The following is a 72,089-nucleotide window of genomic DNA, read 5'->3' as shown; positions in this document are numbered from 1 at the left end:
GCCATTTCCTAATCACAATCAGAGCTCACCTTTTTTTTTGCTCTTCAATGTATTAATGCTCGCTCTCTGTAGACACCCATTGAGTTCACACACAGCGGGCAGAGAAAAGCTCCAAACATCTTCTCAACCTGGTGCTGGTGAAAGTTTCCGGATCTCGAGAGAGATGTGGGAATCCTTTGAGGAAATGAAGCAGATTTTGCCGAAAATGAACAAAATATTGACTGAAATACAGTAACAAGGCAGAGTACAATTTTACAGGGATTCCATTCACTCATCGACTACACATTTTAACTGAGACAACATGGAGACATCATTCACGGAAACTAATGGACATCACTCTCTACACACAGGTGCCAGTCCGATAAACCAGGTGATAATCGACCAACGTGTACCAGAGGTGCCCAGCAATCTTAAAGTTATGTGACCAGTTCACGGTGTAACCAATGAATTCATTTCTGAAATGCAGAGATTGAATCTTTACCACTTACACTAAGATTTCCAGAAACTACTTATGAGCTGGGAGTTGAATTGCGGGGACTTCAGTTTGATTATATTGTCCCCCAACTGGCCGCCCTCTCCAGCTTCACCATCCACTAGTTTCCAACTCATCCATAATTCAGCTGCTCTCAACCCTCAAGCTTCACATGTCCATTACATCCATCCACACCAGGTTTCACAGTCACCCTGGCTCCTGCAGATTGGCTTGAATATGCTCAGTCTCCCCTACAAAAGCTGACTCTCTTGCATCCATTCTTAGCTCCTTCTTTTTCCAGCCTTGTTCTGTTCATCTCCTCTGCTCCTTAGTCTGTATGTGTGTCTGTATTGAAAGTTTTTTTGAAGTCTACCTCTGTGACTGAGATTCCAGCAACTGTCGCCATCATCTCAACTGACAATCCAGGGTGTTGTGTCGCTGTCTTCAGGTTGGTGTTGGAGGTGTGTCTTAACCCCTGAGTCAATGCTCTCATTGAAGATGCTCAACGACGGCACAAGGAGACGCCACAGAAACAAAGTGAAAGGCTGGAAGTGAAGACCATCCTCATCAAAGAGCAGCTGAAGAAGTTTCAGCTGGTTGATGGCTACACGGAGGTAACCATCATTTCTGATCTCCGTCACCGGAAACTGGTAGAACATGAGCTGCTGTAGAGAGGCAGAGGCCATGATGAGTGGAGACTGAAGGAGCTCCGAGCAGAGCTGTAAAAAATCAGTTGCAATAAAAAACTGATAAACTGTTCCACAGCAGCTTCTCGAAAGGAAGTCATTTACCTTCCTCCAACGGAAGAGTTTCTGACTCTCCCACAGGGACTTCCGCAGTAGTATGTGGAGTCGCTGGGATTGGAAAAACAACCATGATTCCAAAAATTGTCCATGACTGCACCACAGGCAAAATCTACCCTCACTTTCGTTTTGTTTTTGTTTTTAATTTCCGAGACCTAAATACACATGACGTCAGAACAACCCTGAGCCATCTGACCGTGGAGTAGTATCCCTACCTCAGGGATGTTCTGGACGAGCTGTGGAAACACGCAGAGGCATTGCTCTTTATATTTGATGATTTGGATGAATTCAGGGCAAGGATTGATTTCGGTGACAATCGGAGAGACACAGAGCCTCAGCGCAGGTGCACAGACGCTGAATTCTGCTGTAAAATGTCTGACATTGTGTACAGTTTAATACAGCAAAAGCTGCTGCCAGGATCTCAGTGCTGGTGACCAGCTGCCCCACTGCACTACATTTATTGGCAAAGGCTCAGGTCAGTGTCTCGGCTGAAATCCTGGGGTTTGTGGGTGAAGAGAGAAAGGAATATTTGCACAGGTTCTTTGAAGATCAGGAGGTGGCGGCTGCTGTTTACAGTCACGTGGAGCAGAACGAGTTCCTGTTCATCATGTGCTACAACCCATCCTACTGCTGGATCCTCGCTCTGTTCTGGTTACCTTCTTTACAGGGAAACACAGCGACAGACAGCGAGTTCCCAAGACTATCACACAACTCTTCTGTTATATTTACCACATTCTAACGTATCACAGTGTCAAGATGGAAAGCCCCCGTGATGTGATGCTGAAGATTGGTGCCATGGCCTTCACTGGAGTCTCCCAGAGAAACATTGTCTTTAATGATGACGAACTGATCAAAGCTGACCTGCAACCTTACCAGTTCCTCTCTGGTTTTCTCATGGAACTTGTGGAGAGAGAGTGTTCAGAGCACAGCGTCGTCTGCACATTCCCGCACCTCACCATCCAGGAGTTTGTCGCCGCAATCGCTGGTTTCTACCTCAAAATCCATCTGCGGAGAACCCTGAGTGAAGGTCACAGGGTGGAGGATGGTCGGTTTGAGGTATTCCTGGGCTTTGTTGCGTGTCTCTCCTCCCCACGGGCAAATCAGCCACTGGAGGAGTTTCTGGGGCTATTTGTCCATCAGACAACCTGCGCGGTGATCGATTGGTTGAAGGAGAAGTTTAAAGGTCACATCAGAGACACAGACGTCACTGGGAAAAGGAATCTGCTGAACACACTCCACTACCTGTTTGAGTCTCAGAATCAAGCCCTGGCACTGCTCACACTGGGCTCTGTACAAACACTGGCATTGGGTGATGAGTCTGCAGAGAAAGCATTGAGGCTGACACCGATAAACTGTGTTGTGATGTCTCAGGCCATTGGACTGTGTGACACCAGAAATCTACTGGATCTGAGGAGCTGCTACATTCAGGAAGAGGATATCCAGCGTCGGGTTCCTGTTCTGCACCTGTGTCAGGAGATGCAATAAGTTTACTCTGTTTGTACCTATCACTGTGTCAGACACAGGCTGTGGGGAGATCCCAGGAAGCTCTGTCTGCTCTGGACGGCAACACAGGGAGGACCTCCTGCCCCGAGGACAGGTCAAAGGCAGCCTGTGTCCTCGTCACCTGGGCCGGAGGACACTTGGCTGTTGAGTGCGGGGAGTGAGTGCTGTGGTGCCCGATCTCGTGGACACAGAGAAGGAGAAATGCCTCGAGGGGTCAGGAGCTAACCCAGGGACTTGATACCCTGGGGTGAGTGAGAAGGAGGAAGTGGTGTATGCCAACGTTACCAGCCTGTCCGCTCCCTCTGCTCGGCGGACATTGACCTGATCCACGTCCCCCGCGCTGCCCACTCCACCATCGACAGTCAGACCCTCAGCCTCTCTGCCCCCAATCCCTACAACTCCATCCCAGAACCCTTTCCGCCTCGGCCCGGCCCTCACCTCCTTCACAGCCCATCCCAAACCCTTCCTCTTCGGTCATTCTTTCATCCAATTCCCTGCTTCCACCCTCCTGATCCCAACCCCAGCTCGGGTGCAAACCTCTCATTGCCCCAGTGCCTTGGGACGTCCTCCTGACGTGAAAGGTGCAGTGTAAATATAATGTGTTGCTGTTGTTGTCACAGAGACTGGTGGGCGCTCGAAGATTCTAACCTGATCCCTGTAAAGCTCTGAGACATTACCCCACGTGAATGTAATGTAAATGTCAGCCGTGTTATGGATCAACCACGACTTAGGAACAACGTGTGTGTTTGCACGTTCCGGTTTGTCTGATTCTGGTCCCAGCGCCACGGGACCTGCTCCCCACGGGAAAGGCTCCTGTATATAGATGGCAATGTCTATTGTCTTGTTACAGTATATTCACTGTGTTACTGTACCTCTTTCCAGGCTGGGGGGCAATTGTCTGAGAGATTCTGGAGTGAAGCGACTGTGTGAGGCTCTTAGGAACCCGGAGTTTAAAATACAGAGACTGGTGTAAGTAACAGACTGAGACACTATAATACCCCGAGGTTGAATTCCCCCCCATATCCGATTAGTCCACATGAGACAAGCGTAAAACAGTCACTTCACCCCCACCCCCGCGAGCCACAAGCTGCCGATGCCTGATGTAGAGGATGAGGGGCAGATGCTAACAGACAAGGCTTGGAGGTGGGTGGGGGCACAGTGTGTGTTGTGGTGACGGCTGGAGTTTAAACAGCGAAACCTTCAAAGTTTGTCATTGTGTACAATGATTGGCTTCTGTCTCCTTGTCCATCTGGACCTGCCCAGTGTGTGTGTCAGCTTCTGGCTTCCACTTAGGCCTGGAGTGTCTCACACTCACTTATATACACTGCCTTTACTCTGATGACTGACATTTCATAGATTCATAGGATTATACAGTAGAAAAGCAGGCCATTTGGCCCATCGTGTCAGTGCTGGCTGTTTCAAAAGAGCTCTACAATTCAATAACATTCACACGCGCTCTCCCCATAACACTGCAAACTAGTCCTCCACAAATAATTATTTGTGCCTGATCTCCAGGCTGTGGGGTAACAATCTGACAGCTGATTGTACGGAGGATCTCGTCTCCACTTTCATTAAAAAAACACCCACTTACAGAGCTGAGCTTCAGTGGTAATAAACTGGGAGACTCGGGGGTGAAGCCACTGTGTGAGGCTCTGAGGAACCGTGAGTGTAAACTAAAGAGACTGGGGTAAGTAAGAGACTGTGTGAGAATATAATATCCCGAGGCGGGTTTCCCCCGGTATCTCAGTATGTTATTGAAAGTGGCTGATCATTTGGTGCTGAATACTGTGTCAGGAATCGGTGTGACAGTGTGATCACCAATTAAACATGGATTAACAGGAAATCTGAACCATGTGGTGGGAACAGCAACCGTGGTGAAGTGTGGACAGGAGCAGCTCCCCCCCAGCTCACTCCAGCCAGGAAACACCCCCGTTTTATCCCGTCCCAAATCTCCTGTCCCAGACCTGTCAATCCCATCCCTCCATCCACACACTGTGGGGACAGGAATAGTACTAATGATAATCAGTCATAATATTGATTGCTTTTGATATAGCGACTAATCACATCATCCAGGAATCTGAGAGTTCTTCACAGGACACTCTGTGCGGCTTAGTGACTGTGTGTTTTGTGGCCAAACGGAGGATTATTATTGTAAAACATGGGAACCCATGACTGAGTTCAGTGGTTACCATATCACCTGCTGAGTGTTTGACACGTGTTTGTACAGAGTAGTAGCCTTTGCAACACTCCAATCTTCAAGCTCCAAACCGATACCCAAGGAGGACTGAAAGATTATGGCCAGAGCCTCTGCTATTTAGAAATTTACTGCCCTCAATGTCTTAAGATACATGCCGTTCGAACCGGGTGACTTATCTACCTTCAGCGTCGATATGATATAAGAATGGTGCTGATGAAGGTGTCTGTGTGTGTGTGCGTGTGTGTGTGTCAAAGCTTGTGATGTACCACCATTGCTCAGGGTGACGCTGTTTGTGCGTGTGTGTGATGGTGAATGTCGGAGCCTGTGAAGTCCATCCCTTCAGAGGCTGTAATCTGCCGCCAATGCTGACGGTGGCGTTCTTTGTGTCCATATGTGTGTGTGTGTGTCTGTGTTTCAGAGCATTTAATAATAATAATCCTCGCATTTGACATAGCGCTTTTTCCGTCGGGAGAGGACGTCCCAAAGCGCTTCACAGAACACACTGTAAAGTGAATTGACTGTATATTTGTGGGCGAACGCGGCAGCCAATTAATGTGCCCACAGTACTCAGTCTGGCGCTGTTTAAGTGTTCTTGTGTGTCACAGCGTACAGAGTAACCCCCCACCCTCGCGTGTCAAGGGTGGAACTCGTTTTCTGTGTGTTTTTGTGCGTGTATGTGTGTGCGCGCGTACATATGTGTCAGAGCCTGTCATGTGCCAGCAGTGCTAAAGTATGATTGTGTGTGTGTGTGTGTGTGTGTGTGTTGTGTGTGCGACAGAGGCTGTAATGTGCCCCAATTCTCAGGGCGGCGTTGTTTTCGTGTGTGTCTGTGTATGGCTGTGTTCGTCAGAGCCTGTAAGTTGCTCCCAGTGCTGAGCTTTCCTGTCTGTGTGTGTACTCGCTTCAGAGCCTATAATGTGCCCCAGGGCTGAGGGTGCCACCAGTTGTGTGTGTATGTGTGTGTGGGTGTGCGTGTGTGTGTGAAAGAGTCTGTGATGCCCTCAGTGTGGGGTCGGGGTGATTAGAGCCTGTAAGGTGCCCCATGTGCTCAGGGTGGCGCTGTTAGTGTGTGTGTGTGGATGTGTCTGTGTGTGTGTCAGAGGCTGCAATGTGCCCCCAGTGCTGAGGGTGGCGCTGTTTTGTTGTTTGGGTGGGTGTGTGTGTGTGTGTGTGTGTCAGAGGCTGCAATGTGCCCCCAGTGCTGAGGGTGGCGCTGTTTTGTTGTTTGGGTGTGTGTGTGTGTGTGTGTGTCAGAGGCTGCAATGTGCCCCCAGTGCTGAGGGTGGCGCTGTTTTGTTGTTTCGGTGTGTGTGTGTGTGTGTGTGTGTGTTAGAGGCTGCAATGTGCCCCCAGTGCTGAGGGTGGCGCTGTTTTGTTGTTTCGGTGTGTGTGTGTGTGTGTGTGTGTGTGTGTCAGAGGCTGCAATGTGCCCCCAGTGCTGAGGGTGGCGCTGTTTTGTTGTTCGGGTGCGCGTGTCCACGTGTACGTATGGGTGTTTGTGTGTTTCTATGTGTGTGTGTTTGTGTATGTTTGTGTGTGTGTGTGTGTGTGTTTCTTTGTGTCTTTGTGTGTTTGTTTTTTGTGTGTGTGTGTTTCTTTGTTTTGTGTGTTTGTTTATTTGAATGTGTGTGTGTTTGTATGTGTGTGTGTGTTTGTTTGTGTGTTTGTTTTTTGAATGTGTGTGTGTTTGTGTGTGTTTGTGTGTTGTGATTGTGTGTGTTTTGTGTGTGTGTTTTTGTGTGTGTGTTTCTTTGTGTCTTTGTGTGTTTGTTTATTGTGTGTGTGTGTTTGTATGTGTGCGTGTGTGTGTGTGTTTGTTTGTGTGTTTGTTTATTTGTGTGTGTGTGTGTTTGTGTGTGTTTGTGTGTATGTGTGTGTGTGTTTGTGTGTGTGTGTTTGTGTGTGTGTGTTTCTTTGTGTCTTTGTGTGTTTGTTTATTTGAATGTGTGTGTGTTTTGTGTGTGTGTGTGTGTTTGTGTGTGTGTGTGTGTTTGTTTATTTGTATGTGTGTGTGTTTGTATGTGTGTGTGTGTGTGTGTTTGTGTGTTTGTTTATTTGAATGTGTGTGTGTTTGTGTGTGTGTGTGTGTGTGTTTTTTGTGTTTTGTGTGTTTGTTTTTTTGAATGTGTGTGTGTTTGTGTGTGTGTTTGTTTGTGTGTTTGTTTATTTGAATGTGTGTGTGTTTGTGTGTGTGTTGTGTGTTGTGTTTTGTGTGTGTGTGTGTGTTTTGTGTTTGTGTATTTGTATTTTGAATGTGTGTGTGTTTGTTGTGTGTGTGTGTATTTGTTGTGTGTGTGTGTGTGTGTTTGTGTGTTTGTTTGTGTGTGTTGTGTGTGTGTGTGTTTGTGTGTGTGTTGTGTGTGTTTTTGTGTGTGTGTGTGTGTGTTTGTGTGTTTGTTTATTTGAATGTGTGTGTGTTTGTGTGTGTGTGTTTGTGTGTGTTTGTTTATTTGAATGTATGTGTGTGTGTGTATGTGTGTGTGTGTGTCAGAGCCTGCATTGTACCCCTTGGCGATATGTTATCTACGTAATGTGTTACTTCAGTCGGTGATCCCTGAAACAGATGGTTACACACACAACCACACACACACACAGACAACAACAACAACTTCCACTTCTAGTGTCCTCCGTGCAGAATAACCTCAGAAAATCTGGGAGGTGGATAGTCTGATCTGATCAATCAGAGCAGATCAGTCAAGACACAGGGATGACCAGATAGAAGGACCTCAATTGATCGCGGATTTTGATACAGCTCATATAGAGACATGAGTCCTCCTGTAAATTAGTGACTAACTGATTGGAGCGCTCTGAGACGCTACCCCGTGTGCAGAGCGCCATATAAGTGCCAGTTGTTGTTGCTGTGACTGTGCTAATTTAGATTGCTAACAAAAATGAGCAAATGTCCATGTCAGCAGATTATTTTCTGGTTACAGTGTCGTTAGCATACGGAGTCCTGTAGCTCAGTGGTTAGAGCACTTGCTTTGCAAGCGAGAGACCTGAGTTCAATTCCAGGCAGAGGGCGAAACCTTGTGCAAGTTTCCTTACTCCACACAGAGCCTAATAATAATCCCTCCAAAACCAAAAACAATAATAAAATTGGTCATTTTCAATCTACGACTGTTTGTGGGACATTGCTGTGCGCAATTGGCTGCCGCGTTCGCCCACAAATATACAGTCAGTTCACTTTACAGTGTGTTCTGTGAAGCGCTTTGGGACGTCCTTCTGAGGTGAAAAGCGCTATATCAAATGCAAGGATTATTAATGGTCTGTCCGGAGCAGTGATTGCGCAATAATTCATTCTGGAAGTCAAAGCAGAGCCAGAGACACAGCAAAAAAAGGGAATTAAATGTAGCGCAACTAAATGCAATCAAGAGGATTCCTCTTAAGAGAGCCAACAGACATGCAGTGGAGCAATTTCCTTTTCTATGCTGTAAATATCTTTGGTTCCCTGATCAAAAGAACAGTAAACACTCCAAATGATCATGATACCAAATGTTGTTTCAATCAGTGTAGGTTGTTTTTTAATTTCTGTTTGCACACCTTTAATACACAACGTTCGCATGAAGAATATAATAATCATTGTATTTTATACAGCGCCTTTCAGGTACGGAGGATATTTTAGCCGCTTCACATGATTTACGGCAGAGTTTAGTGACTACCGTCCAGGCGAATGCCACACAGCTATGAAGTGCGTTTCACTTGGTTGCAGTTTCGCCTCTGGCACAGAGATTGTGGGTACACCTAACACATGCAAGGAATATTATTATTATTGTCATTATGATTTTGATCTCGTATCATCCCGGCTGATAATTTAACACAGTGCTCGGTTTCGACTGCGTTGTGAGGCTGCAATCATTCAGTTGGCCATGAAATCGAGGTTTGTCGGCCTGTTCAGGTGGAGGTCAAAAATCCCTGAGCATTCGAAACAAGAAGATAGATTTTTCCCGTTTTCTGGCCGTCGATCCTCATTTGAGAAGCCGCAACAAATTGATAAACTGGTGTCGGCAATGCAAACATTATTAACGTTCAAGATAAAATAATAATAATAATAAATTAGTCATTTCAATCCCCGACTGTTTGTGGGACACTGCTGTGCGCATTGGTCCTACCGCAATTTAAAACAAAGTGTTAAATCAATTCACTTTATAGGATATACTGTGAAGCGCGTTCAGACGTCTTTTTGACTTGATCAGGCGCCAAATGAATGCAAGCAATATTGTTAAGGTAACACACTATTGCTAATCGGGGATGATTGGCCTGAATATCCTGAAATATTCACTTTTGTACCAAAGAAGAGTTATGGGATGTTTGACATCCAGAGAAACGGACAGACCAAATCTCCTAAAATACAAGCGTGCAATGTATTGCAGTGTCGGCCTACTGTTGATCAGTTCCACATGCAAACATAGGGCTTGAACCCACGGCTTCCTGACTGAGAGGCGAGAGTGCTGGCACTGAGCCAGATTAATGCGTGCGTTTAGCAATATAATCTGAATTTGAAGTCTCAATATGGGGAATGAGCCAAACGAGTCATGTTGATGGACAACGTTAAGGGTAAACTCAGTTACCCTGAAAGTTATAATATTTCCTGAATCATTTGGCTTCATACTAATAATCTCTACAACATATTTTCAATGAGCGTTTAGAGACCATCAATTTTATTAAATGAAAAGATGCTGTTCTGCAGACACGCTTGATAATCATGTAGCTGCAAGTTTGTAATATAACTTCCATGATAAAAAATGGAGTTGTTATTCTCTCTGGTGCTAGTTCACCTGTAACGTGTTTCAAACATTGGTTTCTATTCTCAAATGTACAAATTATGTGGGAAGATTACACTGACAGAAACGTTAAATATTCTAGATATTTTAGTTAAATATTAACTTGTAGGAGATGTAACCTTTGTAGCACATATATTCTGGTGATTGCTGATGATCCGTTGTCAGCTAAAGTCGCTGCTGTAGTAGGAAATATTCACTCATAATTACAAACAGTTTTTATTTCCATTGGAGAATCATATCTGATCCTTTGACAATTATTTTATTTATATAGTCATAACGCATGGACGGAAAAAACTTTGTGTTGTTTGGTGTGATATTTTTAACCTGTTTCCATCAGAAGGTTTCGGGTTAGATTCATAATAAGAGCAAACCGGTTGAAATTAGACCCAGAAACTGCAGGTGCTTCCTGCACATCAGAAAATAACTTCATTTCAGATCATCACGTGGCGATTATCAATGATTTCTTGTAAATGTTGTTTGAACCGCAGTGACCTGGAGCAGAAGGATTCAGCCCAGTATTTGTTGAAGTTAATTTGCTCAACGTTGTCAATGGTATGTGCATTCGTTGTCTCATCATTTGGCTTTGGTTCTGGAGGCCAGGAGAGTTGTATAGGTGTCTCATTGGTCCTCAACTGACTCCAGTTTGGAACATTTGGCAACACAATATGGGAAGTGCGTGAAGACTTTGTGATGGGCTCGATCATTTCTGTTCCTGAGACAAGTCGGTCTTCATTACTCTAGTCCCTGCTGTTGACAAACCAGCCACATTGCCTGCCTCATGGTTAGGACGAGAGGGGCACTGGTCAAGGAAGTCATTTGAGATTCGTTCAGATTAGATCTTGTTAATCCTGCAGGGCAAATCAATAACGTATAGGATAATTCTAAACGGCCAAAAAGCAGGGATCTAGCCAAACAATGCAAAACTTGCTCGGCGCCAAATACTTAGACATACCCAGTACCCACAGCCCCAAACCCATGCCCACACCCAACCCACACATCTAGCCGGAATACACTGACTTATGTTGTAATTATTTGTCCGCTCAACAGAGTCCTGGTTCCTGCAAAAATGTTCCAGAACCAGCTTCCTTCCTACTCTCTCTCTCTCTCTCTCTCTCTCTCTCTCTCGCTCGCTCACTTTCTTTCTCTGTCTATCTCTCACACACACACTCACACGGAAAAAATATGTCATAATATGCAACAACTTCCTATACCAATATCCAATTTTATTAATTTTTCCTGAGAGAACATCACTCCCCTTGAGTGAATGACACTTGTCCATCTCTGTACTGTCTCTTGTCCAGCCCCTTTCCTTTGGAAACTCAATATTGAACAAGTGCAGCCTCAGCAACATATATGCATCTTCATTTTGCGTTCTGAGGATTTGGGCCTAATTTGATTCAGGATGTCGCCCAAAATCTTGTTCGCCTTCTAAGTGGCCATATCATGGTATGGTCTTTCCTGCTGTAGCATCATAGAGATGAATATCCTTCTCTTGCTGCAGAATTTCCTTTCTTCTGAGGTTTCCATGACAAGTCGCAAAGGTTGTTGGATTAATACGCAGTATTACAAAAGTTGGCAAGTGAAGGATTGTATCGGATACGGTGAATCACCTTGATATGAGATTAATCCATCCGCCAAATTCCACCGGGTCATGTCATTTCAGCGCCTTGGGACGTCCTCCTGACGTGAAAGGCGCTTTATAAGTGGAATCTTGTTGTTGTTGTTGTCATGGCAGTAGTAAATAATTGATATAATATAATAAGTTATATATAATATAATGTTCCTCAACCATTTTGCGTCGCTCTCTCTCCCCACCCCACTTCTCTTTCTCTCTCTCCCTCTCTCTCTCTCTCTCTCTCTCTCTCACTCTGTCTCTTTATCGCGTATACTCGCACGGGAAAACATAAGTCATAATATATAATAACTTCCTATGGCAGTATCCAATTTGATTAATAGTCTGTTATGGAACATCGCACCCATTGAGGGAATCAGTCTCGTCGATCCCTGTACTGTCTCTTATCCAGGCTTTTTACATTGGACACTCATTATTGAACAGGTGCAGCCCGAACAACATATTTGCCTCTTGTTGATGATTTCTGAGGATTTGTGCCTAAACTGGTTCAGAATCACTCCCAGCATCCTGTTTGTCATCTCAGTGGCCATATCATGGCCTGGTCTGTGCTCCTGTGGCATTATAGTGATGAACATCCTTCCCGTGTTGTAGAATTACTTTCTTCCGAGATTTCCATAACCTGTTGCAAATGTTCTTGCATTTATACACTGCAGGCCTGAACATAACAGTCGTGAATTAAAGGAACAATCATATTGGACAGGACGAATCTCCTTGATATGGAAAGGGTTCATGGGCCGAATTACAACATGGTCGATTATTTACTTTATTTATGTGACATATGGAAATGTGCAGATTTTGGCAAATCATTGATAACAGTAGAAATGCTGCCGCCAGTTAGCTGTACTTGATATAAGGAACTTATCCTCGGCTGACTTTAAAAAATATCGCAGTTTAACGGCTTACAATTTCTGGATTCGAAAAAATTCCAAGCATAGCTGTAAAGCATGAGCGGAATAAGATTCTTTCCCTGTAGGTCTCATTCTCAGGAATTGTCACGGTAGGAGACGTTTAGAGTGGTGTGAAAAACAGAGAACATTGCCTGCAAACGAAGTTCAAAACAAATATTTGGAAGCACTATTTGAGTGAGCGAGCAGAAATGCACAGACCAGGCTTCCTCGGGAGACGGCGAAAGCAGAAATTGTAGATTCTTTCCCAAGCAAATGGGATAGATTTATTTCAGGAAATAATATCTTGGGAGACAGTAAAGGTTTGGGGACATGACAGGTTAATGTAAATGTGAGGATGGAGGAAGGTGAACTGGATGGTCCCTGTTATTCTATTGTAAAGCAACTGCTATGTTCCAACTGAGCTGTTTCATAGGATCAGATCAGATATGAAGCGGATAATAACTGAGGACGTTAAAAATGCTGAATGCAGGATGCAGTAAATGCTCTGCTTTCATATAGCAATATAAGCTAAGACAATTTTGCACAACATTTCTGCACTAATGGTTCACTATTGATTAGTAGATTTGGCTGAAGAGGTTGGATAACTAGATAACAAAAAAAACTAGATAAAAAAAACAAAACCATACTCAGCAAAAATAAAAGAAAATTGCCGGAATAATGGAAGAGAGTTTGGAAATGTTTCAGATTGGAGACATGCAAATATTATTTTATAAAAAACCGGCAAAAGTGGCCACAGAAAGGTCAGACCAAATGTACTTCTATACAAGGTGTTTGTGTGTTAAAATGAAATGTCGACAATTTTAATTCTTGATTTGTTAATTTGCTTCAAAACGTTGAAATAGATAAAACGGCAAATCAACAATTATTCGTGTCCGTGTGGGAAATCAATCATTAACTTTAAGTATGAAAGATGTACACATGTCTTTCTATTTGTATAACATAGACAATTTCAGAAGCTGGGGAGACACTAATTGTGAATTCAGCCTGATGGAGGGATCTCCCTGTGAAAGGCAGTGGCCACTGCACAAATTTCAAAAGCTGAGACCAGAGACAATGACAAATTATGACAGTAATCATTAGAAGATGGTATTTCGTATATTTATTCACGATACAGAAGCTAAAAGGAGACGGATCGACGTTAGGCCCATTTGGCCCAAAATTCTATCGCATTCCAGACTGTGAGGTTCATGTTGTTATCAATAACAATGATAATAACCATTGTGTGTGTTTTTTTTTGTCCCTCTCAGGTCTGCAGGACCTTCGGAGCGGAGTCAAGGCCAACGACGCAGCTCACCTGCCCACGGCAGGAATTTGGGCTGTATGGTCTCCCATCAACGTGCTGCCCGGCTCAGGTTGTCCAGCTCAGCACAGGCAGGAGATAACGCTCACTGAATGTATAAAACAGATTGCGCTTTCAGATTGTGCTATAAATACTCTAACACACAGCTGCATGTTACTATATTAGAATAGTCATGTGTCTGACGCTACATCTGGGTGAGGGGCTGATCAATGTGGGAGGGAAAATGCTACTGGTCACTGGAGCGAAGAACTAACTCAAGCGGAAATATCATCGCCTTTAGTGTTCTCAGCAAAGCTGTAACTGAAGTTAGATATTTAATTTAACAGCTTTTGTTTAATGCTGAGTTACTGGGAACCTGAATAATTTGGAAAGCAGCGACAAGTCACAATTGAGACAAAGGGAACAGGAAAGAGAGGAATCAAACAGCTCAATGGTTTTTAACATTTTTATTCATGCTTCAGGCAAAAAATACATAAAATCTGAAGTATTATGAAACAGGAGCAGATACAAAAAATGAGTTTCAGATTAAAATCAAAGGACAGAGTACCACAGACGCTCTCTTTCTGTTTCATTATACCATACAAACGGTAATCAGCAAATAAAGGATATCAGAGAGGCGTGAAGGTAACATTATTATTTATTATTACCAAAAACACATTGTATCGCAATGTAACAAGAAGAAAGTCTTCTAAAGTTCATGTGTTTGCAATAAAAAAGTTTACTTTCAGCGGATATGTACAATGGTTGCAAATAGACATCACATCATCTGTCACGAGACATAGTTGTTAAACACAAACTGCCGCGACAAATCGGTGAAGCTGATCTTAAGAAAGTTATTTTATCTGGAAAATAAAAGATATAATGGGTAATGATATTTAAGCTTGTGTTTATTGTTTTCTCTGTGCATCCACACAGATATACACACAAACGTACCAACACACACACAAACATACAAACACACACACACAAACATACGCAAGGGTCCAACGGATTCAGTATGAATCTGCTATTGTCTGCTGGGGACTGACACTTTCATAAAACCTTCGCCATGTTTTATACTGTCCACAATACACTGAGAGATCCACTAAATCTTTAAATAACCATTGCCGTTGCCAGTGTCTATATCAGGTGAGCATATGCCAGTTGTGATACGGTGTCTCAGGGTGATAGGATACTTTGATCACCCTACACACAGCCGGGTCACAAGGATCTTGACTCGTAGGTACAGGTTGAGATTCCCAGGAGGGTGGTTGCAATGAGCATCATTATTAGGGTTCCCATGGACCAAATGTTCAACAGCAGCTGTTACACGACACCATGGCGTCAATGCATTGACTCTCCTTACCTGAAATAGCGTGACGCTGGGGCTGTAGAAAATATTCAGGAAGAAGAGGATGATGAAGTTGGAAGCAGTAGGCCACAGGTTCTCACATTGAACTGCTTGAAAACTTTCCAGAATTATCTCGATTGGAAAAGCTGTGAGGAAATATAAGGGGAAATATCTTCAGAGCGAATTGAACCATGAATCAATTCTTTTTTTTCCTGTTGGATTATTAATGTGTTTTCAGTTTACTAGTCAATCCATTTGTTAGGCTGCACAGGAACATATGCAGATACTTCCAAACTTTTCATATTAAGAGAAGTAATGAATACAATTGTTTTGTTGTTTGTTCCTCTCAATTATAGCATTCAGAGAAGAATTTGTGGAACACTTGTTAAAATTTGTGGAACTACACATGGAAGGAAATGCTCCCGTTGATACTCTGCTGGTATTAAAAGGACAGATCTACTCCAATCCTGCAATTCCTCCTTCCTGTCTGTTCTGTTGCAAGTTCGCATCGTCACTCATCAAAAACCATTTAGAATTCCTTAGCATTATGATATTGAAATGAAGAACCATGTATTCTAAAAAGTTCAAGGCTGAAACTGATAGATTTTTTAAATTGGAGGGATTAGGAACATGGGCATCGGGCGGGTAATCAGAGTTAGGTCAGACGATCAGCCATAATCTTATCGAATTGGGGGGGCAGGGCTCGAGGGGCCGAATGGCCTACTGCTGCTCCTAATTCTTATGTTCTTATGTTCTTATGTTCACAATATAAAATTCCACTGAGCCTTTATATTTTACAGCGATCATCCTGGATGTTTTACACTCATTTGTCGCCTTTCACTGCATGATTCTTTCAAAACTTTAATAAATTTGAAAGCTTGTATGTGCGTATCCTCCCTTTCTCTTTTAGCTTATCNTTTTTCCAGAGCAGCGACAATGTTTGAAGCTGATACTCATCACTGTAAAGTCAATCACGGGCGTCATCTTTATTGATTTTTGTCAATCTGCCTAAAATCCTCTCAGATGTTCTTGTATCCTTTGTTTAATAAAATGCCGACTACCGCACTCTTTACTCCAAACAGAATCCTGCTGACTTCATATGTAATTGACATTCATATTTCGTATTTAATTGACCTTTGGGTGAGTGGTCTATTGACCTATGCTTCAAATTTTCCACACTGCCCTTATAACAGAAGCTTTTCCTGCTGTTTCAATATAGAACTGCAGTTCCACTTTTCAGCCAACTCAGCTAAAGGGTCTGTCATTTTAAGAAATTGCCCATGTTGTTCATGACTGTGACCCACGCCCCTATTTATGCTCTCATCAATCATTTTATAAATAGCAATATTTCTCTTTCAAAATGGTTCATATTGCAGTAAAGCAGTGGATGATCCGGCAACAACTTCTGTGTAAATCAACTGAAGCAATTGAGGATCAAGTGTAACAGGGTTCATCCAGAGCGATATTATATGTGTGTAGGCCTGGGTGAGCGTGAGTGTGTGTGTGTGTGTGTGTGTGTCTCCCTGAGTGGAAGTGAGCGGTGTATGATTGTATGTGGGCATTGATGGAGGCGAGTGTGTTTGAGTGCGTCTGGGTTATTGTGGGTCTGTGCCAATGTGTGTGGTCCATGTTGAGCGTGAGTATACGTGAGTATGTGTGCGTGTTTGTGTCTGTGTGTGCCTGCTTGTATGTAGTTGTGTGTGGACCTGGGTGTACGTGAGTATGTATGAGTGCGTATGGGTTTGGGTGAGTGTGTGTGGACCTGCATAGAATGTCGTATGTGATCGTGTTTGTGAGCCTGAATACATGTCAGTATCTTTAATTGTGTGGGAGCCTTGGTGAATGTGATATGTGTATGTGTTTAAGCCTGGCTGTGTGACAGAAGTAAGTGTGAGTGTGCCTGGTTGCGTGTGAGTGTGTGCAGTTCTGGAGGGAAGCGTATTTGGTTGAGTGTCTCGGCCTTAATGGATGTGAGTGTGAGTAGTGTTGGCCATGGCAAGTGGTTGAGCCGGAGTGTGTGGGGACTTGTTTGTGTGCGAGTATGTGTTAGTTTATGTGATCCTGGGTGGGTGGGTGAGTGTTTGTGAGTCTGTGTGGGCCTGGGTGACTGTGAGCTTGTGTGTCTGTTTATGTGTGTTTGTAAACCTGGGTAGATATGTTAATGTGTGTGGACCTTGGTCAACATGATTGTGTGTGTGAGGCTGACTGTGGATGTGAGTGTGAGGAATGCATTTACGTACAGTGTAAAAGTATGGCTAAGCGTGTGTTTAAGTGAATATTCCTGTAACGTTTCTGTTCTGCGATTCGGCGGAAAAGACAGTTTCTTGCAAAGGAACATGTGCAGCTGTCCTGCGGAATTCTAAATTAAACTGCAAATAAAATCCAGTCTGAGATTGGACGGTGGCAAATAGTGTCGCATAATTTGGGACTATTAACTCTATTCTTGATCAAACGTATCTCTGACACATCCATCCAGGATCACACAACATGCTTAAGAGCTTACGCACCAACTTGAGTGATCTATTAAATTGATGGTCACATCGCCTCAAAGAAAGAATGTATCTCTCCTTATTATGGAAGTCGACTGTTTAATGAGTTGTAAATCATCCCCTCTGTAGCTGACTCATGAATGCAACTATAATCTTTATTTGAGTTACTTTTTTCTGAAACCAACCAGGCAATACAATGGCAGGGATATGGGTGCCTAGGGGAAATGAAAAACGGTGTTGAGAGACACTCATTGAAAGGCATTCACGGTGTCCACCAGGACAAGGGAAAAGTTTGCAAAACTCGGTTTACCGCTGGATTTATTAACCTTTCTGATCAGGGGCTTCAGTGGGAATCTTTAGGCCCATTGGGCCCGAAATACTGTAGCATTGCAGCGTGTGAGGTTTATGTTGTTACCAATAACAATGATAAGAATCGTTGTGTTTGGTTGAGTGTCTCTCACATCAGCAGAACGTCCACATGGTTTTCACAGTACGACCTGTGAAGAGGAGTCTGCGCCAACGTGGCAGCTCAATTGCCGCGAGCAGGCATTTGGGCTTTGTGATCTCCCATTGAGGTGCTGACCGGCTCAGATTGTCCAGATCAGCACAGGCAGGAGATACAGCTCCCCGAAAGTATAAAATAGATTGCGCTCTCAGATTGTGCTATAAGTACTCTGACACAGAGCTGCGTGTTACTACATTAGAATAGCCATGTGTCTGAAGCTACATCTGGGTGAGGGGCTGATCAGTGTCGGACGGAAAAAGTTGCTGATCACTGGAGCGAAAAAACATCTCCAGCGGAACTATTGTTGCCTTTGGTGTTCTCAGCAAAGCTGTAACTGAAGCTTGACATTTAACTTAACAGCTTTTGTTAAATGCTGAGTTACTGGGAATCTGAGTAATTTAGAAAGAAGTGGCAAGACACATCTGACACAGATGGAGAAGGAAAGAGGAATCAAACAGTTCATTGAATTTTAACGTTTTTATTGATGCTATTGGCAAACAAGATACAGATTCTGGAGATATATGAAACCGGAGCCGAATCAAAAATTAAGGCTCAGATTAAAATGAGAGGACAGAGTATATCAGCCACTGACTTTCGGTTTCATTACACCAAACAAAATGGGAAACAGGAAATGAAGGATATCAGAGAGGCGTGACAGTGACAACTTTAATTATTTTTACCAAAATGCACATTTTAAAATAAACTAGCAATGAGAAAAGCCACTAGAATTCAAGTAGTTGCAATATACAATGTTTATTTTAAGTGATTTGTACAATGAGTGAAAAAAGGCTGCACATAATCTTTCACAAGACGATGTTGTTAGACACAAACGGACGAGTCGCATCGTTGACGCAGATCTTAGTGAATTCATTTTATCTGAAAATTAAAAGTAAATATGTCATGGATAATGATATTTAAGCTTGTGTTTATTTGTGTATATCTATCCAAAAAGGTAAACACACACAAACATAGAAACATACACACAAACACAGATACACAAACGTCCAACTGATTCTGTGTGAATTTGTATTTGTCTGCAGAGGACTAACACAGACAGTAACACTTGCACCGTCCCAGGGACTGTATCATGTGCGCATATGTCAAGTTTAATAGGGTGTGTAAGAGGGATAGGATATTTTTATCACCCTATACACAGCCCAGTCACAAGGATCATGGCCTGCCGGTGCAGGCTGAGATTCCCAGCAGAGTGGTTGCAGCAAGCATGACTATTGGGGATCCCGTGGACCAAATATTTAACAGCAGCTGTTACACCATATTATGGCGTCAATGCATTTACTCTCCTCACCTTAACTAGAGTGACGGTGGCGCTGTAGAAAATATTGAGGAAGAAGAGAATGATGAATGTGGAAGCAGTAGGCCAGAGGTCGTCACATTGAATTTCTTGAAACCTTTCCAACATCATCTCGATTGGCAAATCTGTGAGGATATAAAAGGGGAAAGGACTCTAAAGCAGTTTGAAACCTGAGACATTTCATATTTTTTCCTGTTACATTTGTATTGTATGTTCAGATTCTGAGTTCATTACGGGCTCCCTCCCTCTGTTAAATTACACGGAACTTCATACCAATTCTTCCAGACTTTTATTTTAAAGAAAAATAAGGAAAGTATTGGTTTTATAGTATGTTCCTCTCCAAATAGTATCCAAAGAAAAATTTGCGGCACACTTTGGGAAAGCTCAATTTGTGGTGGAAATGCAGAGAGAGGGAAATGCTCCCATTGAGATTCTGCTGTTAGTTAAAGGACAGATCTACTCCTATCCTTCAATTCCACCTCCCTCTCTGTCCTTTTGCATGTTCAACTCCTCGCTGTTCAAATAACATTTGAAATTCCGTTATATTATGTTACTGAGGTGAAGATTACTCTATTCTAAAAAATTCTCGATATAAAAATCGACCCTGCCTTCATAATTTACAGTGATTTTCCTGGAAGTGTTATACACTTTTGTATGGATACAATCGCCTTTCATTGTACCAGTCTTTCAAAACTTTAATACATTCGAAAACTTATATTTGCGTATCTTCCCTTTCCGATTTACCTGCTCTTTCCTTTCGAGAGCAGCCACGCTATGTGAAGTTGTTCCTCAACACTGTAACGTCAGTCACAGGCATCATGTTTATTGACCTTTGTGAAATTTCCCAAAGCCCTCTCAGCTGCTCTTATATCCTTTTTTTAATTAAATGCCCAGAACCGCACACTGCACACCACCCATGATCCTGCTAAATTTATATTTAATTGACAGTCGATTGCCCCAGCAAAAAACACAGGGTCCACTTTTACTGCCTTTTGTTATGCGCTCCCATAGACTTATACTCCCATAAGTTTTCCCCACTCCACTTATAACAAAGGTAGTTACTGTTATTGAACTAAGATTCCACTTTTCGGTCAACTCAGCTAAAGAGTCTGTAATTTTATACAATTGCCAAAGTCTTTGCGGACTTCGTCTCTCATCAGTATTAGGCCATCATCACTTTGATAAATAGCATCATGTCGATTTAAAAATCGATAATAATGTTGTAATAGAATAGAGGAATCGGCACAAACGTCTCGGTAAATCAACTAAGGGAAATGAGGATTAAGTTTAGCAGGGTTCACCCATAGCCTTATTGATTGTGTGTCGGCCTGGGTGAGTGAGATTCTGTATGTGTGATCATTGGTGGATGTGAGTATATATGTATATGTGTGTGTTCCTGCGTGTATGCGTTTGTGTGGCGACAAGGGTTGATGTAAGTGTGTGTGCGCGTGTTTCTTGATGGATGTGAATGTGTCAAGTTGCCTGTGTAATTAATTGTAAACATGGGTATGTGAGTGTGTCTAAGTGTGTGGGGGCCAGGATGAGTGTGATTGTGTGGGGGCCAGGATGGAAGTGGGTGTGTGTGAGTATCTGAGGGCCTTAATGTAAATAAGTGTGATTGTGTCGGCCCCGGTATGTGTGTGCGCGGGAATGTGAAGGGGCTTGTCTGCCTGTGAATTTATGTGAGTTTGTGTGAGCCTGGATGGATGTGTGAGTGTGTGTGAGGGACTGGGTGGATGTGAGTTTCCGTCTGCAAGTGTGGGTATGTGTGGGCCTACGTGGAAATGTGAGTGTGTGCGTGTGGTGGATGTGTGTTTGCATGTCTGTGACTGTGTGTGTATGTATTTGTGAAGATGTTGGAAGTGTGAGTGTATGTCGGCCTCGATGGATATGACGGGGTGTGTGAGTACGTGTGGATGGGAATTTGAATGAAAGCATTTGTTTACAATATAAAAGTATGGCTTAGCTTATGTTCAAGTGAACATTTTCCTGTATTCGGAACAGCTTCTGTGAAACAAATATTTACTTTTAATAGAAATGTTGCGACAAAAGGCCGGAGTTTAAATCCGCCATGCTGTTACATCTGGAATGCGATGCTATTCGGTGGGAAAGAAAATATCTTGAAAAGGAAAAGGTGTAGCTACACTGTGCGATTCTGAGTCAAACTGCAAATAAAATGCAGTCTGAGATTGGGCTGTAGCAAGTAAAGTAGCACAATTTGGGACTTTTAACGTTTTGTGGCTCACCAGGATACCTGACACGTGGAAACACATCACCATGCTTAAAAGTATGCAAACCAACGTTAGTGTCCTACTAACTTAATACTAACATCTCCACAAAAAATGGATGTATGTCTCCTTGCTATGGAAGGTGACAGAGTAATTAATTGCAAATCATCCTCTCTGCAGCTGACACATAAATGCAACTATAAATTTTATTTGATTTACTTGTTCAGGAAAAGAAACAGGCAATGCAATGGTAGGGAGGCGGGTGAGAATAAGCAACACAGTATTGAGGGACACTCATTGACAGGCATTCACGGTGTCCACGAGGACAAGGGAAATGTTTACAAAACTCGGTTTACCGCTGGATTTATTAACGGATCTGGTCAGACTCTTCAGTGGGAAAGTTTCATGTCCGACGACACAGGAGTAGGAGGTTCCTTTGCCCCAACCTTCGGCTGAGATTGACAACATGCTGTACATGGAGTATGTGCGATCTGCACTGTCTGCCAACATATCAGTGTTTTTGTAGTTATTGGCATCAATCACCTGGTCATTCTCAGTCCACTGCACAAATATCTCTTTGGGAGCGAAGTCCTTCACCAGGCAGGTGAGGGTGACAGACTGCTGAGCGGACACTTCTTCTGCCGACGGGAGGAGGAGATACACTGAAGGCTGTTTCACGTTCTCAACTGTTGGGAAAACACAATGGAATCAGTTCACTAAATGGGGTCAATCAGAGAAAGCTTTGAAGCATAAGACGCTGCAAAATGAGCTGAGAATGATGTGTTTTTCCATTCAGACAGTGTTCAGTTGTTTGTAATTGCAGGTGTGACTCGGAAGACGGATGTTGATTGAAATCTCTCGACAGCAATTTATTATTTGTACCCAGTGGTTTTCTATATTCTGGAATTACAATGAACTCGTAAATCATTTATCTCCTGAAACCTCTCTCCTCACCTTTCAGCTTAAACGTCTTTTCTCTGATGGGAGTCGGCATATCATCGTGGCTGGCTACACAGAAGAATTCTTTACCACTGCTCCAGTCTAAAGCAGAAATGTTTATTTTACTGATCACTTTCTGAGGCTCAGTGGCAGAGCGTATCCCATATCCAGACTGCAAGTGTGTATTTCCTTGTGTCCAGGTCACGTTGACGTGAATTGGTGCATTAGCCACAACACATGTCAGGGTTACAGAGGTTTCCATCAAAACCTGTCGCTGTGCAGGTGGCAGGATATAGATCTTGACACCTTCAGAAGGTTCCTCGCATTCTGGAAAAGGAAAAGAAACTTAGAAAGCCAAATAACAGCCCATGTCCAGGACCTTATATTGGGTCACGTTAAACAATGACCGTCCATGAACATTCCCACTTTCTGGCTCATCTGCCCACAGATTGTTGTTTCCTAATATAATTAACAATCGTTGACAGAATAATTTACAGGAAAGTTGAACGTTCCTCCCTGTAGCACTGTGTGATATGTGGCCCTATTGATTTCCAATTCCCTCCAACTGACAACGGCTCACGATGTAACACGTACGATGGATGAGCTGTGACTCCGCGATAATATGTATATCTGCCCTGATTGATACAAATAGACTCTTTGTTATCAGAAAGTTCAGCGGAATTAAATGTTGAGGAAGCGGGTGGAACATGAGAATAACAGCCACAATTTCGTGGACATGTGAGGGATGTCAGAGCTCCCTTTGTACAGCGGATCAGAAACATGTCCTGTGTTGCAATCCCCTGATTACAGGGTGAGAATCGGGAACCGACATCTTCCTGCTGTAAAGATCAATAAACTTGGGTGTCAAAGCTCGCTTGTGTGTTGTTCCCAGTGCCATATCCAAATGTGGCTGAAAGCAAATGACACTAGAGTTTACACAACTGCATATTTGGAAGGAAACTGTGAGCTACATTGCTGCTAAGTTTATCAACTGTTGCCGTTTCTCCCACCTGAGGACTTGGTGATGTTCTTGACAATGATAGTCTGGGTGGGTTCATGGGACACCTGGCAGGTGTAAACCGCGCCAGTGCTCCACTCTCTGGCGGGCACAGTGAGCCGGCTGTTGGTGCTGAATGTCCCACTGACTTCTTTAACCGAGGCAAAAGTTACAACACCTGAGGTGATCGGCTGCCAATCCTTCAACCATCTAACCCTGATTTTGTCCGGATTGAACCCGGATATTAAGCAGACAGCCGTGGCCAAGTTGTGCATTTTGATGTCTTCCGGGGAGGTCTGTGTTAGGATAACAACTGGGGACGACGGTTTGTGCAGTACTTTATCTGCAATACATAAAATGATAGGTTATATTTTGTTTCATGGATATATATATTGTTGTGCGAAATTGATGCTAATATTAAACCATACATTGATCTCAGCCGTAATGTTGACACTTCTCACTCATTTACCCGTTCAATATTCTCAGTCCAGATAATCTTATTTTTCTTCCCTTTAGAAACAAAATTTATATAGTCTGTTCAATCATTTGTTCTGATCTATTGAACTAAAACAACGTTTGGGAAATAAGGGTAATACCATGAGATGAATAAAAGATTTTCTACGATGGGATTGTTCAAATAACCTGGTGAAGAAAAGTGACAGACCCAGGCCTACAATGTTGAATGATCTAACCTTAATAACAATAATTAAAATTATCATTGAGTTTCATACAGAACCTCATCACGTTTTCGAGACGTCTCGAAGCGCTTCACAGAAAATATTGTTTCGCTAACTGACTATATTGTGTGTGTGAAACGAGGCAGCCAATGGCGCCCATCATTGTCCCACGAACAATTCTGGATTGAAGTGATGATTTTTTATTTGTGGGATCATTACCCCCGAAATAGAGATAGGCTAATTGACTGACAACTGTGTCCCTACAAAATCCTGGATAAACAGTGACGCGTGTGGTCACNAAAAAATTGACCAATTCTTGCCCCGGTTGGGAACCGAACCCAGGTCTCTCGCTTGTAAAGCGGGAGTACTAACCACTGAGCTACTGGCCTCCAAGTGCAAATTTCAAACGGAAATGTGAGTCACATTCCTACCATGTGTATTAGCTGCTGCTGTGCCTCCTACCTGAAGGCGTAGTGATGTTCTTGATAATGATGGTGTGGGTGGGTTCGTGGGACACCTGACAGGTGTAAACCGCGCCATTGCTCCATTCTCTGGTGGGCACCGTCAGGCGGCTGTTGGTACCGAATGTCCCGTTGTCGTCTTTAACCGAAGGAGAGGTCACAACACCTGAGGTGATGGGCTTCGAATCCTTCAGCCATTTAACACTGAGTTGGTCCGGATGGAAACCCGATATTAAGCAGACAGCAGTGGCCAAGTTGTGCACTTTGATGTCTTCAGGGGAAGTCTGCGTGAGGATAACAACTGGGGGCAACGGTGTTGGTGGCACATTGTCTGTAATACATTAAATGATTGGTTGTGTTTGTTCCATAGAAATATATATATTTATACTAATATTGAAACAGACATTGATGTTAGCCATAATGTGGTGACTGCTCACTCATTCACTCTTTCAATCTTCCCAGTGAAGATAGTCGTATCTAACTTCCCTTTAGAACGATACACAAAATATATATCTGGACAACCATTGCTCATGATATTTGGTCATAAAACACTCTTGGGAAATGACTATCAGACGATGGAAGATTTTCTGTGATGAGAGTGTTCAAACAACCTGGAGAAGTAAAGTGACATGCCCACTACATGTTCTACAGTTAATAACAAAACACATGCTGTTCCAATATATTCCTGTTGTGTGGTAACAATACATATATTGAGTTTGATACTGCGCCTCACTATGTCTTCGAGACATCTCCAAGCTCTTCACAGAAAATACTGTTATGTTAACTGACTATATTGCGTGGGTGAAACGAGGCAGCCAATGGCGCGCATCAGTGTCCCACAAACATGGGTGGATTGCAGTGCCCATATTTTATTTGAGGAATTATTACCCCCTGATTAATGATACACCAATTGACTGACAACTGGGTCCCTACTTACTGCTGGATCAACAGTGGAGCGTGGAGTCACAAAAAGTGCCCAACATCTTGCCCTGCCTGGGAATCGAACCCATGTCTCCCGCTTGTACGGAGAGAGCTCTGACCACCGAGAAGTTTGTTGGTATTCTATGTCCCGTTATTCTGTTTAAACAAGGGTGTGTTCACAACGCCTGAGGTTGCGTATTTTGAAGTCTTTAGGGGAAGGCTGTGTGAGGAACGCAACTAGGGGCAATGGTTTCGAATGTACATTGCCTGAAATACATTAAATAAAAAGTTATTATTCAATAGGTATTATTAATAAAACAGACATTTATCTCAGCAATGATGTTGACACTTTCCTCTCATTACCTTATCTCTTTCAACCTTCCCAGTATAACAGTATCTTTGGAAACATAAGCATTGCAATCTCCTGATTCGGTTTATGTGAGACTATGCATTGAAATCTGAAGTGGGCTTGAAGTTGCGAACTCATCTGTTTCCCCTTCCCTGTTGCCCATCATGGAGAATTCATAGGTTATCCCCCTTCCAACTGAACCGCGTCAATTGAATTCTAACCGTTCCGTATATGCTCTATATCTCCAGGTAAAGCAGCTCTCGGAAAATAATGGGAACATATTCAGGCCATTGCAGATTCTGTGTGTCTGAGTCTGTGTATGTATATATGTATATGCATGTATGTATGTATGTGTGTGTGTGTGTATGTATGCATGCATGCATGCATGCATGCATGTATGTATGTATGTATGTATGTATGTATGTATGTATGTATGTATGTATGCATGCATTCATGCATGCATTCATGCATGTATTTGTTTGGCTGTACGTATGCTTTGGGAGGTTAAACTGAGGCTCACTCTGCCTTCAGTTGGACGCTGAAGATCCCAAGGCCAACTCGAAAACAAATGGCTGTTTCTCTCTGCTCTCTGACTGTCTCCATCTGCTTCTCTGTTTCCCGTGTCCTGGTCAACAATCCCCCAAATAACATTGGCCACACTCCCTACGCATGACTGTGAGACTCGGTTGTGCGAAAGTGGCTTTTTCCCCACAAAATACAGTCAATCCACTTTGCATTACATCCTGTGCAGCGCTTTGAAGAGTCTCAACGTCGTGATAGGGACTGTATATAATAATAATAATAATCCTTGCATTTGGTATAGCGCTTTTCACGTCGGGTGGACGTCCCAAAGCGCTTCGCAGAACACACTGTGAAGCGAATTGAGTGTATATTTGTGGGCGAACGCGGCAGCCAATTGCGCACAGCAATGTCCCCCAAACAGTCGTAGATTAAAAATGAGCAATTTATTATTGTTTTTGATTTTGGAGGGATTATTATTAGGCTCTGTGTGGAGTAAGGAAACTTACCCAAGGTTTCGCCCTCTGCCTGGAATTGAACTCAGGTCTCTCGCTTGCAAAGCGAGTGCTCTAAACACTGAGCTACAGGACTCCAAAGTCCTATATAATGCAATAGTTAATATTTTATTGATGTGTGAATGACTGTATTCGTGTCTGTGCTTGGAAAGCATGCTAGCTGGAGATTGTGCTGAGACAAAACGTTTTCACCGATAATAATAATAATAATAATAATCCTTGCATTTGATATAGAGCTTTTCTTGTCGGGAGGACGTCCCAAAGCGCTTCACGGAACACACTGTGAAGTGAATTGACTGTAAATTTGTGGGCGAACGCGGCAGCCAATTGTGCACAGCAATATCCCACAAACAGTCATAGATTGAAAATGACCAATTGATTATTGTTTTTTGGTTTTGGAGGATTATTATTAGGCGTGTGGAGTAATTTGTCAGTTAAACTTTAAATTGACTTTAAATTTAATATCCCAATAACATTGATTCAAGTGTGACTGTCTGTTTGGGAGAGAAGCTGCTAATCTACACAACAAAGCATCAACTGCATGCCTGTCCCTCTCTCTCTGTTTGTTCGTCTATCTTCCTGTTTGTCTGTCTGTCTGTTTGTCTGTTATCTATGAAAGGGTGGATGTCACTCTGAGTTCCCTAAGCTGGAGTGGAATTTTCTCCGGCTCGTGTATCGCATTTCAGCTGTAAAATAGTTAAACGAAGGCAGACCTGTCTGACCGGGAATCTGATATCAGTGACTCTGCATCGACTGAGAAGCAGCTCAATGTCACCACGTAACTAGTTTAAGTTTGGAAACAAAGAGAGTCAGACAGGGTAACCGGGGTTATAATGTTAATTTTAAACCATTTAATACTTAAAGATTTACTGGTCTTACTCCGGTCAACTTTGTTTTAAGATTTAAATTGGTGCGACCTTTAGAAAAAACAGCTCAAATTAACGTTTAGCTTGAATTTCCAAATCGTTCATTTAATTTGCCAACAAATAGATATTTCAAGGTTATTCAAACCTATGGATATTCTTACAATTTTGTACAACAGTCCGAACATTTAAAACGTGAGTCTTGCTGGCTCTGCCATTTACTAAATCAAGTTAATCTGTTCAAAATGCTTACTGAATCGCCGCAGCCAATTTCCCACCTGTCAAAATAGTACATTAATTATGAATAGTAACAACATTCATAATTCGTGCATTTGATTTAGCACCTTGTCACGGCTTCCAGACATCTCAAGGGGCTTTACAGGTTACACAGTGAACTTAATTGACCGTAAATTGTCAGAGTGAAAAATATTTGTTTCTCTATTGACGACTTTTGGACCCTGTTACGTTTTTGTCTACACAACTATAGAAACGACAACATGGGCAGTTTCAGAGCTTTCCTGAGGAATGAAGGACTGTAATCAATGAGTTGCCGAGCACAAGCCTCTCACAGCGAATCCTGTCTGATTGGTGATTGTGATTAGCGGAACCTGCAACCGTTGCTGCCCAGCGCTAAACCGAGATACAATCATAGCCATTTTTACGAATATTTTTGTCACACATCAGCACCGATATGGTTAAGTTAATACAGTATACGCTGTCCGGGCTTTGCTCTCAGTAACGCTGCTCGCATTTCAGGGAAAAAAAATACGTTTACATTGATCTTGTTGAATATAATAATATTCTTCGCGTTTGATATAGCGCCTTATCATATCGCAAGCAGAGGTGTGTAGGTGGAATAAGGAAACTTGCCTCTGGTTTCGCCCAGCCCGAGAATCAAACCCAGCTCTCTCTCTCTCTCTCTCTCTCTCTCTCTCTCTCTCTATCTCTCTGTCAATCAGTCGCTGGGGACTCTGCTACTAACTGACATATAAGGGCGAGGCTGGGGTTGGGGGCAGAGCTGCAGGAGAGGCTGAAGTTAGTTTTTAGTCGGCCGACGGTGTTACATATTTAAAGCGATGTCTTCACCTTTTTAAAGGGGTGAGAGCAATTTTGGGAGGATTTAAACCCTTTTGATAATATCCGTAATAATCCTTGTATTAAAAACAACTTATTGGAGTAGTCTCAATGAGCTGCAGGGGATACAATGTAAAATGTATTGAATTTTGTTTTGTGCGAGCGACTGAGTTTGACACGGTGCAAGAAAGACACATAGAAGGTGTTAAATTGAAAGTGTGAGAAAGAGAGACAGAGAGAGTGTGAGAGAGAGAAACATCAGAGGGAAAGAGAGCGCGCGAGTGAGAACAGTCAATTAGTTTTGCAGTGTACACTCTGAAGCGCTTTGAGATGTTGAGAATACGTGAAAAGCGCCATGTCAAACGCAGGGATTACTGTTATGATTATTATATACTATATAGTGAATTCACGATACATTTTTGGGCAAAATCCTGCAGCCAATTGCAGTAACCCACAAACAGTCGTGGATTGAAGTGACCAATTTGTTTTTATAATTTTTTCAAGGAATGTTTTCCCCTGGAAAAGTGATCCACCAATCGAATAACAGCCGGGTTTTGCCTTAGCATTAGAGATTTTAAAGTATGCAGCTCCGGTCTGAAATGTTTTGCACCGTCCAGCGGCTTGGGACGTCCTCCCGACATGAACGGCGATATAAATATGTAATGTTGCTGTTGTTGTTGTATTTGTTCTTGCATTGGCTATACAAGTGAGATGAACGATTACGATTCCCGAGCAGGCCGAAAGCTTGCGCAAGTTTAACATAGACGCCTCTGTTTTACTTGTAGAAAGTAGGAACACGGTAGTCTCACGATTTGCATATCGATTTCCGGAGGGCATTAGTCACTTTAATAATTAAAAACAATAAAAGTGTGTTGGTCAGTCAAGTCCATATTGGTTGCAGCTAAGTACAAGGTCAATTCAACAATGATAATCCGTACATTTGATATAGCGCCTTATCACGTCTGCCAGACTTCTCAACCGCTTCACACATTATAGTGCAGTATGAATTCACTGTGTATTTTGTGCGTGAAATGCTGCATCCATTTCCGCACATTAATGATTTAGTGACTGTATTTTTATTATTATTTTGGAGGAGCTGTAATCCCATGGAAAGCAATTTGCTTGTAGATTAAAAACTGGATTCCTACTTACTGCAAGGGAAACAGTAGGCAAATACAATAACGTCCACTTGCCAGTGGCAATACTGGCTTCATTCAGTATTGCAATGTAACTATTAAACTGACAAATTGCCCTTTAGCGGCTCAGAACAGTTCACCATAATAGTGAGGCGAGGATTTAGCGTGTGGCAGGCGGGGCTTCAGTATCTGTGGCGACACAATGACTGACAGCGGGGTGTGTCACTGTACACTGAGTCTAAGGTGATATAAGACACTGGGAACCACAACACAGTATTATTACAATCATTGCTTTATTTCGAGTTTGGCGTCGAATATGACGGCACAGCTGAACTGTGGTTTATTGTCCAATAGAGGGTAACAATCTACTATTACTTTCCAATTAACTAAGATGTTAAAAGTTCATGCAAACTAAATTAGCGACTTTATAAATTGAATCCTTAATCAACATGAAAGTGCAAAGTCCGTAATATTTGAATTCGAGAGAATTTGGAAGGAAAAACAAATCCGTATTTCGCAAGAGATGGATCCTTTATCCGGGCGTTATAATTCTTTCCAAATAAAACAAGAATAACAATTTCGGAACTTAATCCGCGACTGTGTGTGAAAGTGCTGTGGACAATTGCCTGCCGCGTTTAACCCACGGATTATGCAGCCAATTCACTTTACAGTATACTCTGTGAAGCTCTGAGTGGTCTCAAAGATATGATGAGATACTTTATCAGTAGCAAGCATTATTGCTATTAATATTATTATTAGACTGATATATGGTCTGTCTGATTAGTTGTGCGATAAAGATAGCAAGGCACTATTTGAAAGAAATTTCTAAGTAGTCTTTTCTTTCCGCGATAACCAACAGCAATGGCTGCTATAAATCATAGATTCTCAAACATTTTTGGTGACGTTGGTACTTTATATGAATAATGTTTGTGAAACACATTTCCAAGTCATCCCCGTAATATAACTGTAATGCTATAAACACTGTTCTATCACGTTCCCTATCATATCTTTCGAGCCCAGCAAATGTGTAAACATTCGTCGTTTCTCAGAGACTACAAATCGAGCTGACATTTCAATGTCTCCCACCTTCACATTGAAATCTGAGAGATCAGTTGTTGGATAGGTATGGAAACTATTTCTCTGGAGGGTGGCATCCTGTTTATCCAATTCCGGAGACTATAAGGCAAGGATTGGCTTCAGCCATGGCTTGTGTGAGGGACGATATCAGATTGTGCGATGGGGAATCTGCTTGTGACTAAGCAGCTAAAAGCACATAGCTTGCCATTTATAGTGGTATCGTGGAAGCTTTCCCAATCTTTGTCAAGCTATCATCGTCCTACCAGTTGGTGCAATGTTTGCATTGTGAACAGCACCAGAGTGGGAGGATTCACTGCCCCCAGTGACTGGTGAAAGGCGCTGTTTAACAGCAATTGGTTGTTGTTTTTGAAACGTGGCTGAGATGTCAATGAGGTGACGTGAGACTGTGGCTCCGCCAATGCCGACAATCACTGCGGGTTATCAGCAAACTGATGTCGCGGACACAACCACACAGACTGAAGAGCAACAATGAGGCTATTTGCTGTCTGTCTTGTGCTGGGAACCCTTATGACAGGTGAGGCCGTGTTGAGCTAATTCAGAGTTGCTGCTGACTGTCAGCTCCATTTCAACAACATTTCGTGGTTTCCTGTACATTATTGAACAGAGCCATCATCTCACAAGCGAAAGGGCCTGGTTTCGATTCCCAGGCCGAACAAAATGTTGGGCAAGTTACCTCACTTCACAAACACTTGCATATTGTCCACGATGTAAGTAGGAACTAGGTTCCTGTACAACCGCTGGTTGAACCCGGTGGTAATAATCCGATCCAAATATTAATTTGTTCACTCAATGGACGACAGTTTGTGCGACGTTGTTGTTTGCAATTGGTTGCCGCGTTTGACCCACGAAAATAAGTATCAATTCACTTCATAGTATATTCTGAGTAGCGCTTGGAGGCGACTAAAAAACTTGATAATATTTTGTAGAAAAGGCATTTATTCTTATTATAATTTCACTGTTCACAAATGTGAATAGCGCGTTTCACATCGGGAGTACAGTGTTCCAATTTGGTTTGAAATAATTCGGGGAAATAGTGAATAATATATTGACGTGTTCTACCATGTTAATTACAGAACTCAGTGGTCTGTATTCTGTCAGTCAGAAAGATGCCACGATGCTTACGAAAGGAGGAGCAACTGTGATATCTGAATCTGCTTCCTCCACTGCTGCGAGCTATTACCATATCTTCTGGTTCCGACATCACCCAGACAAACAGCTGGAGTTCATATTGCGAAGATATTGAGATTTTGATGAGGAAAGAAAAGGAATTGAATTGGAAATCGATTCACTTCTCAGTTTGACACATCCCAATCTGTCACCAGATTATCCTTCCCTGAGCTGCTGGTGAATGACGAAATATGTATCGCTGTGCTGTCTCTCTCTTTATCCGCACATTGATGGGAATCAGACACAGCCTCGTACAATAACTGCCCAGGCTGTTTGAGATTGATCTATCCATCTGATTATTACTGTGTGTGCTCAGAGTCAGACTTTGTGTGCATCAAAGTTCAGGGGAAACCACATTCACCAGAAGTCAGTCTGACGGCTGAAGATCTTAAGTGAATCGTCGGAGAATAAGATAAACAGTCAGTTAGCTGTAACAGTCGACCACATATAAGTAGATACTTGAAGATGACAGGACCGGTCGACAAAGCTGTTAAAAATGCATACGGGATACTACACTTTTTAAATAGTAGCATAGAATACGAAAATCAGGAAGTTGTAGCGAAACTTTATACAATACTGGTTAGGCCTCAGCTGGAGAATGTGTTCAGTTCTGTGACCCATACATTAGGATGGATGCAAAGGAAATTTATTAGAATGATAAAAGGAATGAGGGACTTCAGTTACCAGAAGAGGCTTGAGAAAATAGGGTTATTCTTATTGGAGCAGAGACGGTTAAATGGAGACTGAATAGAAGTTTTGAAAATACCGTGGGGGTCCAATAGAGTGAACAATTGGAAACTAAATCCACTGATGGATGGGTCGGTAAACCGAGGACTCCGATTTCAAACAGATGCTAAATGAAACAGCGAGGAGGTGAAGCGAAGTTTTTTTCACAAAGCGAGTTGTTGTGATCTGCAATGCATTACCTGAGAGTTTGGTGGAAGCTGATTCGACAACAAACTTTAAGGCAGATATCGATAATTATTTGGGGAGGACACGTTTGCAGGGCAATGTGGAGAAAGCGGGGGAATGGGATTGAATTGGATAGCACTTTTCAAAGAGACACGTTGGGGAATGGCCTTCTTCTGCGCAGCATGATTCCATGATACTTTGAATTTCCATTGACTTACTGTTGTCTGCAAACGCAATGATATAAAACCATTAGGAACAGTCTTTATTTGATTCTACAGAAGAAAAGGGAATAAGAATGCATACAAGGTACAATCCCCACTTTCGCCCAACAACCATACAGCCAAATCATGTTACACTGTATGCGGTGAAGCGCTTTCGGGCATCTGGAAGACGCGATAAGACTGTATCAAATGCAAGGATTATTATCATTTTATGACAGTATATATTGTCAAGTGGTGTGATACTTTTCAGACATTGCAACAAAAATTCTTGCCTTTGTTACGGAACCCAATCACTGCTTCGAGACGACTCATTTCCGATAGCACCACTGTACAAAAACCTCCAAAGAGAAAAGGAAAGGATTCATCCCTGCACAGATGTTAGTTCTGACTTGACCTATTTCACAAATTATGACTTTTGTGTCTCTCAGAGGGAACACGTGCTTATTTTCCAACCACAAGCAAACAAGGAAATAATGTTTCGTGCCGGAAAGGAGTGAAATAAATACAAAAAATGATATTAAACTTGACATTCGATAAAGCGCCTTATCGCGTATTCGAGACGCCTAAAAAATCGCCTCGCAGTATACACGCTAAAATCTATATATATTCATCGCCAGCTGTCCACTAGATTAGATCAATCTTTGACTTCCCGACTGTTTCTGCAAACTTGTGCATCGTAATATGTATCTCTCTCTCTCTCTCTCTTTCTCTCTGAAGGGACGAGTTACGCTTACCTAATATCGGAGACTATTAGGCTCAGGCTGGGTGACGCCCGGATTGTTTGTGATGTCCTTCCGAAGTAAATAGGCGCCATATTCATAAAATGTATTTGTTACATTGAATTTTAAATGGCAATGATGGTAAGCTTGTAAGCGAGGTCTCCTTGAAGTTGAAATGGGGTAGCCGCTGGAGTCTATCTATCTAAACCCGCATAGATTGTCATTAATATCCCTGTTTTCCAAGCTTTTTCACTGCTTGCGCCGCGACCACCACCCTGCCTGGTAGAGCTTTAGCTTGCAGGGAGAATTCTCAGTGACATGTCGGCCCATCCAGGTCCTGCCGATGAGACAGCCTGGGCTGTGCTGTATCATCAGCAGTCAGTGTCCTGGAAAATTGTGGACCCACCTGGCGCAGGAACCGGACTGGCGACCGTTACAAAGGCTGGCTCGATCCCGACCTTCCCATTGCCAGGCGTGTCACTTTGAGTTCAGTCCAGCTACGAGAAGACCCCGCTTACAATGTTTGCAACATTGCCGTTTACACTACCAAACTACATGTTGTTACATGAATATAGGGCCTTTTACGAATGACTGGATAGCCACGCCTTGTAAACCGAACTGGGGAGGGGGCGGTGTAGGGGCGAGAGGGGGTGTGGGGGTGGCGGGATGGCGATTGGAGGCGGGAGATTTAGAGGGCGTCTGGGACCTTGGGTTCAGTTAGTAAAGAATTTGAGCTCGACGCGGGAAGCTGGGAATCGGCAGTGCCTTGACCAGCCTCCCTAACCAGCTGTTGGTTACCGTAAAATAGAATTCACTCCAAGTGAATCATGAATTTGTAGCTACTTCATTTGTCTTTCCCAACTCTCAGTAAAGTCTCTCTGTACATCACAAAGAATTTGTCCCGCTCCCAGTGTCAGTTTAAATTTCCTCTCGTTGGTTACCAGTCAATTGTCCATTTAATGCTAATTCACGCCCAACAATCACCCTCAAATTCAAAGATGTCATGAGGTGCGATAAAAAATGTTAACTCTTGTAGGATACTACAGGCTTTCAAGCCATTCCACTCTTTTTTGGATGTGTGCAAGAGGGTGAGCGTAGGAAAGTCTGCTGGCATGTAGCAGCACATGCATTTGCATATGTATATACCTGCCCCAATCTAGCTGTGTGACCGCATTATTACCCCAAAAAGCGGGGGACATTTGGAACAAGAAGTTCCCACCTAAGAACAAGCCTTTCCTTTATCAAGTGTCTTCCCATGACACACTCATACACACCCCAGGACGAAGTGTGATTTCAATCAATTCAATTGAAAAAATTCTGAAAACAAATTTCAAATCAATATATTATCAACGGCTGATATAGATATAGAGAATTTCATGCAGATTGACAGCTCTACAGTGGCGGAGACGCAGAGAGAAGACAGTTCAACATACGTCAACATAGGGTCAATATATATGGCCATCACATGGACAAGAACGAAGAGCCAGCCAGCGGGATTGAGGAAGGAGAAGTTCAAGAATTTCATGGCAAAATGCCGTGAAACACGTCGCCATTGGTGGAATGGATTGGCAGACGGTTTACAGAAAGCTTCAGTAACACGCAAGTGGGACAGAGAGGTAGCAAGTTGAAAGAGCATCAAACGAATGAGTGTGAGGATCGCAAAATGAATCCTTTCAGCAATAGCGGACCAGTGGAACAAGGCAATGATTGGGATAATGGGGTTTCGGAGCCAGGAATGTGCGAGAACACAGCCTGGAAGATCGGTATAAATTTTAGCTGATGGATGATGGAGCTCAGGAAACCGGCGTGAAGGGGACAGGAAAATGGAGGTGGGAGGTGACAATGGCTAAATTGATCAAAAGGGGTGGATGCTGCTTCTGGGCCATTGGCTCTGATCACCAGAGTGGACAATCTGAATCAGGTAGTGTTTTTGCATCGCATGTTTTACCATTTGGCAATACTCTTGAGTGTCGGTCAAAGGTTTCTTCGATAACAAGGTAGGGAGAGCAATACAAATTAATAATTGTTTCATAAGAACTGGTGCTTTTGGAACTTGCAAAACTTTTCCGTGATGTCTAATGACTTACTCGAAACAAGGTGTGTTCAGTTATATCACCTCTTCTGTCAGTGTTTCCCAGTCCTGGTTTATGTTTGACAGCAATAGAAGAAGGGGCTCTGGATCTGCTTGGTTTAAGCCAAACATGTCACCTGGGATACGTTCAGCACCAAGGACAATAATAATAAAATAATCCTTGCATTTGATATAGCGCTTTTCATGTCGCGAGGATGTCCCAAAGCGCTTCACAGAACTCACTGTAAAGTGCGTTGACTGTATATTTGTGGGCGAACGCGGCAGCCAATTGCGCACAGCAATGTCCCACAAATAGTCGCAGATTAAAAATGACCAATTGTTATTATTGTTTTTGCTTTTGGAGGGATTATTATTAGGCTCTGTGTGGAGCAAGGAAACTTTCCCAAGGTTTGGTCCTGCCTGGAAATGACCTCACGTCTCTCGCTTGCAAAGCGAGTGCTCTAACCACTGAGTTGTAGGCCTCCACGATTGCGCTTTCCTCCCACTCTTGTTGGCAAAGGCACATTCAAAGACAAACTGCTTGTGACCGTCGGGAGGGAGGAATAACAGCGAAGGGTTTAAAGATAAGGATACGGGAGCGCCGGAGCAAATTGGCTAACAGTTTTCCAATAAAGATGGCGAGATAACGGGGACGTGGGATATATACAGACGAGAGAGGTAGTGGGTGGCGTTGCAGACGTAGAGTAAGAGAGAGTGGTGTTCGGATGGGTGGGGATGGCATGAACGGAGATATTTGAAGATTATAACTGCGATTGTAAAACATAAATCATCATTTTACTGAAATATCAGTGTGGATCCGTGTGTATTGGGGGCGACAGTGGTGACTGTTGGGGTGGGGGATATTTTAGGGAAAGGGGTTTATTGTGAGAAGGGGCGATTGTGTTGGGAGGTTCGATGATGTGGAGAGGAGAGATTGTGTGGCGAGGAGACATTGTTTGGGGAGACTGGGTGTTAATTGGACGTTGTATGGGGAACGGCATGGGAGCCAATGAGGCGAAGGGCCATTGTGCGTGAAGGGAGTGGGGATGGCTCAGGTGTTGCAAATGTGGGAAAAGGGAGATCTTCTGAAAGTTCAGATAAATCAGAAGTTACCGATTAATTAGGGATTTTCCTATTTTAGGGAAGGGATTGGATAATTGAACTCTGTCTATTCCTGGTTCCGTACTTCCTGGATTATTTATCTTCTCCTATCCCGTTGCCCATATTGGGGCAGTTTTTACAATGAACTTTGCTCTATTTCCACATCAATCTTTTTTCCGTCCAATCCCGTGCATTATTCAAAACCCTGGCTCCCAACTTGTAGGTGGGTGGATCAGAGTGAAGTAAATTCTGTCACAAGGTGGGATACACATGGCGCAGATACACTGAGACGAATCAGTTTGGACCAGAATCACCTGAGGGTGAACATGACTTATCGACATCAGTTTCATTGCCTGACCGAGGAGCTAAACTGTCCAATTTGTCTAGAATTTTTTTCTGATCCTGTTAGCCTGGAATGTGGCCACAATTACTGTTGCTTCTGTATCACCCGGAGCTGGGCAAAGCACGAGACATATTCATGTCCGGAATGCCGGCAGATTATTACCAACAGGAACCTGAAGGTTAATTGGGCCCTTGTTAAAATGGTGGAGAAAGCTCGTGAATTCAACCTGGTCTCGATACAGACGGACATTAAATGTGACTGTGAGAAACACCGTGTGGAACTGAAGCTGTTCTGTGAAACTGACAAGGAATTGCTGTGTTTAATTTGCAGAGATGCGCGAGAGCACAGAGGTCACAGCTTCCTGCCCATTGACGAAGCTGCTGAAATCTACAAGGTAACAATACCCTCACGGCGGATTCTTTCTTGTTCACTTATTTATTCATGTTCGAGTGTTCATATTGTACTTGTTTATGCCAGGAACAAGTGCATGACTCCTTAGCATCTCTCACGCAGAGGAAGGAAACTGCTCTACAAGCTGAAGCCGAACAGAGAGAGAAGATTTCACAAGTTAAGGTAAGTTGTGTCAGGGCTGATATCTGTTCTCTCATTGCGTCTCTGTTTCTTGTGTGTACACTGATGCTTCTGTCTGTCTCTCTTTATTGTGTGTACAGGTGTGATATCACGGTGTCTCTGTTTACTCTGTATGCACGGTGTGGTATCTCAGTGTGTCTCTCTTTACCGTGTGTTCACATTATGGGGTCTTAATGTCTCACTTTATTTTGTGAACAAGGTGTGATGTCTGACATTTTTCAGGAACAAGTGAACAGTCTGCAGACCCACGTCACGGCTGAATTCAATAAAATGCACCAGAGCCTGACCGACAGAGAACAGCGAGTGATGCGAGATCTCAGACAGCGAGAGGAGGAGATTTTGAACCGGATGAACACAAATCTGCGAGAGATTCAGAACAAGTTAGATTCTGTTCAGCTAGAAATCGCAGAGTTACACACCCAGTTGGAAAAAAACGCTCTCACGTTCCTGCAGGTAAACAGATTAAATTATAATATTGTTCAGTAACATGTACACAGTCTTTAGCAGACAATCATAATCTGACTGTTACAAAGTTCAGCGATGGATTATTTCGTATATTTAGCTGTGTGCTTGTAAGCAGGTCCCACTATGGGTCCAATGATTGATTTGGTCAGCCGATTGTACAATACATGTGGAAACCCATCACCGTGATTAAGTTCATCCAATTCGATTCCAACAATCCTTTGGGAGGCAAGTAACCTTGGGGCGAGTTCAGCTCTGAGGAGGCACTACGTACCACACCAGCTCCTCTACCGCACATTGAAGGAGGAGTTAAATGGGGTTTTCTTGGAGCTGATCCAGCTCCGAATTTCTTGATGCTTTGCAACTGGACGTTATGCCCTTTGGAGCCAACGTATAGTGAATAAAGTTCCTGTAATAATGACATTAAATTGTGTTTGACTGAGTTTACAATGCCGTGTCGCAATGTGAACTGACATCTGTCTGTGTTTGATTTCATCATAGGCGGAAGATGCTCGCAGCAGAAGGTATGAAATAATCTTTAACAAATATTCCAGAATTGAACCCTGAAACAAATCACGAGGTGTCGTTTCACTTTATAATGTGATCGTCTCCTAATTCAGGATCAGTGACGAGGGGTTTTATCTGTCAGTGTGTGAGGCTGAGTTGCCTGTGGCCATGTACAAATGGCCTTTGAAGAACACAGTCTGGAGACATATGAGAGAAAACATCAGCCCAGGTAAATGTCTCTCATTCTCATACCTCACACAAACCCCACAACCACCTCAAACACATTCGCCGCACGCACAACTTACACACACATCCCTCCCGCACACAATTCTATCAAACACCCCTCTTGCACGCACAATTCACACAAACACACACCACACAACTCTTACACATACAGCAATGACACACAATGCCTTGACTCGCAAATACACATTCCCTCACATACAGAGCCCTGAAACACACACCACTCAAGTACACAGCCATCATATGCACCTCACACATATCACACACATATCCCTCACAAACAAACCTCCTACACATTCCCCACACACATGAATCACACACAACTCAAACATAATCTCATGCACACAACTCAAGCACACCGTCACACGAAGTGTCTCACACACACTACGCACACAAACCCTCAGAGTCACACAAAATCCTCACACACACTGTCACAAAAATTCTAACCCACGTTGCTCGCACACACACTCCTCATAGACACACTCATATTAACCCCCAGACACACCACTTGCAAAAATTCCTCACACACGCGGCTCCCATACAATCAAAAACACCCTTTGCACGGAATCTCACAAACAACCGTCAAACACATACCTTCTTACAACATCACACACAAGCCTAACACGCAGACACCTCACAAACACAACCTTCACACACCCATCTCTCATAAACACACCGCAGAAACATACACATCTCTTAAACACATCCCTCTCACACTCATCTCAAATACACACGCCCATATACCCAATTCATACGCAACCACCACGATGACCTCGTTCGCGCATACACCTGTCACGTACCATTCACACAGAGACCTCACTCACACATTTACCCCCGATCACAGATCACACACACACAGCCCTCGCGAACACGCACATCATAAACACTGTCACACATAAATGCTCATGCAGACTCTCAACCACAATCCTCGCAGGCACCGTTCATCACACGCTCCTCACACACAGCTAACACATACCTTGCACGCAAACCTCATGCGCACACCACATACACACAACCCTCACCCTCAACTCTTATACACACACCTCTCACAGTACACTCACACAAACGCCGCTCACAACCGCACACCTCGCACATATATCCTCACATAGTGTGTGACCCTTTGAGCTGAGTTGCGTTCACAGCGTTAGATGTGCTCACACACGTTGTGAACTCCCAGACATTCCCTCACATCGCATTGTGTTGTTTCTCTCGCTGCCAGCTCCTGCCTCTTTGACTCTGGATCCTGACACAGCGAATCCTCGACTCATCCTGTCTGAGGAGCTGACCAGTGTGAGAGACGGAGACAAAGAATAGCTGCTCCCTGATTCCCCGAAGAGATTTAGTTACTATCCCATTGTCCTGGCGTCTGAGTGATTCACATCAGGGAAACATTACTGGGAGGTGCAGGTCGCCAACAAGATAAAATGGGCTGTGGGATTGGCCAGAGAGTCTGTCAACAGGAAAGGAGACACCACAGTGAGACCAGAAAACGGATACTGGGTTGTGTGGCTGAGAAACGGGGATGATTATAAAGCTCTGACCTCACCTCCCACCCGCCTTACCCTGAGAGAGAGACCCAGGAAGCTGGGTGTGTATCTGGATTACGAGGGGGGACAAGTAACATTTTACAACGCTGATAATATGTCTCATCTCCACACTTTCACGCAGGCTTTCACTGAGAAACTATATGCTTACTTCAATCCCTGCAATAATGACGGCGGCAAAAACTCTGAGCCTCTGAGGATTTGCCGGCTGATAGATTATTGAGGAGGTAACCCTCAGCCATGAACTGTGTTTCGCTGTGATGGCCTCCAGTCTGGAACCTTTTATAATCTGTGTAATTATTCAATAAAGATTCTAGTTTATGTTACACCTTTCACACTGGGCTCATGGCTCAATTTTTTCTCAGCATTGCCTGGAAAGCTACTGTTGTGCTTCTGAGCGAACGCGGAGCCGATTTGCACTGTGGAAGGTCTACATTAAGTCACGTTTCACACCAAAAAAACAACAACAACAACAAGATTCCATTTATTGAGCGCCTTTCAAGTCGGGAGGACATCCCAAGGCGCTGTACAGCTGGGTCAGGACCCGAGCAGGGGGGAAATGGTCAGTGTGAGGGTAGGGAGCGAGGAGGGGGTAGAGAGTCGAGAAGGGAGCTGAAGGAACGGTCAAACAGAAAGGTTTTGAGACCGGCCTTGAAGGAGGAAAGGGAGGAAGCAAGGCGAAGGCACTGGGGGATAGAGTTCCAGAGCATATGGGCTGAGAGGCTGAAGGCCCGGCCACAGATAGTAGGGCGGTTGGGGCGGGGGATGTGGAGCAGACCGGAGCCAGAGGAACGGAGGGTACGTGCGGGTAGGTAGGGGGATAGTAGGTCGGAGTGGTAGGAGGGAGCAAGGCCGTGAATGGCCTTGTAGGTGAGGGTGAGGATCTTGAATTCGATTCAAAAAAAGAATCAGGCTGGAACTTTCAGCTCATTATATCGACAATAATAATCCTTACATTGCACAGAGCTCCTCATCACGTATGCCAGAGTCTCAAACCACTTCATAGGCCTTCCAAAACAGCATTATTCCCAATCATATACATGGGGTTTTGCATTGACTTTGAACAAAAATGAACCGGCTCTCTGGGTACACCATGGGAAACAGTTTTAGAAGTCCGCAGATCCCGGGGGCTTAAGTGGAATAGTTTACTAAACTCCGATGTTTGCATTAATATTAACTGTATTATTTTGCAGCAACTTTGGGTTTTGATTTTATCCCCAAACCCGCGGGCAAAGACTGTAAACGGTTTAAAACTCTCCAGATGACCGAGGTTTAAAGTGCATCAGTGCAAAATATTCCCAATTCTGCATTGATCCCAAATATATAAAACGTGTTTTGCATTAACTCTCTCCGTCCCTCTCACACTTACACGCTCTTTCTCTCTCTCTCTCTCTCACACACACACTCAGTTAGACGCTGGAGGCTTTGCTGGAAACGGTCGGCATGGGGTCCGGGCTGGAGCAGTGTTTGAATATGTGCACCTTATTTGGGATGAAAAGCGAGGTGGTCCCCCTCTTAACGGGGCAAAAACATTGTTTTTGGCTTTAAACCCCTATTTACTATAATAACAATCATCCCTTTATTTCACCCAGCGCGTTATCACGTCTTCGATACATCTCAACGCGCTTCACAGGATAGTGCAATGACTGTGTTTTTACAATATTCACTGTAACTTGTCTGCGTAAAGGTTCCTGTTGCTCGGGGGATAGATATTCAGACACATATATAGACACACACACAGAGAGACACACAAACACAGACAGACACAAGCACACAGGTACACAAACGCACACGGACACATAAACACACACCTACAGTCACGCAGACACACACACGGTCACACACACACACGCAGCCCTGGACAGGCAGAAATCCCAGTTTCCACCATAGTGAGCATCAAACAGAAATGGCTGGATTCCGATATTCGATGCCAAGCTCCAGATCAGCTCCAGGGATACCGAGTTCATCAACCGTCAAGGTGGATAAGGATTTTGACTAAAAAAAGCGCTTTCAGGCGTCTGGAAGACGTGAAGATCGCAATATCAAATGCCAGAATTATTATTTTTATTATTACCAAGAACATGGTGGTCCGTTACAATTAACTTCACGGTATTCAGTGGAAAGTACTTATTGACACAAACACATGAAAATGAATAATGGATCCGTCATTTATAAAACGACATTGAGTAGAAGTTCCACGTCATGATCCTCCGTGAAGGAAGATAAATAAATGCAGTTTGTTTGTTTGAATGTTTTTGAAAAAGTAAGAGATATTGCAGTGTAATCACTTGGGCCCTTTTTTTCGTGAGTTGGGGGCTCCATTTTGGAAACCGTCCGGGCCGGGTAAGGAGAGTGACGTCACTTCTTGGCGCCAGTTTGGAATCTGCCAGTGTAGGTTATATCCCCGCCATTATCCTTCTGCTGCCTTGTGGAGTCCTATAGCTCAATCTACGACTGTTTGTGGAACATTGCTGTGCGCAATTGGCTGCCGCATTCGCCCACAAATATACAGTCAATTCACTTTACAGTGTGTTCTGTGAAGCGCTTTGGGACGTCCTCCCGACGTGAAAAGCGGTATACCAAATGCAAGGATTATTATTATTATTATCCTCACTCCGCTCACGCTCACTGGTACCAAACTATAACCGCCTTCCCCCATCTGCCCCTCCCCCAACCCCTGCGCGGTTCCTTGTAGCCCGTGGGCTGACATTGTCCCGTCCCAGTCTCAGCGTGGAAATGCTCATTCTTCTCCCTCCCCTCTATCGCTACGCCCACTCTGCCCCCTCTCACCGTCCTACCCGCCTTCTCTCTTTCCTGGACCCCATCATGACCTGCTTCTACTCCAGTCATGGGCATCCCTCGCCAACCTTGGCTCCCTGCGTTGGATATCCCAGATCAGCCGCTTTAACTGTCCGTTGCTCATTCTTTCCGCAGCAACCAACCGCATCCAAAAGGCAAACACGCCACAACCTCCTCATCAATCAGCCGTACACTCAATAACACCTCCTGCCCCTCAAACTCCAGTGATTTCTGCCCCTCGTCCCAATATCCTCTCCATGGCACCCGCTCGTCCCCTCCTCCTCCGAAAAATAGCACAGCCATCCACATTTCCCTGTGCGCTCCCTCTCCAATTAAGCCCTCACTATCCATTACCTCATCCAGGATTTGAACACGGATATTCTATGTCTTGCGGAGGCTCTCCCCCATTGACTCCCTACTTGAAGCCTTCCCTCCTGGGTACACTTTCCACCAAACCGCCCCGCCAAAACTAACATGTGGCGGGCGGGTGGCCCTTATTTCCCAAGCTTCCCTCGGTCAACCTCTTTATTCCTCTGGCTGCTTCTTCTCATGTGAGTATCTCACACTCTACCTTCCCTCCTCTCTCACATTCAAAATTCTCCTAGTTTACCGCCTCCCAAAACACCCTGGCTCCTTCTAGTCCCTCTGCTCAGAACGCCAGCACATGATGGGCGGTTTCAAACTCCATATAAACAGCGTTGCACCACCTCCTCAGATTTCAATGCACACCTCTGGTCCTACAAACTCGTTATCACACATGACATCGACGTTTCCGGCCTGTGTATCACGGACAAGGCTATCCAGTTTCACTTCTTCATTTTCTTCTCTTTTCGCATCCCTCTCCCCTCCATCAAGACGTAAACCATATTCTTCCCCTCGAGATCCTTACGAAATCCCTCTCATCCTCATCACTACTCCACTGGACTTATACCCCCAGAGTTCCTGAAGCAGCCGTTTAAGCTGCTCCATGATCGCCTCTCCTCCAATTTAAACACGCTCTTCCCGCTGTATTCGACGGTCTCCAAACCCACACGCTCCCTCTGTTACAACAGCCATCTCCTCTCCCCTTTGTAGAGCAGACATCTCCCCTTCCCCTGGTACCACTTCCGTCTCCGCTTCCTAAAATGAAAACCCGGCTTCTCGAGCGCTGGTGGCAAAAAGCAGCCTGACGGTCCACCAGCAACTGCAGCTCTACCAACTTCACGCCTTCCACCGCCTGCTGTCGATAGTAGAAACTCCGCACATCTCAAACATCATCCTGTAGGCAAAGAGTAGCACCAAAATTCTATTCTACACCTCCCACCACCTCCTCCATTCGCATCCTCAAGTCCACAAATCATCACCTCTAACACGAATTAAGCGAGCCAATATCTCCTCCGGGCCACCCCCACCCTTTCCTTCATTTCTGCAAAAGCTTCCATTCGCGCTTGCAACCGATCACCTGAATGACAAACACGCCAAGGATCCATCCTTGCCCCCTCATATACATGCTCCCTCTCGGTGATGTCATCCGCAGACACGGGCTTAACCCTCAAAATTATGGGAATGACACTCTATTCTACGCTTCCACGTTCAGCTGCGACACAAAGTCTCTCTTATTTTCTGTCGGCTTGCTGAGCGCTAATTTTCTGCAGTTTAACGTCAATAGTCATAGTCTTTGGACACCATCGACGTCTTCGGTCCCACGGTTCTAAACTTCTCAACCAACTCGATGTTTCCTTAAAATTCTCCGTACCCGTGCGCTACTGAGGCATTAGGTGCGATTTCAATTATCCTTCCTCGCCCACATCCGTTCCCTGATCAGCACAGCTTTCTTCCAAACTGCCCTGTTTTGGCTTCAGGATTATCAGGAAAATATATGAATTTTTTAGGATAATTTTCTCGGATATTTAACGCCGCGCTCAGACACTGGATGGTGGTGTAAACTGGTACCATATGGAGGAATTACTTAACAACACCGTAACCTACTTGGTATGTGCGTGTACTGCAGGCCTTCAAGCGAATATGTATCAAGTGTGTTTGAGAGGTGTGTGTGTGAGAGGAATTTGTGTGAGTCGAGTGTGTGTGGAGGGGATGTCTTGAGGGGTCAGTGTGCTTCCGAAAGTGTTTACGACTGAGGATGTGTGTGTGTGCGTGTTTTTGTATGTGAGTGAGAATTTGAGTGAATGAAGGGAGCGGCATTGGGATATGGGGTGAGGAAACTTGTACCGTTGCCAATTCTGACCAATTTTCAATCGGGAACAAACTGAGGAATAGCAATAAGATTGTCAAACCACACTCAATGCTCAGAGAATCACAATCATAAGTCGCACACATTCTGCTTTCCTGACAGCAACAAGAGCCATCGTCAGCTCAGTGCTTTATACAAGTCTCCGGGTTTAGTTAATATGATACAGTCACTTACATTGGGGCTGTAACTTGGGCTATGTTTGAGGCTCTGTGTAGAGCTATGAAATGGACTGCGATCTTGGTTATGCTGAGGGCTGTGTGCTAGGATATGCTGGGACCTTTGTGCTGGACTGAGTTAGGTTCTTTGTGAAGGTAATGCGTGTGCGAGTGTGGGCTATGTGTGGGCTGAGCTGTGGCACTGATTTGGTCTATGCTGAGGGCTGTGTTTTGGGAGGTTCTAGGGCCACTGTGCTGGGCTACGTGATTGCTGTATGTTGACTATGCTGGGGGCTTTTTTTGGGCTGTGCTGGGATCTGTGTATGCTGGGCTATGCAGGGTGATCTGTACTAGACTACGCTGGGGCTGGGCTATTCTAGTGTCTGTGAGGTGCTATATGGGACGGTGGGATCTCTGTTCTTGACATGGGTGGGGGCCCGAACCGCCCTAAGCTAATACCGTGTAATGTTCTGTAAAGTCGCAGTCTTGAATTGTACGTAACACAAAGGAATCCAAACCATTATACTTATGTAAAGAGACGGAAAACTTGTCATCATTTGTGTCAGTTGCTGAATGAAGGCAGTTCCTCTGATTAATTTTATATGCTGCAATACCGCAGAAAATTCAGAAGTTGAGTTGACACGGCATTAACCCTCCATGGAATCAAAATCCACATCACAAGCTGAATGAAAGAGGCTACAATATTATACTCAGGATAATGAGCCGGTATATCCTGTTACATTAAACCCATGATATATGTGTAGTATATATCTACTGTGTATTACGAACACAGTTCATTTTCCAGATACTCTGACACGTTATGAGATTTTCACAATGAGATTTTGAATAAGTGCACATTCTTTGGAATGAACAGCCTTGGAAGGCCGCATACATAGTCATTTTTGGACGATGGGAAAAGGGAACAATTGATAATTTGTAAAACAGGACATGAAGCTACATGGAGACAAAGCTGAGAAAAGCAGTTTGAGAGAGTTACCACAGAAAACAGGGCAGGCCCAGCGGCCTTGGCGATTCCTTAGTTACAACAGGAAACATTATCAACTACTGAGCGGAAAACACTCTCAATGAAAAGAAATACACGAAGGAAAAACAAAATGAAATAATTAAATGACCTTTTTCGAATATATTAAATTGTTATCTTTTTCAAATGATTAGTTTATTTGACCAATTCAAAAATATGTTAAACGATACTTTTTCTTCTCCGACACATCACCCAGAGACTGAACACGAGGACTGTCCTCAAAGTCAGCAAATAAAAATATCATTAAAGTAAGTGTCTTGAATAACGATCATAAACAAAACGATAAAAATAACGCAATTGCCTGTCGTTTTTCGCCCTCAAAATTTACTGTAAGTGCAGTTTTACAGGATGTTTATTCTGTGTAGCCTTTTGAGACGCTTCAAAGATGCAATACGGTGCTATATCAAATACAACGATTATTATGTAACTTTAAATTAATTTATGCTTCACGTTCCTTCAATGCTGGAAGATTTTTTGATTCAGCCGCTCATGGAATCCTTCACTGCCACATTGTTTGTGAGCCGTTACAGTGATATATATATATATATATATATATATATATATATATATATATATATGTCGAGAGAGAATGCCTGTTGTGCTTTGATAAGTGCCCTGTAAGATAGAAGCTCTTGTTTATCTCGTTTGTTCGACCAGATTCAGTGCATTTTTATTTTTCTTTCAAGGGATTATTATCCCTGGAAAAGTAATCCGCCAATCCACGGGCAAACGGGATCCTACCTACTTCTCGGTAAACACAGTCAAGCGCGTGCAGTAAAGAAACGTGACGAATATTTTGCTCTACTCGGGAACCCAATCTCGGTCCTCTCGCTTTTGGGTGAAGTGCTCCAACCACTGAGCTTCAGGAACCCACAACCCTTGCGCTTTGATCAGATCTAAAGCTGTGACTTCCGTGCTGATCAGAGATTGCCTGTGTGACTGTGCAATGGATCAGAGAGAATTACAAACCAAAATAGTGCTATTTCCTCGACCAGTAACGAAGCCGTGTCCATTACATTACTCCCAGACAAGGTGGTGCGTTCACGTTGGGATCTGAGATCACAGCGATGACTGGTTCTCTGTGAAATCAAACAGAGTCTTCTCTCCCGAGTCAGGCGGGATTTAAGTAATCTGTGACACCACTTATCAATGGAAAACAATTTGTTTCTCAATTTACTCGGTAACAATCCATCAGGTGATTGGAAAATCAGCATAAGACAGACAGCGAGCTAAACAAACAGTGTCTGATGAGAATCCCTGTTACAATCTGCTCGCAGTTACTGTGAGTAGCTAATATTCAGAAGTTAGTAATCCTTTCATTTGAAGTAATAGCTTATCACGACTTCGAGACATCTGAAAGTGCTTCACGGAATATACTATGACTTGAATTGACTGTTGGCAAAACACGGCAGCCAATTGTACTTTGCAATATCCATCAAACAATTGTGAGTTCACTGACTAAATTATTAATGTTTTTAAAGAGATTAACAACCCAAGAATAGAGATCTGCTACTTGAAGTACAAACGGGTTCCTACTTACACTTTGGTAAACGGGTTTGTGGGATAAGGAAATTTGATTTGGAGTAGTGCACCACTGATATCACTTCTAATTGAAACTTCACACCACAATTTTTTCTTGTCCATGTTCTACTCCAGTTTCTTCTCCCCTTGTCCTGAAAGAGTGTGACTGTTCCGGCATTTCAGTGGACTCCGATTCCACCAGCAGCTCTCGCCATTCGGCTTCTCTCTCAAGTGATGGTTTCATGACTGGCTTGAGCGCATTAGTCAACACATCAAATCATTCACACTCATTACATTATTTCATCACCAATCAATGTTTTGATTGCACTGTATATAGGAAATAAATATAACAAGGAATACTGGTGGAAGTGTGCTTCAATCTGAATTTGTACAGGTTGTCCACGAGACCAAAGATAAATGTTGTTAGGGAAACCAAGAGGCCTCTTCTCAAGCAGGTTTGTAAAGGCGTGTTTTTCTAACGTATTTCGCCCACACATGTACGGACAATTCACTTTACAACATATTCCCTGAAGCGCTTAGAGACGCCGAGAATAGGTGAATAGCGCAACATCAAATGCAAGTATCATCATTATTATTACTGTAGGAGAAAAGAGAGAAATGATAGGAGTAAGAAAAAACAAATTGGCATTTTTTAACATCATAGCCGATCTTTACATCAAGTCAAAATACCAGCCTTTGCCACTAATCCCTTAATACACTGTCAACTCGCTAATATTTTCCATCTCAATCTTGAAAATATGACTTGATCCAACATTCTCAGACATTTGAAGGAGCGATTTCCAGATCAAGGCCACGTTTTTGCTTAGCCTATCACTCCTAAATGACTTTGCTGATATTTTCAGATGATGACACTTTTTCTGGAATCCTCCAACAGATACTGCAATACAAATTTTCGGCAATAAAGTGCACATTCACTCCACTGTGCACTATATTTTGTAACACACTTTGCGACCTTCTAACTACCTAAGAAGGCACGATATGAAATGCAAGGATTATTATAATACTGATATAATAATGATACTTTTTTATTACAACAAGAACATATTACACATAATGCCCGTGTAATACTCCAAATAAAATACTAAATTCCCAGATTATATTTTCAAAAATAATCTACCTAATTTGCTTTAAAATAATGAATAGTTTCAACTTAAGCCATCATCTCAGGGAGCTCACTCCAAATATTTATTATTAACTCTCTGAAATAGTGTTTCCGCAGATATGTTTTAAATTGACCTCGAAACACATACTCAGACAAACACATGGAAGAAGCAATCGTCGATGATTCAGAGTCAGCCGTATGGCTCATACTATTGAGACTGATATAAATATGGATTTGCTGTAAATGCAGGATATACAGTTATTATTATTGACTGTTGATCTGTGCAGGTCAGAGGGAATGTAACACGTGACTCCCCTCAGTCCTGGAGCTACTGGTCGATTCTCGAACACCTGCCCCAGTGGCCCATGTTAAATAGCGGTCACTGGGGACTGAGGCCATCTCTCCGGCTGTTCTCTGTCCCTCGATTATTCGGCAGAAGCTTCAGTTCTGACAAGTGTCGAGAAACATGAGGTCCCTGATTTCTCTCAGTCTGCTGCTGGCTGTCTTCTCCTGTAAGTGCTATTATTCTGACAGTGTCTCTGTTCTCTGTCGGTGTTATTCTCTCTGCAATGTCAGAGAAACAGGAGATTTCAACATCATTCACCTTCGTTCGTTTATTCTTTACAGGTGTTCAGGCCGCTGAGGTGCTGACACAGCCGGCGACTCTCAGCGGGGAAACCGGCCAGACCCTGAGACTGACCTGCACAACCAGCGGGTTTAATTACGGCACATACTACTACTGGATGTATTGGTACCGGCAGTTTCCTGGGAAGCAGAAGGAATGGCTCCTCAGTTATTACAGCTCATCCTACAAGGGATTCGCGTCCGGTATTGAAAACCGTGTCACTGTCATCAGAGACGATTCCAATAACATCTTCGATCTGATCATCAAAAGCCCGACAGTGGAGGACACCGCCACCTATTACTGTGCAGCAGACTCACAGTGAGAGGAAACTGGGCTGAACTCCTACAAATACAAAAGGGGAGGGAAGGCAGCCCCTCCCACCCTAAACTGACGGATGGACATTCATGGTGTCAATGCAATGTCTGTAACCAAGTTTAAAGGAAAAGCAGAAGATGGATTTATTATCAGACTAAACCTGCACAGTGAATTGTGGTTTGATAAGCAGCTCATGAGCCAGTTAGTTGTGTGGTAATATTTAGTGATTTTGGATGGTCAGTGACACTATGCTTTTGAGGCGGGAAGGACTGCGATTGGAGACTGACTATGTAACGGTTCACTTACATCATCTTATTACAAGATTTTGGAAATAATTGCTTTCTGTTTCACTGCATATGAAGGAACTGTTAGACAGACTATATCACGTTAGAATATAAAAGTCCCTTAAAGTTAATTTTGGTGACTAGTATTGAGCAAACATTGGGGGAGTCAGTATTTGTATGGGACTGTATAACTGTGGTAATAAACAGTGGTTCGAACCCTGGTCACGATGCTGCAAACAGCCATCTCCTCATACAAAAACACCAGGCAGAGAGACTGCTAACCCCTGTTATCACGCCAACATCAACATAACAAATATTAAGGAACTAGAGTCATTTTCAGAAATACACTGGTGTTTAACAGATTAACAAAGATTAATTTATCTTATCAAAGAAGATTGAACTCTTCTGAGCTTGATAAGAAGAATCTTAAATCTCTGATGAACGTGGCGGGAAGGATTGCGATTCGAGACGGTTCACGAACATCATCTTGTTGGAAATAATTGCTTTTCGTTTTTCTGGATATAAGGAATTTATTAGACATACTCTGTGTCGTGTCAGATGATAAATGACGCTTTCAGTGAATTTTGGCAGATAGCGTTGAAGAGATATTGGGGGTCAGTATGTGTATGGGACTTTATCACTGTGCAATGGGCATCACAATGTTGCATACAGCCAACTCCTCGTACAAAAACCCAACCAGTGAGACTGACAACCACAGTGACTACTACAACATCAACAGGTCCCAAATAAATGTTACTGAAAGAACATCATACTCAGAGATAACCTGATATTTATCAGATGGAACAAGATTGATTGAGATTATAGGATGATGCTAAACAGGTTTGAGGACTACTGAAACGCTTTTTCAAGAAGTCGAAATCTCTAATAAACATAAGAAGTCATTTGGACTTTAACATCATTCGTGGCCTCACTGGAGAATCTGAACTGAAAATCCAGTCATTCTCTGAAATTCTAGATCAATATTAGTTAGTTCGCCTTGTGCAGGAGTTTTTGTCATATTGTGTATCACTGTGATACTGGGACCACAGCATTGATTGTCAATACAAAAACCCTTCAACACCAAATCAGGTAATCTCTCTCACTAATCGCTTGTGTGGGACGCACTGAATTTGCGGGGATATGGTATTTCTAAAACGTTGATGAACCCCGAGGATTTCACCAGAATTTAATAAAGATAAAACATCGCATTTATTCTTCAATCTGTTGGCAAGAAGAAACATGGTTTCGCAGGAACACAGCAAACTGACAAAGACACGATTATTTGACAGGTAAACACTGCGCTGGGCAATTGTTTTCAGAACATTATAGAAGCATATCGTGATCTGTGTTATGTTTGGGGAAGCCAACATTTACATTAATATTGTGTTTGTGTGCTCTGCCCACACAGCAGGTTGTTGCAGTGAGCAGCCCACTGACTGTAGCACAGTGTCGACTACTGGGGACAAGGCACCAAGGTGACGGTGACTGACGGTAAGAACTGACACTATCTCACTCACTTCAGTGAAAGGGTGTCTTTATATATGTGTTTTGTTCACTTTGGTCGCTTGTTAATGTAATGAACTCCGTGTTGCCGACTAGCTCACACTTTAATCCAAGTTGAAGGGATGTGTCTCTTATTGATTTCAGCAGCACCTGTTCTTTTATGGATTACTCTCTCAATATTTTGGTAATTGTTGGTGATGTTTCTTGTGTTTTGAAAATCCAGCTGAGGTTAAACTGATGCACCTTCTGCAATGTGTGATTGCGATGACTGGCTGCTGGATTTCGGTGTATAATGTTGACAGGAATTGCGCAAAAGTGTTTGAAACTATGCACATGTTTGGGGAATCAGTGTCTGAATTTTACGGGATGATTGACACGAAGGTTATCTAATTGCTTTCAACATATATTTAAATCAATTGTTTAACATAAGGAAATTGGCTGCGGTTTAAAGTGGTTCACCTCGGAGGGTTTTAGGCTGAGATTAAAGCGAGTTTATACGGCAGGGATGTGATTGAATATACAGCAGCTCAATTTACACTGATGTTACAGAAATAATAGTGAAGGTTTTTGTTTTAATATCAGCATTAATGTATTACTCACAATTTCATTTCCTCAGCTGCACCACACACATCAATTACGATTTTGTTCAGCGACACATTAAGCTCAGACATCATTTCATTAGATTTTTAGCGTTTGAGTGAATATATCTTCGATTTCTCACAGGGCTCCGAGACACAAGAGGTCGTTGTTGATCTGTAATCATCAACTTCCTGTTTTACGCTAACTGTTCTGCGGAAAAGCACAGATATGTTCAATCAACACATGGGAAAATTTGTAATGTAACAGCCTGCTGTTCCGATTGATCACTTAGATCAAGTTAATGATTCCATAGTTGTTCAATGTTAATACCACCTGCGGCTGTCTGTCAGCCTGAGCATCATTACTACAACATGACAACAGGACATTTAACATTTACCACAGAAATCTAGCACAATTCAGGGTAATGCAGATTGTGAAACATAGCAGAATGTTATTCATTCTGAGTGTCCTGTAGTTCAGGGCGAAACCAGAGGCAAGTTTCCTTATTCCACCTACACACCTCTGCTTTACAATATGATAAGGCGCTATATCAAACGCAAAGAATATTGATATTATTTTCAACAATATCAATGTAAACCTTTTTTTTTCCTGAAATGCGAGCAGTGTTACTGACAGGAAACCCCCTGACAGCGTCTTCTGTATTAACTTAACCATGTCAGTGCAGATGTGTGACAAAAATACTCGTAAAAATGGCTATGTCTGTATCTCTGTTCAGCGCTGGACAGCAACTGTTGCAGGTTCCGCTAATCACAATCACCAATTAGACAGGATTCGCTGTGAGAGGCTTGTGCTCGGCAACACACTGATTACAGTCCTTCATTCCTCATGAAAGCTCTGAAACCACCCATGTTGTCGTCTCTATAGTTGTGTAGACAAAAGAGTTAACAGGGTCCAAAATTCGTCAATAGACAAACAAATATTTTTCACCCTGAAAATTTACATTCAATTCACTTCACTGTGTATCCTCTAAAGCCCTTTGAGATGTCTCGAAGCCGCGACAAGGTGCTAAATCAGAAGCACGAATTATTAATGTTGTTACTATTCATAATTAATGTACTATTTTAACACCACATAGCAGCCGACAGGTGGGAAATTGGCTGCGGCGACTCAGTAAGCATTTTGAACAGAATAACTTGTTTTAGTAAATGTCAGAGCAAGCAAGACTCACGTTTAAATTTTCGTTCTATTGTATAAAATTGTTAGAATATCCAAAGGTCTGAATAACCTTGAAATATCCATTTGTTAGCAAACTAAATGAACGATTATGAAATGGGAGCTACATGTGAATTTGAGCTGCTTTTCTAAAGGCCGCACCAATTTAAATCTTAAAACAAAGTCGACCGGAGTAAGATCAGTAAATATTTAAGTATTAAATGGTTTAAAATTAACATTATAAACACAGTTACACTGTCTGACTCTCTTTGTTTCCAAACTTAAACTAGTTACGTGGTGACATTGAGCTACTTCTCAGTCGATGCAGAATCACAAATACCAGATTCCCGGACAGAAAGGTCTGCCTTCGTTTAACTATTTTACGCATAAAAATATTCCCTCCAAAACCAAAAATCAATAATAAATTGGTCATTTTCAATCTACGATTGTTTGACGGACTTTGCTTTGCGCAATTGGCAGCCGCGTTCGCCCACAAATACAAAGTGAATACACTTTAGAGTGTGTTCTGTGAAGCGCTTTGGGACGTTCTCCCGATGTGAAAAGCGCTTTATCAAATGCAATGATTATTATTATTATTATTATTATTATTATTAACTTTGAATCCAATTCAGCTACTTCTACCCATCACCCCCAATCCTCATCGCCCTCTCGAAGTGGGTAATGTAGCTCTATCAATACAACCGATGACAAAGATTACAAATATATGAAGAGAACTTTTCTCCTTAAATGCTATCTGTGAAAACTTTTTGTCTCAGCACAATCTCCAGCTAGCTTGCTTTGCTGGCACAGACACGAATACAGTCATTCACACATCAATAAAACATGAACTATTGCATTATGTACAGTGCCTCACGATGTTGAGATTGCTCAAAGCACTTCACAGGATGTAATGCAACGTGGATTGACTGTATTTTGTTGGGGAAAAAAAACACTTTCGCAAAACCAAGTCCCACAATCATGCGTAGGGAGTTTGCCAACGTTATTTGGGGGATTGTTGACCAGGACACGGGAAACAGAGAAACAGATGGAGACATTCAGAAAGCAGAGATAAACTACCATTTATTTTCGAAGTGGCCATGGAATCTTCAGCGTCCAACTCAAGGCAGAGTGGGCCTCAGTTTAACGTCCCAAAGCATACGGACAGCCAAACGCATGCAAGCATGCATATACACACACATACATACATACAGATATACACATATATATATACACACACACATAATCTGCAATGGCCTGATTATATTCCCATAATTTCCCGAGTGCTGCTTTACCCGGAGATAAAGAGCATACACGACAGGGATAGAAATCAATTGACGCGGTTCTGTTGGAAGGGGGAAGACCTATGAATTCTCCATGATAGGCAACAGGGAAGGAGAATTAGAAGAGTTCGCATCTTCAAGCTCACTTCAGAGTACAATGCAATGTATCAGATAAACCGAATCAGGAGATTGCAATGGTTATGTTTGTTAATATACCGTTGAACTGGGAAGGTTGAAAGAGATAAGTTAATGAGAGGGAAGTGTCAACATCATTGCTGAGATAAATGTCTGTTTTAATAACAATACCAATGTAATACTGTCTTATTATTTAATGTATTTCCGATAATGTACATTCGAAACCATTGCCCGTAGTTGCGTTTCTCACACAGACTTACCCTGAAGACTTCAAAATACACAAAATCAGACGTTGTACCCACAACATTGTTTGAAGAGAATAACGGACATTGAATACCAACCGTTGGGCGCTTTTTGTGACTCCACGCGCCACTGCTGATCCAGCAGTAAGTAGGGACCAAGTTGTCAGTCAACTGGTGTATCATTAATCAGGGGTATTAATTCCTCAAATAAAAAATGGGCACTGCAATTCACGAATGTTTGTGGGTCACTGAAGGGCGCCATTGACTGCCTCGTTTCACCCACACAATATAATCAGTTAACACAACGTATTTTCTGTGAAGCACTTTGAGACGTCTCGAAGATGTAGTGAGGCGCAGTATGAAACTCAATGATAATTATAAGTATTGTTACCATACAACAGGAATATATTGGTACAGCATGTGTTTTGTTATTAACTGTAGAACACTCATCATTGTAGGCGTGGGCATGTCACTTTTCTTCTCCAGGTTGTTTGAACACTCAAATCACGGAAAATCTTCCATCGTCTGACACTTATTTCCCAAGAATGTTCTAGGGCAATATATCATAAGCAATGGTTGTCCAGATTATATTTTGTGTATCTTTCTAAAGGGAAGATAGATACGACTATCTTCACTGGGAAGACTGAAAGAGTGAATGAGTGGAAGTGCCCACATTATGGCTAAGATCTGTTTCAATATTAATATACATTTCATCCAACAATATATATATATTCCATGGAACAAAACATATCCAATCATTTAGTGTATTGTAGAAAATGTGTCACGGAAGCTATCGCCCTAAGTTGTCATCCTAACACAGACTTCCCCTGAAGACATAAAAATGCACAACTTGGCCATTGCAGTTTGTTTTATATCCGGTTTCCATCCGGACAAACTAAGTCTTAAATGGCTGAAGGATTGGCAGCCCATCAGGTCAGGTGTTGTGACATCTCCCTCAGTTAAAGAGAAGGGGACATTCCGCGCAAACAGCCGCCTGAATGTCCCCGCCATAGAGTGGAGCATTGGCGCGGTTTGCACCTGTCAGGTGTCCCATGAATCCACGCACACCATCATTGTCAAGAACATCACTACGCCATCAGGTAGGAGGCAGAGCTGAAACACATGGCAGGAATTTGGCTCTCAATTCCCTTTGCAATTTACACATGGAGGCATGTAGCTCAGTGGTTAGAGCTCTCGCCTTAGAAACGGGAGATCTGGATTCGATTCCCATCTGGGGCAAGATGTTGGCTCTTTTTGTGACTCCACACGCCACTGTTTATCCAGTAGTAAATAGGGACCCAGTTCTCATTTAAATGGCGTGTCACTATTCCGGGGGTCATATTTCCTCAAATAAAAATGGTCACTTTATTTCACGACTGTTTGTGGGACACTGATCGTCCTCTATGGCTGCCTTGTTTCAGCCATACAATGTAGAAATTTAACATCACAATATTTTCTGTGAAGCGCTTTCAGACGTCTCGAAGGCGTAGTGAAGCGCTGTATCCAATGCAGTTATAATTATAAATATTATCACCAAAACAACAGGTTTATATTGGTATAGCATATGTTATGATATTAAGTTTAGGACACTCAACATTGTACGCATGGACATATCAATTTTCTTCTCTAGATTATATGAACACTCTCAGCACATTAAATCTTCTATGGTCTGATGATCATTTCCCTGTTTTAGAGCAATATATCATAAGCAAAGGTTGTGCAGATAATATTTTGTTTATCTTTCTAAAAGGAAGAAAGATAAGATTATATGCACTGGGAAGATTGAAAGAGCGAATGAGTGAGAATCCTCCACATTATGGCTGAGATCTCTGTCTGTTTCAATATTATTATAAACTTCACACAGCAATATATATATTTCCATGGAACAAACATAACCAATCATTCAATGTATTACAGATAATGTGCAACCAAAACCGTTGTCCCCAGTTGTTATCCTCACGCAGACTTCCCCTGAAGACACCAAAATGCACAACTTGGCAACTGCTCTCTGCTTAATATCGGGTTTCCATCCGGACAAACTCAGTGTTAAATGGCTGAAGGATTGGCAGCCCATCACCTCAGGTGTTGTGACCGCTCCCTCGGTTAAAGAAGACAACGGGACATTCAGTGCCAACAGCCGCCTGACTGTAGCCACCAGAGAATGGAGCAATGGCGCGATTTACACATGTCAGGTGTCCCATGAACCCACCCACACCATCATTGTCAAGAACATCACCACGCCATCAGGTAGGAGCACAGCAGCAGCTAATACACATTGCCGGTACTCGGCTCTCATTTGCCTTTGAAACTTGCACATGGAGGCCTGTCGCTCAGTGGTTAGTGCTCTCGCCTTATAAGCGAGAGACCTGGGTTCGGTTCCCAGCCGGGGCAAGAATTGGGCACTTTTTGTGACTCCACGCGCGACTGTTTATCCACCATTATATGGGGACCCAGTTCAGTCAATTGGCCTATCACTATTCCGGAGGTAATAATCCCTCAAATAAAAAATGGTCACTTCAATCCACAACTGGTTTTTGGACAATGATGGGCGCCATTGGCTGCTTCGTTTCACGCACACAATAGCGTCATTTAGCGTAACAATATTCTCTGTGATGCGCTTTGATACGTCTCTTAAACGTGATGAGGTGCTGTATGAAACGCAGTGATAATTATAATTATTGTTATTAAGGGTAGATCACTCAACATTGTAGGCCAGGGCCTGTCACTTTTCTTCACCAGGTTATTTGAACACACCCATCGTAGAAAATCCGTAATAAGCTCATGGTATTACCCTCATGGCCGAAACTTTGTTTTTGTTCAATGCATCAGAAGCAATGATTGAGTAGACTGTATATTTTTTTGTTTCTAAAGCAAAGAAAGATAAGATTATCTGGACTGGGAAGATTGAGCGTGTCAATGTGTGAGAAGTGTCAAGATTTCGGCTGAGATCAATGTGTTCTAATGTTAGTATCAATTTCGCACAACAATATATATTTCCCAGAAGCAAAATATCACCTATCGTTTAATGTACTGCAGATAAAGTACTGCATAAACCGTCGCCCCCAGTTGTTATGCTCACGCAGACTTCCCCTGCAGACATCAAAATGCACAACATGGCCACTGCTGTCTGCTTAATATCTGGTTTCCATCCGGACAAACTCAGTGTTAAGTGGCTGAAGAATTGGCAGCCCATCAGCTCAGGTGTTGTAACCTCTCCCTCGGTTAAAGAAGACAACGGGACATTTAGTGCCAACAGCCGCCTGACTGTGCCCACCAGAGAATGGAGCAACGGCGCGGTTTACACCTGTCAGGTGTCCCATGAACCCACCCACACCAACATTGTCAAGAACATCACTACGCCATCAGGTAGGAGGCACAGCAGCAGCTAACACACATGGCAGGAACGTCGCTCTCATTTCCTTTTGAAATTTGCACATGGAAGCCTGTAGCTCAGTGGTTAGTGCTCTCGCTTTACAAGCGAGATACCTGGGTTCGGTTCCCAGCCGGGGCAAGAATTGGGCTGTTTGTGGCTCCACGCGCCACTCTATATCCAGCGTTTTGTAGGGACCTCGTTGACAATCAGTTGGCTTATTACTATTCCGGGGTAATAATCTCTCAAATAAAAAATGTTCACTTCAATCCAGAACTGTTGGTGGGACAATGATAGGAGCCATTGGCTGACTCGTTTCACACACACAATACTGTCAGTTAGCGTAATAATGTTTTCTGTGAAGCGCTTTGAGACGTCTCGAAAACGTGATGAGTGCTTTATGAAACGCAATGATAATTATAATTTTTGTTATTTCGTGTAGATCACTCAACATTCTAGGCTTGGGCCTGTCACTTTTCTTCACCAGGTTATTTGAACACGCCCATCGTAGAAAATCTGTCATAAGCTCATGGTATTACCCTCATTGCCGAAACTTTGTTTTTTTTCAATATATCAGAAGCAATGATTGAGTAGACTATACAATTTTTTGTTTCTAAAGCGAAGAAAGGTAAGATTATCTGGACTGGGAAGATTGAGCTTTTTAATGAGTGAGAAGTGTCAAGATTTCGGCTGAGATCAATGTGTTTTAATCTTAGCATCAATTTCGCACAACAATATATATTTCCATGAAGCAAAATATCACCTATCGTTTAATGTATTGCAGATAAAGTACTGCATATAACGGATAGTTATTCTATTGGAAAGAATACAGTGCATAATTGATAAGTGCTCATAATGATGTTAGGCTTGCATGGTTGTTGAGCGTTTCGGTATGTTGTCGGGTGAAACCAATTTCTTTCTTACCTTGTTTTTATGATGTTTTTCCCCATTAATTTAGCAATGACATTAAATGGATAATCTAAACCTTTCTTCAGTTCCTCTCTGAATTTATTCTGAGTCAATGCATAAATACAAGAGTTGGTAAAGCAACTCAAACTTGCAAGCATGATTCCGGTTTCCTCGACGATATACCGCATGTTGGTGGCAAAAGTTTCGCTAACGGTATAATTGGAAAGTTGCCATTTCATAGAAAATATAACATTTGTTATGCGTAACAGTATAACACTGCCTGATACGGCGAAGAGTAAAACGATGGATTTTCTGCGATTTTCCAACTCTGGATCAATTGTTTTCCCAGGAATTCTCTGAAACCGAAGGGTTTTGCGAACATTACTGGCCATCAGAATGTGTCTGATAATCAGAGCATTGAACAGACAAATCAGTGCCAAACCAAAGACGGAACGAATAACACGGTGAAGCCTTTCAAACGCTTTCCAGGCTGCCAAAGTATAATAGTTTGATTTGAAGACACAGTACCACGGGTTATCGTTAATTTTAACATAAGGATCAAATGTAAAGTACCAGGGAATGCTCACTGAACAGCTGAAAACAGACAGAGTTACAATAACCACTATGGCCGTTCTCTCTGTGCAGTATTTCGTTTTCAACATTTGACAACAAATGGCTACAAATCTGTCGAAAGTGAAGGCAACAGTGAACCACACAGAGCAGTGGACTGCTGTAGATATCAGCACAAGAGTTAAGCTACACACTGGGGTATAGAATAAGAAATTTAATGGGAAATACAGATTTTTAATTTTGTTCAACAACACATCTACAATGATAACGAGGAGATCCGCCAATGCCATGGCTATCATGTAGCGAGTGATGTTCTTGGAGAGACCGCACTTTCCTCTTGATAGGATCACAATCGCTAGAAAATTTACTGCGTGAAGCAATAGCAAAAGAAAGCACCATTTAGATTAATACAATTTTTTTTCTAAGTGTAAAGCTGTAATACATTCCACTGAGTTGCCTTTGAATTGTGTCACGCATGTTTTCACACAAAATACAGTAGGTGCAATTTAGATCGAATCATATCAAGCGTAAAATGTCATCCTAAAAATATTTGTTGATTATTGAAAAGGGAAACTGTTAATTTGCATAAAATCGTGTGATTAGAAATATAAATGTTGGGAAGTGTTTTTGCAACAGTTACTTCAATTACTTTCGAACTCAGTAAATATCACATAATATTTGCACGTGTCATTCACGTATGACGAATATCTTCACCTTTGGTAATTCGCTTAGCGGTATCGAATCACCAAAGCATTTGGGGATAGCAAATTTGGGCATAACTTTACTTACCTCTTCTGATTGCTTATCACCACGAAAAGCGCAGAATCATGCTATATTCAGCAAGGTTTGATCACATCTGTCAAGTGCACAGTACCTCTACTAATCGACAGCAAGTGGCGCAATACTCAAAGTGAAAGGAGTTTCTTTTACAATTCATTGATTTAGACAGCATTTTAAATATTAGATGAAACATGTAAAGCAAGAAAAGTCAAATAACATTTCGATAAGTTTGTGTGATTATTGGCCATCCGTTGTCCCGGCAGAGTGAAATCTTGGGCATGGTTTCTTACCCCACACGCCTGATAATAAACCCTTATGGAAAAAACATAGTAAATTTCTCACTTCAATCCAAGACTGTTTTTTGGATACTGTTGTGCGCCAATGGCTGTCGCGTTTCCCTCACGAATATATCGTCAATTCAGTTTGAAGTATATTCTGTGAAGCGCTTTGAAACGTCTAGAAAACGCAATAAGGCTCATTCTCAAAAGCAAGCATTACTATTATTCTTGTTGTAAGCTCAACTAATCATTGAATAGTATGACTGAACGCACGGAGAGTTATATATTATTGTCCAGTATTGTTAATATGACATGCAGTATGACATGCAACTCTTCTACATATATAATAGAGAGGTAGAAGGCCAGAAATCACCGATATCAGCAAAGAGATTTGAAATATCCGTTTTGCAAGAATTGTTTTGACAAGACGGAAGCCAACGTGTTTGGCTCTCGTCATCGTCTGACTTCCCCTAAAACTCTCTGAACCTTGGCGTCAGGTTCGACCCCCAAATATCCTGTCTCCCACACATGCGGTCCCTCACCAGCATCGCTTTCTTCCACTACCGACGCATCGCCCGTCTCCGCCAACAGCTCGCTCCGAAAGCTGCTGAAACTCTCGTCCATGCCATTGTCACCTCTCGGCTGGACTATTCAAATGCCCTCCTCGCCGGCCTCCCAACCACCCCCACCCCACCCCTCCACCCCCAAATATCTTTAAAATCCAGATTACACAAACGTCTGCCGCCCGCATTCTCACCCGCACCAAACTCCGCTCCCCGATCATCCCAGTCCTCCCAGACTGCACTTTCTGCCTAACCCAGAGAGGATCGATTTCAAGCTCTGAAACCCTCCGACCTCTCTGACCGTCTCTCTCTTCAAAAAAGTACCCGCTTCCTTCATTTCACCGTGTCTGACCTCCTCCTTGTACCCCGAGTCCTCCGTTTCACCCTCGGCGGCCGATCCTCCAGCTACTATGCCCCGAGGCACTGGAACTGCCTTCCTCACTCATTTCGCCTGCTCACTCTCTTCCTATTTCGGGTCTCTGCTGAAGACCTTTCTTTTCGACCGCGCCTTTGGTCATCTTCCTTTCCATCCCTCTGGCTCCTCCCCGGGATCCGTTACTGTGAATGACTCTGAATCGCCGTCCGGCGTGGAGGGCGCTATATAAATCCAAGTTGTTACTTGAATATGTGGCATTTGCCATAAAGCTTCCAATATATGGCTCAATGTAACATGTTAGCGAAACGCAGAAATAATCAACTCCTCTCCAAACAGCCCAACTGGTTGAAACACCACGAATGCTCAGTCAACTGTCTCCTTGATGCGCAATCGACCTAAATCTTTCATCGCAGCCCTTTCCGTTTCTGACGCAACTTTCATGTACTTGTGCAAAGGCACTCTTCTGTACATTATCGTAAAGTGACAGTCAATATATATGCTTCACCTTTTTTCTCTATCAACTTCAATAACCTGATATGTCACTGTAGAAAATGTCTTCCGCCACCGAATGCAGTAACCTGTTGAATATTGCTAGTAAATGCGCCCAAATAGACCTACCAGGAATTCCAACTACTACAAGTGTGGGGTAGTAAATAGCTTCTATTGCATACAGCGTTGCTCGTTCCATGATCAGTTTAATACATTTTTGCTGAAGGCAGAGGCTTCATTGATCATATTGAAATCAATTTGTACTTATAGGGAGCGTGAATCTACATCTTGCATAACGAATACTATTAGTTCCAGACGAGTGAACAAACAAGATAGCGTATTCACTTGAGAGTTACATAAGTTGTACCCGTTCTAAATTGGTTATTGTGAATAGAAATACAAATACATAAAAAAACCTTAAACAAAAAACTTAGTATAAAATATTTGCAGAAAAGATGAAGCACATTACTCGAAATAATTTACATTAATTACAAGACGGACAAATATAGCAACAACAAATTCCATTTGCCTAGTGCCATTCACGGCCAAACAATGTCCCAGGGAGCTGCACAATCAGGATTTGTTGGACCTTTGCATCCATAACTTGCATCTATAAGGCGCTGTTCACGCGCGGTAATACATGTGACTTTTTAAAATTTAAAGATTGATTGATTTCACAAACTATTACAGAGAATATTGATACCCGAGACTTTGATGCTTACCAAGGGTGTGGAGCAGGGTAAGATAAACAAGAGTGTGGTCATTGAGGAACTCATTGATCTGGACCGTGAAAGAGGTATGTGGAGGGGCAAGTTCTGGTTTAAAAACAATTTGCGATCACAAAATGCATTTTGAAGGACATCAGTAGGGCGTCCCAAGGCGCTCAACAATCAGGTGTCTGGGCTCATAAAACATTCTGGGAGATAGGAGTAGACGAGGCACGATTGTTGGAGGAGCTCGCAGTGCTCAATTCAGATGGTAATATGAGGACGTGGTGAGGACATGGCTGCGTACATCTCAAGGACATCACTTGACCTGTCACCTTACTCCACTGGCTCTTTCCCTCCTTTGAGCACCTCAACCTCTCCCACCCCTCATTCTTCTCCCTTAAAATCCTCCTCTTCTACAGGCCCCCTAAAACCTCTCCCACCTTCATCTCCGACATTTCAACACTCCTCACATCTCTTTGCATCTGCTCTGATCGCCTCATCATCCTGGTCGACTTTAACCTACACTTCTCCCCCTCCTGCTCCATCTCCACAGACTTCTCTTCCCTGCTCTCATCACTCAACCTCTCCTTACACATAAACTCCCCCACTCACAGTCACGGCCACCCACTCGATTTGGTGATAACCCGGGGTCTCAGTGTCTCGGATGTCACTATTACCGACAAGGCCATCTCTGACGACTACTTCATCTCCTTCACCACCTCCACACCCCTCCCCACCTCCACCAGACCCACCACCATCTTCTACCGCCCTTGGAAGAAGCTACCCCCACAATCCCTACCCGATGCCTTGGAGTCCTCTGAACTCCTCTCCCTCTGGCGTTCAACCCTCACCGACCCCTCTTCTCCTCTCGCCCTCCTCCACAATACCCTCTCCTCCAGACTCGATACAGTTGCCCCATCACTTCCAGCACTGTCTCCTACTCCCGCTCCTCCCCCTGGTACACCAACCACCTCCGCTCACTGAAAAGCCAGGTGCGGGCTGCTGAACGCACCTGTGTCAAATCTGGCCTAAAGGTCCACCGACAAATCTGGCTGGACCTCCTCAAAATTTACCGCTCCACTCTAGCCTCGGCCAAGTCGTCCTTCTACTCCAAGATAATCCTGGAGGCGAATAACAACCCCAGGCTACTGTTTTACACCACAACCCGACTCCTCCACCCCCCCATCCCCCGCCATCCCGCGCAGGTCAACTCCTCCAACCTTCACTGCGAGGAGATGCTGGATTTCCTTGAATCCAAGATCAAGGGAATTCGCTCCGCGGTCACTTCCCCTCCAACATCCACCAACCCCCCACCCCCTCACTCCTACACTCCGAATGCTACCCATCCTCTCCTACTCACTTTTGTACCAGGTTCCCCAACCTCTGTCACTAAACTCATCCTATCCCTAAATCCAACAACCTGCTCACTTGACCCCATCCGCACTCCACTCCTTATCTCCCAGCTCCACTTTCTTGCCCCACATATCACCGACATCATCAACCTGTCCCTCTCCTCTGGCTGTGTCCCCATTCCCTTAAAAACTGCCACCATTACGCCCACCCTGAAAAAACCCTCCCTTGATGCGTCGCAGCTATCAAGCTTCAGACTCTCAGCCCCCAGGCTCTGGAACTCCATCCCCCAGTGCCTTTGCCTTGCTTCCTCCCTTTCCTCCTTCAAGGCCGGTCTCAAAACCTTTCTCTTTGACCGTGCCTTCAGCTCCCCTCTCGACTCTCTTCCCCCTCCTCGCTCCCTCCCTTCCCTCCCCTCACCCTGACCATTTCCCCCCTCCTTGCTCCCTCCCTTTCCTCACCCTGACCATTTCCCCCCTGCTCGGGTCATGACCCAACTGTGCAGCGCCTTGGGACGTCCTCCTGACGTGAACGGCGCTTTATAAATGGAATCTTGTTGTTGTTGTTGTTGTACCGGCCCATCTTCAACCTCCCCTTTCTCTCCAAGGTCCTGGAAAGAGTTGTCGCCTCCCAAATGCGCTCTTTCCTTTCCATCCATTCACTTGTCGAACCCCTTCAGTCAGGTTTCCGTGTTGCCCATAGCACAGAAACTGCCCGTGTCAAGGTCTCCAATGATATCCTGACCATCTGTGACAAGGGCTCCCTCTGCCTCCTCGTCCTACTCGACCTATCGGCAGCATTCGATACGGTCGACCACGCTATCCTCCTCCACCGCTTGTCCTCCCACCTCAACCTTCAAGGCACTGTCCTTGAATGGTTTAGGTCGTACCTTTCTCACCGTCTTCACTTTGTCTCGACGAATGGCTTCTTCTCCACCCCCCGTACTGTCTCATGTGGTGTCCCTCAGGGCTCTGTCCTTGGTCCCCTCCTCTTCACCCTCTATATGCTCCCCCTTGGTGACATCATCCTCAGACATGGAGTTAATTTCCACATGTATGCGCATGACACACAACTCTACCTTTCCTCCTCTACTCTCAACTCCACGACCACTGATGTCCTGACAGCTGTCTGTCCGATATCGAGTCCTGGACGAGAGACAACTTTCTTCATCTCAACGTGCGAAAAACCGAGGCACTCCTGATTGGCTCAGGTCATCGCCTCCGCACCTCAGGCGCCGAAACCATTAGCATCCAAGGCTGCACTCTCCACCTCTCAAAGCCGGTCAGGAACCTCGGCGTTTTGTTCGACCCTGAGCTGTCCTTTCTCCCGCACATCCGCACCACAACTGGCACCGCCTTCCATCACCTCCGGAACATCGCCAGACTACGGCATTACCTCACCCCTCACGCTGCTGAAACCCTGGTCCACGCCTTTGTCACCTCAAGGCTGGACTATGGGAACTCTCTCCTCGCCGGCCTTCCCGGCACCTCCCTCCACAAGCTGCAGGTCATTCAGAACTCTGCAACTCGTGTACTGTCCCGCACCAGACACCGCGCCCACATCACTCCCACCCTCGCTCGCCTCCACTGGCTCCACATCCCCCAGAGGATTGATTTCAAGATCCTCATCCTCACCTACAAGGCCATTCACGGCCTTGCCCCCTCCTACCTCTTCAACCTACTATCCCCCTACCTACTTGCCCTTACCCTCCGTTCCTCTGGCTCCGGTCTACTCCACGTCCCCCGCCCCAACCGCCCTTCCTTCGGTGGTCGGGCCTTCAGCCTTAGGTCCCAGGCTCTGGAACTCCATCCTCCAGTGGCTTCGCCGCTTCCTCCCTTTCCTCCTTCAAGGCCGGTCTCAAAACCTTTCTCTTTGACCGTGCCTTCAGCTCCCCTCTCGACTCTCTTCCCCCTCCTCGCTCCCTCCCTTCCCTCCCCTCACCCTGACCATTTCCCCCCTCCTTGCTCCCTCCCTTTCCTCACCCTGACCATTTCCCCCCTGCTCGGGTCATGACCCAACTGTGCAGCGCCTTGGGACGTCCTCCTGACGTGAACGGCGCTTTATAAATGGAATCTTGTTGTTGTTGTTGTTGTACCGGCCCATCTTCAACCTCCCCTTTCTCTCCAAGGTCCTGGAAAGAGTTGTCGCCTCCCAAATGCGCTCTTTCCTTTCCATCCATTCACTTGTCGAACCCCTTCAGTCAGGTTTCCGTGTTGCCCATAGCACAGAAACTGCCCGTGTCAAGGTCTCCAATGATATCCTGACCATCTGTGACAAGGGCTCCCTCTGCCTCCTCGTCCTACTCGACCTATCGGCAGCATTCGATACGGTCGACCACGCTATCCTCCTCCACCGCTTGTCCTCCCACCTCAACCTTCAAGGCACTGTCCTTGAATGGTTTAGGTCGTACCTTTCTCACCGTCTTCACTTTGTCTCGACGAATGGCTTCTTCTCCACCCCCCGTACTGTCTCATGTGGTGTCCCTCAGGGCTCTGTCCTTGGTCCCCTCCTCTTCACCCTCTATATGCTCCCCCTTGGTGACATCATCCTCAGACATGGAGTTAATTTCCACATGTATGCGCATGACACACAACTCTACCTTTCCTCCTCTACTCTCAACTCCACGACCACTGATGTCCTGACAGCTGTCTGTCCGATATCGAGTCCTGGACGAGAGACAACTTTCTTCATCTCAACGTGCGAAAAACCGAGGCACTCCTGATTGGCTCAGGTCATCGCCTCCGCACCTCAGGCGCCGAAACCATTAGCATCCAAGGCTGCACTCTCCACCTCTCAAAGCCGGTCAGGAACCTCGGCGTTTTGTTCGACCCTGAGCTGTCCTTTCTCCCGCACATCCGCACCACAACTGGCACCGCCTTCCATCACCTCCGGAACATCGCCAGACTACGGCATTACCTCACCCCTCACGCTGCTGAAACCCTGGTCCACGCCTTTGTCACCTCAAGGCTGGACTATGGGAACTCTCTCCTCGCCGGCCTTCCCGGCACCTCCCTCCACAAGCTGCAGGTCATTCAGAACTCTGCAACTCGTGTACTGTCCCGCACCAGACACCGCGCCCACATCACTCCCACCCTCGCTCGCCTCCACTGGCTCCACATCCCCCAGAGGATTGATTTCAAGATCCTCATCCTCACCTACAAGGCCATTCACGGCCTTGCCCCCTCCTACCTCTTCAACCTACTATCCCCCTACCTACTTGCCCTTACCCTCCGTTCCTCTGGCTCCGGTCTACTCCACGTCCCCCGCCCCAACCGCCCTTCCTTCGGTGGTCGGGCCTTCAGCCTTAGGTCCCAGGCTCTGGAACTCCATCCTCCAGTGGCTTCGCCGCTTCCTCCCTTTCCTCCTTCAAGGCCGGTCTCAAAACCTTTCTCTTTGACCGTGCCTTCAGCTCCCCTCTCGACTCTCTTCTCCCTCCTCGCTCCCTCCCTTCCCTCCCCTCACCCTGACCATTTCCCCCCTCCTCGCTCCCTCCCTTCCCTCCCCTCACCCTGACCATTTCCCCCCTCCTCGCTCCCTCCCTTATCTCCCCTCACCCTGACCATTTCCCCCTGCTCGCGTCATGACCCAACTGTGCAGCGCCTTGGGACGTCCTCCTGACGTGAAAGGCGCTTTATAAATGGAATCTTGTTGTTGTTGTTGTTTATCGGAAATTAAAATGATTGTTGATTCAAAGTATCAATCAAACGGTTACAACTGCTGTATCCAATTGAACTAAAAGCTGAGCGTCAGGAAAAATAATGTTGACTTGACGCAGCCGCTTTGTGTTCACTTTGTTTTTCCTCCCGGTGTTTATGGCCATCCATCCAGTGACTGTTCAAAACCCGCTCTGTCGGACGTCATGCGTTTTAATAGTGTGCATCATCCTTGGGAGAGTAAACGAGCGGGGACACTAAGAGCAGAAATGGCTCCAGGGTGTCGAGCTTGCAGAATCTAGACAACCGTCCGTGATGGCCACGTGTACCCACGACTCCAGGCACTGCCGATAACAGGTCAGCAAATCTGACTCATCGACAGGAATTCGAAGGGCAGTCTCGTCATAGGGTCATTGATTTTCACACTGAGCTTCATTTAACCCTCTAAGTCAAAACAATAACGCAGAGGTACGTCTGTAATCAGCACGAAAGCTTGCCAAACAGTGCTTTCAATGGCAAGCTTTGGAATTTCAGATTTTAAAATCAGTGTCCATAGCACTCCTGCGAACCTGTACCAACAGCTCTCGGGAATCGGGTACAAAGGACATACTGTGAGAGAGAGATTGCCATATTGAGCTGGGATGCTTGTGACGCCGAGTACCTTTACAACATATGCTGTCCAACGATTTTAGATTCCCTCCCGACACGACTTCCGCTGTATCAAATTTAAAGATTAATAATTTTATTTTGAAAGACACCATGGATCTATTCTTGCTTGTTGCACTCCATTGGATGTTCAACGATAAACATCCAATAATAAAATGAAAAGCTTCAAGTCTCCGCTTCGCTTCATTGCTAAGTATCTTAGATTCATGTTTGCTATTGAGTTGCATTCTAGCGAACCAACATCAAAAACAAAGTGAGTCAGACATGATTTATTTCACGAAACGATTTTAGCAAGACGCAGAATATCTCAATGGATTATAGTGATTAAAGCGTATTGACGCTTAGCATTCAAAGTGAATATTTCTCCAATAATCTGTGTGAAATAATAATTAAAATCCGAATCCATGCATTTGAAATAGCGCTTTTTGTGTCTTCTGGAAGTCACAGCTTCGCAGAATAAACTGAACAGTGTATTAACTGTATAATTATGGGTGAGCTGCAGCAACTAATTAAGCACAGCAGTGCCCGCAAACGGACATGGGTTTAAGTGACCAGTTTATTGATTTTATATTCTTGAGGGATTATTATCATGGGTTGGAAGTAGGGAAACTTGCGCAAGGTTTTGCCCTGGCAGGAATCAAACCACATCTCTCACTTGGGAGGCGAGCACTTTAGCCTCTGTGCTGCAGGTCTCCCCGTGAAATAGAAGTGAAGATTACTTGGCTCGATATTCATGTGTCAAAGAGATGAGGATTCCTTGACTTGCTATCCAGGGACGGTGACTGACATTACACATGATAAAGGTTCCCCAGAGGTTTCCCATTAGAATGAATAATATTGCCTCTCAATGCGTTATTTCAAACTGTTAGTTGGAGACGCTGTATTCGGCAACAACGCTGCTCCTCATATCTTGCCATGTCATCTTCAAAATTATATGAAATAGAAGCATTTTACTACCCGTTTCTTGCAGTGGTTGGTCGGTGGCAAACTAGAACTATCAAAATAAAGAAAGTAGCATTCGTAATACAATCCAACAGACTGGATTCATGCATCAGCTTTTGAACTCCAGTACAAACAATTGCATCTATGCGGTACCTCATGGCAAGTTTAGAAAGGAAATGAAGAAGATTCTTCAATATCCGTTTGCTCTGTTGCTTCAGTTGGTGAAGAAAATTTGATTATTTATACTGATTGATTGTAAAACGTTGCCGCAGCACAATCATCACATGACATTTCACTCCTTATATTCCAAATCTACCAATTCATTTGACACTGGAAGAGAAAGGTCATATTCACAAGATGTAGTTTTATATGGTTGGAGAGTTGAGATGATATTGGGAAACGTTATTGCACAGGATGCATTCTCAATGTAATTTAGCTGTTGAAGTCTGCTCCGTTTTAAATTGTAAAGGAAAATCATAACTTAGTTCGATCTTACCATTCGAGGAGAAGATTGACTTCCCTGAGAAAATGTTCAAGCAATGCTGTAATTGTTGTGTAGCAGTGCAGTGATCACCATTAAATCCGTTTTCCCCACAGTTTCTCGTTTCATTTGAGTTTCATTGTTCACAGTGGGTGATTGTTTCCTCATCAAATTTGAGCAATGCAGTTTAATTTTGGAAGCCGTACTCATATCTGCCCTGCACGTGAAATATCCCAGACTAATTGTCTGAAGACAACATTTCTATACAGCTTTTAATAAGATCATAAATGCCAAAAAAGAGATACTATTCTGTAATGAGAACTTGTTATTGACGATGTCATAAATATATTATTAATTTTGATATATAATCATTATGTATAATCGCTGACTATTACCAGCCTGGATCAGCACGTAAACGTACTACAAACGTAAAGCCAATCTCATGATCTGGAAATAACTTGTAAAATTCCAGCATTGATTCTACGAATGAATTCAGTTGCATCGTGTAATTGTCATTAATTTGGATTGTGAATCAATTTATCAAATCTGGATGGCACCTTCACTCGATTATCATTGGCAAACCTCCAGCAATGGAGTGCTGGACAAGAAACAAAAAACATGTGTGTAGAGCATGTACTTTGCAGACTTAGAGACGTTCCACTACACTGTAAGGCAACCAATCAGAATAAGCCATTTTCCGACCTGTACACTCGTTATCCCAGGTTCGACTCAACATTCGGCTCGTAATTTATATAGTCGCTAGCCTCATACTTACACCGCCGCATGTCATTGTCTTATCGTGTCCGTCTTGTAAAAATTGCCAGAAGCACAATGGAAGAGAGAGAACAAAAGAGAGGCTATTGTTTTCTTGTTTATATGAAATTGAAATGTTAAGCTGCTATTCTTGTTGATATGAATCAAAGTGGCGGATAACACCATTTTGTACTCGAACCATCACTCAACATCTGTCAATAACATAAGCTGCTTTTTCTGGTTAGGAAGAAATGGTCAACATGACATTTTGCAGTAAGAAACCATTGGGCTTGGGATGATAC

The 72,089-nt window shown here is 43.6% G+C and overlaps 1 pseudogene and 2 gene segments (V, D, J or C); 2 read left to right on the top strand and 1 right to left on the bottom strand.

Annotated features, from left to right (window-relative positions):
* Nucleotides 1–18,658: 18,658 nt before the first annotated feature.
* On the bottom strand, nt 18,659–34,124 carry LOC103171829. The segment is given in 8 exon segments: nt 18,659–18,797; nt 19,228–19,358; nt 21,818–22,147; nt 22,416–22,727; nt 23,411–23,740; nt 24,537–24,866; nt 25,542–25,612; nt 34,045–34,124. Coding segments are annotated over 8 exon segments (1,593 nt in total).
* Nucleotides 34,125–37,743: 3,619 nt separating this feature from the next.
* LOC121851474 lies at nt 37,744–41,114 on the top strand (annotated as a pseudogene).
* Nucleotides 41,115–50,164: 9,050 nt separating this feature from the next.
* Nucleotides 50,165–64,028, top strand: LOC121851473 (the record flags this gene model as incomplete). The annotated part of the segment is given in 9 exon segments: nt 50,165–50,273; nt 50,389–50,704; nt 52,433–52,476; nt 56,671–56,997; nt 57,845–58,144; nt 58,934–59,263; nt 59,727–59,799; nt 60,526–60,640; nt 63,923–64,028. Coding segments are annotated over 9 exon segments (1,657 nt in total), but the record flags the coding sequence as incomplete, so codon positions are not given.
* Between the last annotated feature and the right edge of the window lie 8,061 nt (nt 64,029–72,089).

The sequence above is a fragment of the Callorhinchus milii genome, unplaced genomic scaffold, assembly GCF_018977255.1.
Source record: "Callorhinchus milii isolate IMCB2004 unplaced genomic scaffold, IMCB_Cmil_1.0 Scaffold42, whole genome shotgun sequence".
Taxonomy (NCBI): Eukaryota; Metazoa; Chordata; class Chondrichthyes; order Chimaeriformes; family Callorhinchidae; genus Callorhinchus; species Callorhinchus milii.
Note: the sequence above shows the minus strand (reverse complement) of the source record. Positions and strands in the feature narration are given on the sequence as shown.